The sequence below is a fragment of the Cupressus sempervirens genome, chromosome 1 (genome assembly GCF_028749045.1).
Source record: "Cupressus sempervirens isolate cs-2001-9-10 chromosome 1, ASM2874904v1, whole genome shotgun sequence".
Classification (NCBI taxonomy): Eukaryota; Viridiplantae; Streptophyta; class Pinopsida; order Cupressales; family Cupressaceae; genus Cupressus; species Cupressus sempervirens.
The window spans coordinates 218713468-218785556 of record NC_143118.1 but is presented as its reverse complement, the minus strand read 5'-3'; the positions used below and the strand labels follow the sequence as shown (position 1 = coordinate 218785556).

General features: G+C 32.8%; 1 pseudogene; it reads left to right on the top strand.

Annotated features, from left to right (window-relative positions):
• Positions 1-29058: 29058 nt before the first annotated feature.
• Positions 29059-40560, top strand: LOC149576932 (pre-mRNA-splicing factor ATP-dependent RNA helicase DEAH1-like; annotated as a pseudogene).
• The last annotated feature ends 31529 nt before the right edge of the window (positions 40561-72089 follow it).

The following is a 72089-nucleotide window of genomic DNA, read 5'->3' as shown; positions in this document are numbered from 1 at the left end:
AAACGTCCCTAAGGGTCACTAAATGCCATAGAGCTGTGATCTTTGACAGGGCATATCTTGGAGCTCATGCGAGGTATGTATGCAATTCTAGTTCCTATAGGACCATGTTGCGAAGAACTACAATAACCTCTCTCACTTTTTGGAGATCATACTCCATTTTGATTTGGTGATGCCATCTCGGGTGATGCTGAAACTTGTCATGTTGGCTAGTACAAAGTTGCCAATTGCCAAATCTCTCTCACCTTTCATCATGGGATTGAATTGTCTACTCCAATAACTCTGAGTGGATAGGTAAACCCTATCACCAACCTTGTCCCATCTCATTTAACACTTGAATGTTCTTGGGCACGCTGAACAAAAATATCCCTAAGGGTCACTCAATGCCATAGGGCAACGATCTTTGACGGGACATATCTCAAAGCACGTGTGAGGTATGGATGTGATTCTAGTTCTTATAAGACTGTGTTGTAGAGACCTATAGTAACCTCTCTCTTTTTGGAGATCTTACTTTATTTTGATTTTGCGATGCCATCTCAGGTGATGCTGAAACTTGTAGTGTTGGCCAGGACAAAGTTGCCAACTGCTAAATCTCTCTCACCTTTCCTCCTGGGATCAAACTGTCTATTCCATTAGCTCTAGGTGGCTAGGTAAACACTAGCCCCAACCTCTTCCCATCCCATTGAGCACTCAAATTTTCTTGGGCATGCCGAATTGAAACATCCCTAACAAAGATAATGACACATTAAGGGGCTTACAAGAGTTCATAAGTTTCTATTTATCTCCCCCACATTGAAAATATCATTATTAGGGTTTACAAAGGAATAATCAATGCATCACTATTTTTCATCACTATAGAGACAATGTTAATGATAATCAATGCATAAGGTAAGGGCATTACGAAGGAATGAGATCAAAGGAAAATATTCAAGGCAACAATAGTGAGTGTGATGAACAACTTTTTAAACCTTTGTAGTAGTTAGATCTTTCCTCCATTAATATTTCATTAAATCTTGAGAATCCTATTATGCACACCCTATTTTTCAAAGTGCTAGGATCAACATAAGTGTACCATTAAAAATATGTTGGAAATGATTGAAAAGATCATGAGGAAAGTTGTTGGAATGATATATGGAAATGGTAAAGAATGTTCTCAATCATTATTTTGTCATTGATATCAAACTTGCTACTTGTAGGAATGACAATTGCTTTAGTGATCCAAATACTATCAATTAATTGATTGACAAGGAGGAAGCAATCAATAAGATGTAACTAGTACACCAAGAGAAAGGTTGAAGTTATGATGTTGTAATGAAGTACAAGGATCAGCTAAGCCATTGATGAAAAAGTGTGTTGATGACATACTATAAGACACAGAGAATGGGCACACTGAAACATATCAAAGATGTAAGGTTTTTAGCTAAGACATTTGTAAAGCCTAACTAAAGTTCATTAGAGAGAGGGAGCTGAGCAAGCTAGTAGGTGCCATGCAGATTCCTAGTTGAAGTCGAGCAAGATCAATATCAAGTGTCGAGTAAACTTCAGATGCTGAGTGATATCAAGTGCCGAGTAAACTTCAGATGCCAAATGATATCAAGTACCGAGTAAACTTCAAGTGCCAAGTGATACAAGTGCCGAGTAGATATAGGTGCCGAGTAACATAGAGATGTCGAGCACTAATAAAACCAATAGTTTCAAGTAACACAGAGATGTCGAGGACCAGTAAAAACAATAATGCCGAGTTGCTGCATTATTTTGAAAATTGAAGATTCGCCAGATCTAAGCCAACAAGGTTGTTATCTAGAAGTTTGTCAATTAAATAGAAGATAAGAATGATGAGCTGGTGGCACAGAACACCATGTACAACATTTTTAAGGATACAATTGACAAATTTTCTAGATGAGAACAAGATATGAGGTAGATACATTGTATCCTACCTAATCCATTTTGAAACCCTAAAATTGGAGAAGGAGAATTGAGCGAAAAAGGTAAAATCAGATTTTGACTTAAGGAGTCATAAGTTCATGAAGAAAAGAGAGAGAGAGAGAGGCCATCAAGCATGAAAGCATAAAATGCTGAAGGAGGTGCTAAGGAGGAAAGAAAGCATAGTTACTCTGTTTCAATAAGAAGACCCCAGATATGGATGCATTGGCATGATGAGTAAGAAGAATCAAGGAGACGAAGCTTGATAAGAAGACAAGCAATCAGAACTGAAGTGATTGAATCCAAGCATAAGGATTGAACTGAAAGTGTGATTTGAAATCTGCAAAGTATGTTGTAAGTTATATTAGATCAAAAGGCCATTATCATTACTTTCTAGCAATTGTAACAGTTAGTTTAAATCCTATGGACTTAGGTTGGTTTGATAGCCATGAGATAAATCCTTTAACAAGGTGACATTCCAAGTGAATTTTCTAAAGTCCTTTAACTAGGCCCATTCCTAACAGTTTGGTGAAATCCTCTAACAAGGTCACATTTAACAGTGTGTTATAAGCCTTTAACAATGCAGGCTTTTAACAGGGTATCACTTTAGAAAAGTGAGAATCAAGTAGCATGGCACTGGTGTTTTTTCCCAAATTGGGTTTCCATGTAAATCATTGTGTCATGTGTTGATTTTGCATGTTTCATCTCTGCATGTTGATTTACTGTAACTTACTAATATGGTTGATTTAAGTTTGGATGGATGAAAAGTGTATTGATTTATTAAAACTGTAGAAAAAGTATTATTGGGGCATTTGGACCTTGAATAACTAATTCACCCCCCCTTCTCAGTTATTCTAAAGAATTATAACAATTGGTATCAGAGCTGAACTACTGAATCAGTTTAAAGGAACTATAAGCAGAAAAGATCAAAATGCCTAAGAGAGAAGTTCCCAAGCTCAACAAAGACAACTTTGTTGCATGGCAAATTTTGATGAAGCTACATCTTAGATCCATAGAAGATTATGCCCAAAATTAAATTTTCACTGAACATGTAGATCCAACTGGTACTCTTACTGCAGAAGACATGAAAAAAAAGTAGGAACACAATCAGACAATGCTGGAGATTGCCTCTGCACTCAACTATGCTGAATTTGATGATATCAAAAGATGTGACACTGCATTCAAAATGTGGAAAGCCCTATTAGACATTTATGGAGGAGATTAGAATGTATAAAGAGCAAAAAGAGAAAGTCTTAGAGGAAAGTTTGATGATATGAAAATGGAGGAAAATGAGAATGCTGCTCAGTATGGCGCAAGAATAAAAGAAGTGGTAAGTGCAATAAGATGCTTAAGTGGTCAATTGGATGAAGATACTATTAATAGTAAGTTCTTAAGAACCTTGCTCGCTATCTATGCTATTCGAGTATCAGAAATACAAGAACTAAGATGTATACCAGGAAACAATCTAAGTTTTGAAGGTATAATAGGTAGATTCACTGCATTTGAGTTATCTAATTTTAACAACTATAGACCAGAGAATTCTGAATCTACCTTTAAGGCCAAGTTATCACTAAAAGATGCTGAATAAGTGAAATCAAAGAAAGGAAGAAAAATGAAGTATGTATCTAGTGACAGTAGCACTGATGAGGAAGATGTGGAACAATTGGAAGCATTGCTTGCTAGAAGATTTCACAGAGGTAAAGGAAAATTCAAAGGTAAGATGCCTATCATTTGTTTCAATTGCAATGAAGTAGGTCATATTGTTGCCAGGTGTACACAGAAAAAGGATTACAAGGAAGGCAACAAAAAAAAATTCAGAAGAGATGATGACAAGAGAGATTAAAAAGAAAAAGGTAAGAAGTGTTATGTTGTTGAAGAAAATTCTGATGACAATGATGATGAAGTTGTTTATGTAGCCATGAAGGATCTATCTAATGAAGAAGAGCCCACAACACTGGTAACATATATGAACAAGAATGACAGGTGGATCATAGACAGTGGATGCTCACATCACATGACAGGAGACAAAAGTAAGTTTGTTAACTTTACTCAGTATGATGGAAATAGTGTTAGATTTGGTAATGATTCTCCATGTCAAATCAAAGGAAAAGGTCCCATTAAGCTCACAGAAAAAATTTCATGTGATAATGCATACTATGTTGAAGGATTAAACTACAATTTTCTGAGTGTCTCATAGTTAGGCAATATAGGATGCAAAGTAGAATTTGAAAATAAAACTGCAAAAATCTATGATACTGATGGTAAACTGATAGGAAAAAGAGATCAAAAAAGGAGTAATCTATTTTACCTTGATATGGATGATGTTTCTTGTTTTATTGCAAAATTTGATGATGAATGGTTGTGGCATAGAAGATTATGTCATGTCAACTTTGACAATCTGGTCAAGATCAGTAAAATGAAGAAAGTCAGAGGTTTACCAAAATTGAAGAAGCCTGATAATATCATGTGCAAACAATGTCAACTAGGAAAGATGATAAAGTCAAGTTTCAAAAGCAAAAACTATACATCCAAAGAAGTATTTGAACTAGTTCATACTGACTTATGTGGTCCAATGGAAGTACAAAGCTATAGAGGAGATAAATACATAATGTTGTTTGTTGATGACTATTCCAGGATGATGACTGTTATGTTCTTAAAACAAAAATTTGATGCTTTTCAAATGTTTAAGTGGTATGTGGCTAGAGTTGAAAAGGAAACAAAAAAAAGCTTGCAATGCCTAAGATCAGAATGAGGTGGTGAATTCACATCAAATGAATTCGAGATATTTTGTAATGATAAAGGAATCAAAAGACAAACGTAAGCTCCTAGAACTCCCCCATAGAATGGAATTGCTGAAATAAGAAATAGATCAGTGATTGACTGTGCCAGAACATTAATGATGGAAAAGACTATTGCTCTAAAATACTGGAGAGAAGCTGTAAGTGTAGTTGTTCATACACTAAACTGAGTACAAGTCAAGAAAGGTACAAATACAACACCTTTTGAATTATGGTATGGTCACTCACCCAATGTAAAACATTTCAAAGTATTTGGTTGCAAATGTTTTATCCATAAAGATGCTAGAAATGGAAAATTTGATGCAAAAAGCGATGAAGGCATATTCCTTGGTTATTCCACTAGAAGTAAGGCATACAAGTGTTTGAATACTAACACTAATAAAATTGTGGAAAGTGCAAATGTAAACTTTGATGAACATATAGAAGTCCAAGCTAAAGAACCAAAAAGAATGGATGAATACATAACCTTTTTGTATTCTTATGAAAGAATGAATGATGAGGATGATGTCAATCAAATTGAAACTCAACAACAAGTTTCAGTTTCAGCCGACTCACAACCAGTGAATGCCGAGCTGTATTCAGAAGCCGAGTTGCAAAATGAAAAAAATGCACAATCTGATTTTGAAGTCAGTACATATGAAAGAGATGTAGAACAACCTGAAAACTCAGTACATAGTGACCCTGAATTAGAAATATCAAACATGGAAACAAGGATAGAACCAAGATTATCCAAATATGTAAAAAGACATCACCCTACTGAACAGATAATTGGTGACAAAGATGCAAGACCAATGACAAGGAACAGACTATGACATGAATCATGTCTAATTAGCAAATCTGAACCTAAGAAAGTATATGGTGCATTACAAGATGATGACTGGTACAAAGCTATGGAAGAAGAGATTGATCAAATAAAGAAGAACAAAACCTAGAGTTTGGTTCCCATACCAGTTGACAAGAATGTGATTGGCACCAAGTGGGTATTTAGAAACAAGCTAGATGAGAATGGTGAGATTACCAAAAACAAATCTAGACTAGTATGCAAGGGTTATGCTCAAGAAGAAGGAATAGACTATGGGGAAACATTTTCCCCTGTTGCTAGAATGGAAGGAGTAAGAACTTTACTTGCATATGCTACATATAAAGATTTTAAAGTCTATCAGATGGATGTAAAATTTTCTTTTTTAAATGGCATACTAGAAGAAGAAGTCTACATTGAACAACCAGAAGGATTTGTTGATGAAAACAATAGGGATATGGTTTGTAAGCTACATAAAGCACTCTATGGTTTGAAACAAGCACCTAGAGCATGGTATGAGAGACTTCACAAGTATCTAATACAAATAGGATTTGAAAGAACTAATGATAACAGCAACATGTACATCAAAGCAGAAGAAGGTAAAGACATTATTGTATCTGAAATCTTTGTGGATGACATAGTGTTTGGTGGAAAGGAAGTGCTTTGCAAAGGCTTTGCTGACAAAATGAAACATGAATTTGAGATGTCTATGTTTGGAGAAATCAAATTCTTTGTTGGATTGAAAGTACATCAACTCAAACATGGTATATTTGTGACACAATCAAAGTACATCAAAGAAATTCTTAAAACATTTGGATTAGAGGAGTCCAAACCGGTCAGCACACCAATGGCAACAGGAAATAAGCTGTCCAAAAATGATGAATCAGCTGAAGTCAATCAAACAATGTATAGATCCATGATTGGAAAACTAAAATATGTTGTACATAGTAGACCAGACATAGCATTAGCAGTTGGAATAGTGGCTAGATTCTCTGCTAATCCTAAAGAAAATCATCTCATAGCAGTAAAAAGAATAATGAGATATCTTAAAGGAACTGATAAGTTTGGTCTATATTACAAAAAGAATGGAAAATTTGAGCTCAATGCATATACAGATGCAGATTGGGGAGGCAACATTGATGATAGAAAAAGCACAAGTGGAGGTGCATTATTTCTAGGAAAAAGGCTAGTTACCTGGACTAGCAAGAAACAAACATGCACATCTCAGTCCACTACAGAGTTATAATATGTGGTAGTAGTAGTCAATTGCACAAATATTGTGTGGCTCACACATCTATTGGAAGGAATGAAAGAGGAGGTAACAAAACTTGTGATATTGTATTGTGATAACACAAGTGCTATAAACATATCCAAAAGTCCAGTAATGCATGCAAAAACCAAGCACATCGCAATCAAGTATCATTATGTTAGAGAACTGGTAGAAGAAAAACAAGTGAAGTTGGAATACATTCACACAAAGGAACAAACTGCAGATATCTTCACCAAACCATTGCCAAAGGATGCTTATGAATATCTTAGAGGCAAGTTGGGGGTAATACCCCTAACTCAAGCAGTTTAAAGCAACAAGGAAGCTGCCTTGCATCACCAGCAATGAATCATTGAAATATTAGAAGAATGATGTAGAGGATAATAGTAGGAGCAGAAACTCCAAATCAGTCACAAGCATGGTGACAGAGGGAGAAAAAAACAAGAAGCTAAAGCTCATATTTTGCATAATAAAGATGCTACATCTTTGGCATTTATGTCAAAGAGGGAGAAATGTGAAACCTGATCAATACAAAGCAAGAGGGAAATATATATGAAAGAGGGAGATATATGAGATCAGCTAGTAAAGATGAAGCCAACAAAGAAAAGTAGCAGATAATGTATAAAATCTTGGTGGTAACTAAGTTGATCAATTGATCAGTTTGGTTTGCCATCAATGCCAAAGAGGGAGATTGTTGGAAATGATTGAAAAGATCATGAGGAAAGTTGTTGGAATGATATATGGTAATGGTAAAGAATGTTCTCAATCATTGTTTTGTCATTGATGTCAAACTTGCTACTTGTAGGAATGACAATTGCTTTACTGATCCAAATACTATCAATTAATTGATTGACAAGGAGGAAGCAATCAATAAGATGTAACTAGTACACCAAGAGAAAGGTTGAAGTTATGATGTTGTAATGAAGTACAAGGATCAGCTAAACCATTGATGAAAAAGTGTGTTGATGAAATACTATAAGACACAGAGAATGGGAACACTGAAACATATCAAAGATGTAAGGTTTTTAGCTAAGACATCTGTAAAGCCTAACTAAAGTTCATTAGAGAGAGGGGGCTGAGCAAGCTAGTAGGTGCCATGTAGATTCCTAGTTGAAGCTGAGCAAGATCAATATCAAGTGTCGAGTAAAATTCAGATGCCGAGTGATATCAAGTGCCGAGTAAACTTCAGATGCCGAGTGATATCAAGTACCGAGTAAACTTCAAGTGCTGAGTGATATAAGTGCCGAGCATATATAGGTGTCGAGTAACACAGAGATGTTGAGCACCAATAAAACCAATAGTGTCAAATAACATAAAGATGTCGAGCACCAGTAAAAACAATAATGCCGAGTTGCTGCATTATTTTGAAAATCAAAGATTCGCTAGATCTAAGCCGACAAGGTTGTTATCTAGAAGTTTGTCAATTAAATGGAAGATAAGAATGATGAGCTGGTGGCACAAAACACCATGTAAAATGTTTTTAAGGATACAACTAACAAAGTTTCTAGATGAGAACAAGATATGAGGTAGATACATTGTATCCTACCTAATCCATTTTGAAACCCTAAAATTGGAGAAGGAGAATTGAGCGAAAAAGGCAAAATCAGATTTCTACTTAAGGAGTCATAAGTTCATGAAGAATAGAGAGAGAGAGAGAGAGAGAGAGGCGGTCAAGCATGAAAGCATAAAATGTTGAAGGAGGTGCTAAGAAGGAAAGAAAGCATAGTTACTCTGTTTCAATAAGAAGACCCCAGATATGGATGCATTGGCATGATGAGTAAGAAGACTCAAGGAGACAAAGCTTGATAAGAAGACAAGCAATCAAAATTGAAGTGATTGAAGCCAAGCATAAGGATTGAACTAAAAGTGTGATCTAAAATCTGCAAAGTATGTTGTAAGTTATATCAGATCAAAAGGCCATTATCGTTACTTTCTAGCAATTGTAACAGTTAGTTTAAATCCTATGGACTTAGGTTGGTTTGATAGCCATGAGATAAATCCTTTAACATGGAACTTTCCAAGTGAATGTTGTAAAGTCCTTTAACCAGGCCCATTCCTAACAGTTTGGTGAAATCCTCTAACAAGGTCACATTTAACAGTGTGTTGTAAGCCTTTAACAGGGCATCACTTTAGAAGAGTGAGAATCAAGTAGCATGTTACTGGTGGTTTTTCTCAAATTGGGTTTGCATGTAAATCATTGTGTCATGTGTTGATTTTGCATGTTTCATCTCTGAATGTTGATTTACTGTAACTTACTAATATGGTTGATTTAAGTTTGGATGGATGAAAAGTGTATTGATTTATTAAAAGTGTAGAAAAAGTATTATTGGGGCATTTGGACCTTGAATCGCTGATTCACCCCACCCCCCGCCCCCCCCTCCTCAGTTATTCTAAAGAATTCTAACAAAATATTCATCCAATTTTGGGGTGGAAGTTGGGGAATTTTGTGGGAGCATGGTTGTCCAATTATGATAAAAAAATGTGATGTCATCTTTTCCACTCACATTAGGGCTAAAGGCGGGTTGTATTTAGCATAGGTGAAATGCCAAGATAATCTAGATTCAAAGAATTAGGAACTAGTTGCATCATAATTGTCTCAACTTGATGCCATAAAAGTATTCCTCTTCAAAGTTCTTCTCCTCCTTAATTGCAACAAGTTTGAGTCCACAAATTTCTATGGGATGGATCAGATTGTTTTTGGGATAATATTTTGATATGCCCAAACATAATGAATGAATGATAATAGCTCTTTGCATTTAGATAGAGAATTAGAAGTTAAATTTCTCTATCTTGCCTTTAAGTAGTTCAAAATTTATTTCATTTGTTTCTATTGATTTTGTAGCACATTTGAATTGTGATTAAATTTTTCAAAGGTAATTCTTACCATTTAGAAACACATATAAATACTTTACAATTCTTAAAAAAATGATGAAAAACTATTGTTGACTAGACCTACCATATAATTTTTTAATATTAGTTTGTTAACAACAAGGAATTATTTTCTTTAATGTTTCATCCTAAGAATTTGTTTTCAAAATTACATATTGTTGAATTGATTGCTTTATTATTTGTTATATTGGCAATAATGTACAAAAAGTTAGTATCAATACTAAATAGAATAAATCTAAAACAAATACTTGTGTGTAATTTTAATCATTTTATAATCATAATAAAGTTTTACTTATATATATTTAGTTAGTCAAATTCATTTGGATTGGTTAATGGATTCATGGCGAGCTTCCAATTGTTGACTGATAGCCATTAAATAAGACCAAGCTAGTTAAAATTTTGTTGGGGATACTTTTGGAGGACTTTATGCCATTATTGAAACTCCCATCCCCAACTCATAAAAAAGGAAAAGTATGGAAAAGATGACATGATCTTGGGTTGAAGTAAAATCTTAAGAAGTGATGCACTTAATGAGCCATAAGAAAGCTACGTGTACATTCCCCAACTTATAATGAATGGTTGGATATAAAGGCTCCATAAAATGGCCCAAAAATGGAAGCCAAGGATGTAACCCTGCATGTATTGGCACAGTCTCCATATGAGGATCCCAAGTATCTACTGCTGTTATTAATTTGGGTGTCACTATAGGATCCATAATGTTATGAAGTATTGAAGCATGTAGTAACTTCTCCTATGTCTCTAGAAAATGTAGCATAGGTTTAGGGTCCCTTGGCTCCCATGAATTTTTAGTAGCTATTCTCAATACTATAAGATTAACTTCAATGAAGAGTTGAGTGTAAGGAGCTGAAGAAGAAAGTTCTGCTTTTGTGTAAATGCCAAAATCATAAGGCTCGTTCCCTTGCATAAGCCTTTGCCACAATGACATTACCTCTAAACCATGCAAAGGATGTTGAAGTGGTTCCCAACCTTGAAACACACTTATAAACAATGCCAGAGCTAAACATTATGCATAATAGAGAACATCTTATCTAGTGTAGTACAAGATTGAGTAATTCTACCTATAAAATTCTATCTTCTATAAGGTACAACATTGACCAATTGTGCATATAAGGAAATATATGCATTAGAATACATGTAAGTTCCCATTACAATTGGTATTATATGATGGCAGATCTAATATATGGAATTAATGAAACCTTGAGAATCCTATTAGGCTCTAGATCATAACTAAACCTTGGAACTAATGTAATGTATTGTTTTCAGTTTTAGATTTGTTATATGTTTGTAATAATAATTTATGATAAACTTTTAGATGCATAACATAGAAGGCATGCTTTAAACATGAACAAGAAGATCATAAATCAATATGATAATGCCATAAATTGCAAATGATAAATTTTTGGCTTTAACACTGATAAAGTTTATTGCTGATCAATATTGTACCAAAAATTCAAACTGATTAGGTATTGAATTAAGCTTGATAAACAAATGAAAGAGAAGGAAAACTTTAAACATGAACAAGATCATAAATCATATGACAATGACATATTGGAAATGATAAACTTATGCTTAAACAGTGATAAAATTTATTTTTAATCAATATTCTATCAGTGTTTCGAATTGATTAGGTATTGAATTTAATGTCATACATGAACATATCTAATTTAATGTCATACACGAACACATCTAATTTAATGTCATACATGAACAAACATATAATATAAAATGATAAGCAATAATGTCATGTATATTAACAAACAAATAATATATTATGATAACCAATAATGTCGTACATGAACAAACATATCATATATTAACCAATAATGTCATGCATCAAATAAATATCATACATCAAATATAAAATGTCATATATACATCAAATGTATATCAAATATGTCCACTAACATAAAATCCAACATATATGTCCACTAATGCCTATGCATGTACATGTCTATCAACTATATCTTCTCCTTCCCACGAGGGGAAGGAAAAAAATCTCTAGAGGACTTCGATCGTCATGTGGAGGGAGATGGTGGCAATGATGGGGTCTTCCTCACATGCTTGCTTGTCCTCTTGTTGAGTCTCTTCTCTAACTCGAGCTGATACAAACAAAGTAGTTATGAATCAATAACTATTATACATTGAAATAAAATATATGTACACACAAAATTAATTATTTTCTTACAACCATCATATAGTTGCTCTACAAGTCCACCTTGAAGGCTTGTGGATGATCAGGTGTGACAAGACCCTACAACAATTGAATCAATATAATCAATTATAAATAACATTACAAATTTTGATACTAACTATTATAAACAACACCAAGAAAATTCTTTCATACCTCAGTCAATGGTTGTGAGCTAGCTATAGCTACAGTTACTCCATGATCGACGGATTGCCGGAGATGAGGAGGAGTGTTCGATGTCAAGAGTTGCATTTCATACAATACATGTTAAATGTAACATGAAACATGAAAAAAATATAATCAAATGAATTAAATTAACATGAAACAAATGTACCTCTATGAAGCTTGTGTCACGTCTAGGCTCAGAGTCTGTAGTGAATGTCGACGGTCCTTTAGAGAACTGATGCACATGCATACATTTTTTTTTCAATCCTTCATATGATTACTTAATAAATATATGCATTCATTTAAATGATTAAATTGATACATACCTCTGGACTCATCGAGGGGACAAAAAATGGGGCCAGGGGATCGCTACTAGGGCTGCCAACACTTTGACCCTAAATTTTGAACAATGTCAATGCATGCTAATTAATTAGTCATTCACTATACATATGAAATGTGATCAAATTAGTTTATTATAATTGTAATTTACCTATGTTTCAATGCCAAATGTCTCATTCAAGAACTGATCAGTCACTAGCCCATCATTCACACCATCTTTAGCATGACTGTGAAATGTGCATAAGGATTTGCATGATGTGCACATGTGATCATGATGTGCAGAAGGCTCCTCCTCAACTAATGAACTTGTGCAATGAATGAGGGTCTGCGTCAAAGCTCTAATAGTCCCTAGAGTGCTAGCCTCTACATGTTCCTTTACAACTAAAGGAATAGTCACATGCTCACCTTGTGGCTTGACCACAGGTGCCCTAACTACATTAGGGTCACGACATGCCCTCGGCCTCTCAAATGATAACCCCCCACCTCTATCCTGAGAGTATAATGTATCAAAATAATTGGGGATCTCCCCAAGGAAAAACTCACAATACAATTTCCTTAAGAAATACATGGGGACCTCATGATTATTGCAAGGAGGGGCATCAAAAACCATCCATAATCTATCCCAAAAATTATTTCTAATAGCATCATGTATGCACCAATGGATGGGGAACCGTTTAGTACCCTCTTTAATAGTATCTTGTTCACCAGGTTTTCTAAATAATGCACATATTCTACCTTTTGGTATATCTTTTTTTTTAACATCTTGATATGATAATTTATTTGCATAATATCTTTTTTGTTCTTCCCTCTTAACCTGTCAATCATCTAACTGACCACTAACAAAAGCTATGTGGGTCTTAATGGATTCGAGGTATGATGCCAATTGAGCTCTCATTGGATTGGTTTGTCCACATTATTTCAACTGACCAATGATTCCTTCTAATTCAATTTTGCCTCTTTCTATTTCATTTATTATATTTTCTTGTGTGCCAAGAGGAGGTCTTGCAATTGGTTCAGGTTGCAGAATTTTTTGTTCTTCTTGTGGAGGGTTTTGGTTTTGATCTTCTTGAAGGTTTTTGTTTTGACCTTCTTGGAGATTTTCCAGTTCATTATTGACATTTTCTGATAAGAAATTAATTGAGATCTAAATAAATAAACAAATTTAAATTTAAATTTTAAAAAAACCTACAAAACAATATAAAAAACATATCAAACAATGCAAAAAGAAAGTTAGATAACATATGACGTGCTCATGATCTTGAGCTTCGATGGCAAGGAGGCATATTGGCAAGGCAGGTGGCAGAAATTTTTTTTATTGCAATTTGTGTATGCACTATAGCAAGGTGAAGTAGCTAAAAAGAGTTAAAATGAATGGGCTGCGGTTATGTAGCCCATTTATAAAAATTAGGTTTTTTCTAAAGTGCGTACGCACTATTAAAAATTAGAAAAAATAAAAATGGTGTCACCTTTTTGGCACCACAACTTGGTGCACTTACCTAGAAAGAAGAGAAAATAAGAAGAAATCCATTAGATGATGTAAGAGTCTCTAGAGATTCCAAAAATAGAAGCTCAACCTTCTCTAGAGGTTTGTAGGAGTTGAACTGCTATCAGAGTGCATTTTCGATGCATGGAAAGCTCTAAATTTGGAACTGGTAGTTAACTGTCGGCGCACCTCTGAATTCTTCAAAAATTTTTGGTGCACCTTTGGAGAAGTGAACCTTACACACCTTGCACACCTTGGGAGAAACACACCTTGGAAGACAGGTCCAAAAAATGCAAAATTTTCCCAAGTGTCAAAACTGAAATTATAGCTTCTGGGTTTTGTTCCCCTTGATACTAGAGCTATGTCTGGATGTTTTCTCTTGAATTTCTCTATGATCTTTGTTACTTGGGTTATATTTAGAAAATCCAAAGCATCATACTTATCTGTTACTACTTTCTAATAGTTGCCCACTTCTATGTGAGTCTCCACAAAATCTCCCAATTTCACATCTAATTCTAGCAATGCCTCTTCGGTCTTAAATGCTTGTCTAATATCATCATCAATGGAAGCTTCTTGAAAATGCTTCCAAAATTGTTCAACAACTGCTTGCACAGTCATGAGTTTATCTCTTGACTCATCTTCAAAAATGTCAAGTCATGATTCACTATAATATTTCTCTGCTTCCAAAATTTGCTCTTGGGTTTGATCCTTAAGCGTGTGAATATCCACATGTAAGGTCTCCATTACTTTATTACCAGCCACAATTTTCTCTATCCAATCATCTATTTTATCTAACACATCCCCCATATACATCCATCAGCATACGATACCTCTGACCTTTTATTGATTACAATGCTCAAAGGTCATTGATCGAGGTATGTACCTTGTCCATTAATCCAAAATCCTAGTTCAAAATAGCAACTAGTTTCTCTGCTTTATTCTACATATGGTACAATAACTTAAGGTTACCTTGTATTATCTTTACACCCTTTTCCTCTAAAATTTCTTACCATAAATGAGAAGCCTTCAAAAATGGATCTGCCTATATAACTGCCTTTTCTTTATCTTTTCTCTTTAAGGCTACTTCAAGAGTGGCCTCCAGATTATCTAGGTCAATAGGACCAACCAAATCATGCAAAAATACCCTCATGATTTCATTCTACTTTCTCAACTTGGCCAATTTAGCCTCATCTTTGTCTAAGTGATTAAACACTTCTTTAATTCTTGTGGTGACCATTAATTTAGCTGTGCCCACAATTGGCTCTCTAAGAAATACTTCTTTGTTCTGATAATCATTCATGGTCAGATCTTTAGTATCTGCATGTAGAGGAGGAATAACAATGTGAGTGAACACGTCTTGATTTTGGTCATTCATAATGAAGGCAACTGTACATGCATCACCCTTAGGTAATTTAGGCTTCTTGAGAGCTTCAACTAATTCTGTTGTTCCCTCTTCCCCAGTACAATACAATTGGCTTTTATGTCTAACCATCACCTCTTTTCTCAACCACCTTGGAGTAGTTTCCATTGGAGACTTATACTTGGATGAAGAGGGGGTTTTCTCTACTAGACCCTTTCCCTTATCGTCCTTTCTTTCTGTGAAGGATTTACATTAGGCATCCCTGTATCTATTGAATCCCCATTTCTTACCTTTGTCTCTTGAGAAGTTTGCTAGGGTTCTTCATATATTTTGCCCTCCTTTGATACTTCATTAGCAAGTCTTTGTTGTGGCTCTTCTTCTTGTATTGGTTGCACCTATTCTTTGTTGACTGGAGGGAGAGGAGTGGCTAAACCTTTAGCCACTAAAGATACATCTTGAGGTAGTGATGGAGGGGCACCTAGAGGTCCTTGTCGAGAAGATGGTTATTGACTCCAATCCTCTTGTGTTGGTTGATTTTTTGGTGTATTCCTTATCTTGTCACCTACTAGTTCAGTGCCTACATGCATGAAATCAAACTCTAACATCTTAAAGACATCAACCCCTTGGTCCTCTTTCTCATCAATCCACTATTGTAACTCATCCTCCAAAGTTGTGACTTGAATAGGTTGTGTAGGAATGGATAGAAATGTTATAGTGGAACTCCTTATTCATTCTACCTTAGTAGCTCTAGCTAGATGAGTCCTTTGACTCAAGGGAAGGTTGTCCTCTTCATCTTCTTCATTCTCCTCAGCTCCTTTAGGAATAACTTTTGGGACTAACGAAAAAGGAATAAATTTTCTTATCACCTTTTGTCTTCTTATCCTTTTAATTGGATTTTTCATCTTTTTCTTCCTGGGAGCTGATGGAGAAGCTTCTTCTTCTAGAACCTATGGAGACACCTCTTATGCTTGCTCTTTAGATCCTTATACCTATTATGGTGGTGGCACTTGTGGATTATCTTGAGCTTGAGTGGGTTCTTGGGCTTGAGTCCCTTCAACCTTGGGCTCAACTTGCTGTGGAGAATCTCTTTTCCTTTTATTTTTTCCCTTTTGTGCCTTCAAATGCCCAACTTCCCTATCGTGCTGATACACTATCTCTGGCCTAATTGGAGATTGAGCTGTGCATGTTGGTACTCTAAAATTTTCTCCTCTACCTTTCATTGGCTGGGCTGTAGCTTGGAAACTACTGTTTATGGAATCAGATCTAACTTGAATGGTCTCTTAATCCATTTCTTGGTCAACTAGATGAAATGCCTTGCCCTATGATTGATATCTGCATTTTCTTTTATATCAATTTTGACATTCATGATCAGTCGATTGCATATCTTATCTCAATTATATAAAGAATCCAAAACATCTAAAGTGTCTTGCTGGACAACCTTCAATGAAACCTTTATTTTCAAGGTATTTCCTACCAAATAAAGAGTCATCCTACAATAATCCCTTGTCTAGATCTCGTAGTCATCTATTACATTCATCCAATGATCCTCTATGGTGTCTATTTGAACTATTTTCCTACCAAGTACTAAACTCTACCAATGTTGTCCAAATATGGATGAGGGGAATTATAATCCTCCAAGGGATATTGATCCCATTCTAACTCAAAAGTTGTTATATCTTGCTTCTGCTTGACACCAAATAGACCAATGGTGATGGGCCATACCCAAGTCCTCTTATGTTGCTTCCTTATTCTATCATATGTTGACAAGATTTGTCATGAAATCTCTAGCAATATGAGTCTATCACATCGATACCTAGGGAGCTTCTTAGGATTTATAGTTGTGTCCACTATCCTTAAGTAGGTGAATTTATTGAATTGGATGTAGTAGGTGCCTATTTTTGTAATTTTTGCTGCTACCTCTTCTAACATCCTTTTTGCATTGTCTCCCTTAATGAACTGGATAATTGCAAAAATGAAGGCATCATTCATTATTCTTTATTCTTTACTGTGATCCAAAAGCTTTTTCTTCACCAATTGGGGGTATATCACATAAGGCCATGCATTAGCATCTTGCAAGTTACCCCTCTTAAACAACCTTGGGTAATCTATAGTTCTTGCTGCTAACATATACACCAAATAAGATGTCATATAAAACCTTAGATCATTTTTGATAGCCATCAACTATTCATCTAAATTCTCACTAAGAATTATGGCCCAATTAATTGGCATCTTGGCTATTTTGATGGTTTCAATGAAGTGTACCATCCATATGTTTAAGTGTCCTATTGCTAGTAATCCCATGATTCTACTTAGGAGCACTATGGAATGTCCAATATCATCCTTCATGTAACCTCTTGTCATATCTACTTTTTTGGCTTTTCTTCCCAAAGGTGTTCTATCAATGAGATATGAAGATTGAATAATTTTTGTGGCTTCTTGTTCATGATCTCTATACCACCTTTCTGCTTGATGGTATGTTAGTCTTATACACCAATCTACCCTTAGAAGATGAAATAATTTCTCTATATTCTTAGGTCTTAGATTGAGATCAATCTCTCTAGTTATGATTTTGACAACACTTTCTTCTAAGACATAATTCTCAGCCAAGGCTATGATCAACTTAAAAGATTGTATCGAAACTGAGTGTGAAGCTACATTTACTAACCCTAATTTATAAGTGCAGACATCATTAGGGGCCTCTTATTTGGTTTTTTTCATAGAACCAAGAATGAATTCTAGTCAATATGACCTATCTCAGTGTCCCAAATCTCTAAATGTGCATCCTGGAAGCATGATTTAGGATGGACACCTTGAGACATGAAAACCACTAGTTTGGGAGAAAACTTTGCAGTGAGGGAGGATGAGGAGGAAGCCATTTTATCTGCACCAAAATAGGCATACATTAGTCTAGAAGGTGGAAAATGCAATCATAAAAAAACCCTAATTAAGAAAAAATCAAACCCAAAACTTGAAAACAATGTAAAACAACAAAAAAACTTATCATTTTATACTCTTTTAGACAAAACTTTGGTGCACCTTGCCCACCTTAAGGGTTCCATAGGTGCACCTTTCTCTTTTGGAAAACTTTCAAAGATTAAGAGTGTGCACATAGCATACCTTGAGGGGTGCGCTAGGTGCACACCCTTTAATGCAAAGAAGTAGGCGAAGTGTTGAAAAGGGTGCACACATAGTGCACCCTTTTTTAAATAGGAGAATGGTTGTCTTTGAAAGGTGCACATGTGCACACTTTGGATAAGTGTGCACATGTGCACCTTTCACTTAGGTGAATGTATTTTTTTCATTTTTATTAAGTTTTTGTGAAGAAAGGTGTGCACCTTGTTATTTTTAGCTTAGTATTTTGTGTGCTGTGTAGGTTTCAAAGAAAAGGCACACCTCAACAAGTGCAGAGATGTGATTTTTTGCTTGAGAAGAGGAGACAATGAATAAATGTATGGGGTATCCTGGGATTTAATAGGCCTAGGATAGAGCACACCCTTTGGGGGTTCACACTTGCACATGTGCGTAGGTGTGCACTCCAAAAGGGAAGTGTTCCACATTTGTGCGACTAGCACACTAGTGCACTTTGAAGCATGTACTATTGATCTTAGACTGGTTTTGACAAGTGAGTGTCAACACACTTAAGCTATTTACTTACTATTAGGATTAAACCATGGACAGAAATAACAATTACATGCAAATATAACCAATAACAGAAAATAATAGATCACACAGAAAAGAACACAAGACACCAATATTTAATGTGGTTCACCCAATCCCTGGACTACGTCCACCAAACAACAAGTCCATTATTATTACAATCTAGTAAATACAACCTAATTAGAATTTGTAATCCCTTATAGCTCAATACTATTGCAAGAACCAATTTCATATCACAACTATAAAACAATGCCTAACCCTAAGCTCTTTTATATAAGTATTTTTACCACTTTAGGGTTATAATTAATAATTGCATGTCAGCCCAAAATCTTGATAAAATAGGGCCCAATTTTTTTTTGGGGCGATGCCCCGAGCCCCAAAGAGCTTATGAAGTATGTACAATAATTTCTTGATTAGTCACCACAATCTAACAATCTCCCACTTGGGGACTGATCCTATAGCTATGTCGCTACTCCATGAGGCTCCCATTGGATCAAACCACCCTAGACTCTATTGTTTGTTTATTCATGTTTAGTTTAGAAGATCAACCGAAGTTGAAGAGGAGTTTAGCTTCTCCCTTGTTACTACCTTTGTCAACATATCTATTGGATTGTCATTTGTATGTATCTTCTCTAGCTTTAACTATCCATCCTCCAAAATGGATCAAATGAAATGTATCACAACTGTATGTGTTTGAACTTTGAATGCAGAGCTGAATTCTTTGCAAGATGAATGGAAATCTGACTATTTGTGAACAAATAATTATCCTTCTAAGGATGTCCCAATTCTTCCAAGAAGAACTAAAGCCATATCATCTCCTTGGTTGCCTCTGTAGTGGATAAAGCATTAACCTTTTGTAACCTAGAAACCTAGCTAACCACTGCCCCACCAATAGTAAAGATATAACCTATAGTACTCTACTTGGTATCAATATCCCCTTCCAAATCTAAATCAGCATAGCCTTGTATATTAGTAGTAGAGCCCCCAAAGTGTAAACACTTATTAGATGTTCCTCTCAAATATTTGAGAATCCATTTGAATACATTCCAATGCTTAATTCCTAGATGACTCATAAACCTACTAATGACTCCCACTGCATGTGCAATATCTGGCCTAGTACATACCATAACATACATCAAGCTTCCTATAACTGAAGCATAGGGTACCTTGGACATCTTATCCTCCTCTTCTTGTGTCTTGGGATACATCTCCTTAGTCAACTTCAAATGACTAGGTAAAGGTGTGCTAACAGCTTTAGCATTCTCCATAGAGAAACATTGCAACACCTTCTCAACATAATCAGCCTGAGATAGTGTCAATGTTCTATTCTTCCTATCTCTACAAATCTTTATACCAAGGATTTGTTAAACTATCCCAAAATCCTTCATAGCAGATGCATTTGCTAATTGGTGTTTTAGCCCCTTAATATGATCCATGTTAGACCCAGCTACAAGCATATCATCAACATATAAACATAAAATAATGTAGCTATCATCATCCAACCTCTTAAAGTAGACACAATGATTTGAATGACACCTACTGTAACCATGCTCATGCATAAAACTATCAAATTTTAGATACCATTACCGAGGTACTTGCTTTAAGCTAGATAAACTTTTCTTCAATTTGCACACTAAGTTCTCCTTACCTTTGACCGCAAATCCCTGTGGCTGAGCCATATATATCTCTTCATCCAAATCACCATGAAGGAAGGCTATTTTAACATCAAGTTGCTCTAAATTCAAATCTTCAATGGCCACAATACTTAAAATAGTATGGATAGAAGTCATCTTAACAACAAGAGAAAATATCTCATCAAAATTGATTTCTTTTTTTGTGCAAATTCTTTTACAACTAACCTGGCTTTAAATCTTTTCTTACCTCCTTCCTCTTTGTTCAACCTATAAACCTACTTATTTTGTAAAGCCTTTTTACCTACAAGCAACTTGCATAAATCCCAAGTTTTATTTTTTTAGCAAAGAGTCCATTTCATCTTTCATTGCAAACTCCCACTGAATCTTAGTATCCACCTGCACAACTTCATCATAACTTTCAGGTTCACCAACATCGGTAAGTAAAATAGAATACAAAGACGAAGAAAATCTTTTTGGAGTTCTAATTTGCCTTGTTGACTGTCTAACATTCACTGGTGTGTGTGGTATTTGTTGTTGCGGTTATTGCACATCATGAGGAATGGTGGGAGCATCAACTTTTGGAGTACCATTCAACACTACATAATCATCTTCTTTCTTCTCATGTTGTTGCAACAAATCTTTGTACAATAATTTCTCATTGAATATGACATCCTTGCTTCTTACAATTTTTTGATTTTCAAAATCCCAAAGCCTATAACCAAATTTGTTAATGCCATATCCAACAAATACACATTACTTTGACTTAGCTTCTAGCTCGGTTCTATTTTCAGAATCTATGTGAGCAAATGATTCACAACTGAAGGTCTTGAGAAAAGAATAACTCACCTTCTTACTAGTCCATGCTTCCTCTAAAATATCATAACCCAAAGGAGTAGAGGGACCTCTATTAATCAAATATATAGCAGTATTGATAGCCTCTGCCCACATGTGTAAGGGAAACCTAACATGCAACCTCATGCTCCTTGCATGTTCCATTATAGTCCTATTCATGTATTCAACCACTCCATTTTCCTATGGAGTCCTTGGAATAGTTTTTTGTCTATGAATACCATTAGTGGAGCAATAATCTTCAAATTCATGATTGCAATACTCACCACCATTATTAGATTTGAGACATTTTAATTTCTTACCAGTGTCATTTTCAATCAAGCATTTCCATTTCTTAAAAGTTTGAAATACATCAGATTTCTGTCTAAGGAAATAAACCCATACTTTTCTAGTTGCATCATCAATGAATGTAACATAATAATGAGCCACCAAGGGAAGATACTTGAGCTGGTCCCCATACATCAGTATGCATATGCTCTAATTTCTCCTTTTTTTTTTCCTTCCTAGTCTTTGCAAAGCTCACTCTCTTTTGTTTTCCATACACACAACTTTCATAGAAATCCATATTAACACATTTTAGACGTGGTTAAACTTTCTTTGAATGAAGTGCTTTCATACCTTTCTTACTCATGTGCCCAAGTCTGTTGTGCCACAACGTTGTATCAGAATTTACAGAAGCTATTTGTTCTTCCTGCTGAACTGCATCGATTATTCCTAAACATTCATTTTTCTTTGAAACAATTAAAGTAGAATGAACAATATGACCTATAAAAAAATATAAGGTGCCTACTTTCACACCTTTTGCTACTACAACTGAACCTCTTGAAACCTTCCAATTTTTATCATTAAAAGTAACTACACAACCCTCATCACCAAGTTGCCCTACTGAAATTAAATTCCTACTCAGCCTTGGAATATATCTTACCTCATGTAGTAGCCAATGATTCCCATTTTGCAACTTAATCTTAACTTTTCCCTTACCAACAATCTAATAGGTTTCATTATCCCCCAAATAAACAAGTCTAAAATCCCCTTGGACATAATCAATGAAATAACGTCTATGAGGTGTAGCATGAAATGAAGCACCAGAATCTAAAATCCATGAATCATCAACACTTTCTAAAGATAGAAGCAAAACACCCTCTTTGGATTTGTTATTTACCACATTTGCCTCCTTGTCTCCATCTAGTTTATCTCCTTCATTTTTCTTTCAATTCCAAAAATATTTCTTTTTGTGCCCTACTTTCCCACAATACTAGCAGTCATTTGGTCCCTTTGATCGAGACCTCCTTCCCTTTGAATTTCCTCTTGATTTCCCATGATTTCTAAAATTACTTCCTCTCTCAATCATTCTGCCCCTGCTCTGTGCATTCAAAGAACTTCCTGATGTAGATTCACCTGAGATTTTCCTATGAGTTTCCTCACTCAAAACAACACAAATCACATCATCATATTTTAGGGTACTAGATCTAGGAACATAATTACTCACAGCCATTACCAAGCCATTCCAACTTTTAGGCAAAGAACACAAAATCAAGAGAGCCCTAATTTCTTCATCAAAATTGACACCCACAGAAGATAACTAACTAGTAATAGTATTAAACTCATTTAAATGATTTGAAACAAATCCATCTTTTGCCATTTTCATATTAAATAAATGCTTCATGAGAAATACCTTGTTTGAAGTGGAGGGCTTTTCATATAGTTTTGCTAGGTTTTGCATTAATTCTTCTATCGTCTTCACTTTTGTAATATTAAATGCCACTGATGGTGCTAGGCATAACCAAATACTTCTGAGTACCTTTCTATCTAAAAGATCCCATTCATCATTTGACATAGATCCTTGATTCTTGGCTTTGCCTTCTAATGGCTTCTATAAATCCTTCTGATATAGATAGTCTTCCATTTGTATCTTCCATAATTGAAAGTTTTTCCCATTAAACCTATCAACCCTCAACTTACCCTCATCTACCATCGCTCCCACTCAACCATGAGACTCCCACTTAACTGTGAGACTTTTTGGCAGAGGATAATTAAAAAAAAAAACCTCGGTCTGCTACCACTTGTTAAGATTAAACCACAGATAGAGATAACAATTACATGCAAATATAACCAATAACAAAAAAAAAAAGATCACACAGAAAAGAACACAAGACACCAAGATTTAATGTGGTTCATCCAATCCTTAGGCTATGTCCACCAAACAATGAGTCCAATATTATTATGATCTAGTAAATACAACCTGATTACAATCCGTAATCACATACAACTCAATACTGTCGCAAGAACCAATTTTGCATCATAATTATAAAACAATCCCTAACCCTAAGCTCTTTTATACAAGTATTTTTATTGCTTTAGGGTTATAATTAATAATTACATGTCGGCCCAAAATCTTGATAAAATAGGGCCCAAATATTTTTTTCGGACCCTGAGCCCCAAAAAATTTATGAAGTATGTACAATACTTTCTTGATTAGTCATCACAATCTAACACCTAATTTATGCCAAACAAGTTGTGCATGTCAAGCACAACATGTATATATTAGACCATGTCAAGTCATAGTGAGTACCGAGCTACTCATGTGTCAAGCCACTCAAGTGTCAAGAAGACAATATATACTGAGTGACACAGAAGCCAAGTGAATAGTGGATGTTGAGCAATACAGGTGCTAAATCATAGTATAAAGATTAGTTTATGCTAAGCATCAAAGATTTCAAATGCTAAGTAAGACAGTTTTGACATATTTGTTTGTAAAGGCACAAATAACTATGTAAACTATTTTTGATTGAGTTAAGATTAAATTTCAATATTTTGGAGATAAGAATGAATCTCAAGCTAGATTCCCTATGCAATTACATGTAGCCAATCACAAAATGGGAAGGATTAAGTGACAAAATAGATGAATCTTAGCCATAGATTCATACCTAACCCTAAGTCACCTAATTCTTCATAAGGAGGAAAAATCCTAAACTCTTTAGTGAGTGTGTAAGGTGCAGGAGTGAAGAGAATAGTTTTCATACAAAAATAGAGCATTCATGGTGGCTTAGAAGTTATGAAGTGAAATTACATTGCAAAATCAGTTAGAGAAGAACAACAAATAGAGAAAAGGATACAAAAAAGAGACATTTGATCAAGAAGGATCAAGAAGACATTTTTTAGAGGTGATCTATTATCAAGTGATCAAGTTCTAACCATAGGATCAAAGATGAGACATTCTAATATGTGATTTTAGTCAAAATCTCTTAATAGAGTAGTCCTAACAGGCTGTATGAAATCCTTTAATAGGGTTCTTACTTAGTTGTGAGTTAAAGTCCTTTAGCAAGGCACACTTCTAAAAGGGTGTTGAAATCTTCTAACAAGGTGAGACCTAATAGTCTTTGTAAACCTTTAATAGGGCATAGCTTTCACAGGATAGATCATGTCTCATGATCAAAATATTGTAACCTTCATTGGATATACTTTATTATTGTAGTAGTGAAGATTTGTGGGTGTCATCCTCACCCCAGTTTTACCTTCTTACTTGGAGGGTTTCTAGGTAATTATATATGGTATCATATGTGTGTGATTTCTTATATGTTTTACATGATTTAGATGTATGTGCTTTACATGTTATTTTAGTTTACTCATTGAAATGTATGAGATGGATGTGTGGTGAAATTTTTATGGGTCCAAGTTTAAACTACTGATTCACCTCCCCCTAGAAGTTTACCTTTTCTATTGTAATTCCAACAATTGGTATTAGAGCCTAGTTCTCTGATAGAGAAGCTTTGTAGCTTTGAGGAAGATCTTGAAATGGAAGTCTACAAGTTTGGAAAGACTATTGAGAACCAAGAGATTGAAATACATCTCATTCTAAATCAACTAAACGAAGCAAGAGAAGAACTAAAGAAATTCTTGAAGAGAAGGAAGAAAATTGCTATTGTGGAGAATAACATACAATACAGAGAGATAGGAACTACTAAGTTATTTTCAGATGGAGAATCCAATGAATTAGATGCACCAGTTGTAGATCTAATGGAAAATAATAGAGCTCAAGCTGAGAAAATTAGAAATCTCAAGTTATAGCAAGAATCACAAGCTATACTGCTATGTGAGGTGACTGAATAGAAGAAGAAAGCTATGGACAAAAAAGCTATGATTGAAGAAGACAAAAGAGTTTTAGCCAATAGTTTGGAAAATAAATCATTAGAACTAAACAAGATTTTCAACATGCAATTAGATACTCTAAGTCAAATGATGAATGCCAACTATGAATTGAATGTCAAGGACATTGATATAACAACTTTAAAATTATGTAATGAACAATTGCAAAATGACCTAAAGAAGGAAAAGGAATTTTCTGAAAATTTCAACAAACCAAATGAAGCCATCAAATACTCTAAGCAACTATTGAGATCCCCTAGATCTAATAATGATACATCTAGACTAGGATACACAATCAATAAAGAAGGTGAGTCATCTAAAAGTGTAGAAGAAAGGAACAACAAAGCTAAGAACTCCAAACCCACTTGTCATAATTGTGGTAAGAAAGGACATACTACTAATGTATGTAGAAACAAGTCTACAAATCAAAACTTCAAGCTTAAGAACATGGTTCACTACCATAAGTGCAAAAAGCAAGGCCATCAGGCACACAAGTGTTAGAAGTATGGACATAGAGCTTTTGAGTGTAGATCCAAACCTATGTGGTCATCAAACAAGTAAACAAAGGTAAGGAACAATGGAAAATATTATAACTTGAATTATAATACAAGGTATAATTGTCATTATTGTCAAGAATATGGACATGTTTTTGAGAATTGTATTAGGACACACTTCAAAAGTAACGACCAAAGGTGGTTGAGCCAAACCACATGTTTTAGCTATTTGAAAATTGGTCACATTAGTAGGTATTGTTCAACAAGGTCAAAGACACCAAGTTGTGAATTTGATAAAGGAAAAGGCAAGGCATATGCTAAACACATTAGAGATGAAATGAGAAAGACATGGAAGAGAAAGGATGATTTTAGTACATCAAATAGAGAAGGGATTACTTCACCGAATGGGTCAGATGATCACACCTCATCAAACTAGGCAATCAAGAGGTATGTGGGACTGATACTTAAAGGTTATACCATACATTAGTTCCAAAATGACTTAGCTATGAAAAGATTACATTAACATGAATAAAGATGCAAGATTTTATTAGAAATCCAAGATAAATCTTTAAGTTTTTCATGTTGTTGCTAAGCATGAAATATTTAATATGTGTGCCAAGTGAAATGCTAGAAGATACCAAGCTAATAGTCTGGCTAGTTGATGCTGAACTCTTAGTGGCTATCAAGTGATTGAAATGTTAATGGATGCTGAGTGAGCCTAAATTGGTTGATGCCAAGCTTACAGTTGTGTAAGCACTCAACATTTATTGCAAGATTTTCAAAGTGTATTTGATTGATTTTAGCTCATTTTTCATCACTTCAAATTCGAGAAAGAGCAAGCAGAGTAGAAGGTGATCTAGAAATCCATTCAAAGTAGTTATGGAAGATTTGAGTAGCAATTTTGCACTGGTTCATCATATTTCATAAGGTATTTATCAAGAGCTAAGCTACATAGTTTAAATTTTGTAAAACCTAGTTTCACATTATGGCATCAAGTTCGAAGAATGTAGAGGGGAAGGAAGTTTTGAATGTTTAGTTAGTGAGTAATGAGGTCAAGCAACCCATTTTCAAAGCTATTCTTGAAATTTCTTAAAAGCAAGACCCTTCTAGTGCATTGTCAATGATTCCACTGAATGTTCATGGTACAAGATGTAAGAAAATGCTATAACTGTAAAATTGGTAGAATTGGTGATATGATGATTAGGGAAGCATATGGTAGACTCTATTGTAATGAAATTTTGAAAGGAGAGTTCAAAATCATTGAGAGGAAGGGATTGACACAAGCCTTAGATTTTCCAAATTTGTTTAAGATAAAATGGATTAGGATAGTGCTTAGCCGAATTCATGATGGTTCATTATGGCTGGGCAATTGACCTATCAAAATTACTAACAGAATAATTCATAGGGTTACTAGTTACCCAACCCTAGATTGGCCTAAGACACTTAGAAGTGATTCAAAGGAGGTGATTGAGAAGAACACTGGAGCTATTTGGAACAAAAGAGGCATGACAATTGATACAATTATTGATCTATTGATTGACTTTGCTATAAGGGAAATTTCACACAAGTTTTACCAATCTAGTAGATTGAATAGTGTGCCCAGTATAGCTATAGATGTAGGATACAAAATTGTCAAGAAAGATCACACATATGATCTAGCACAACTACAATTGCAACAATTGATGGAGAACCTTGGAGCAATAAAAAATACTAAGAGTGCACAATGCAAATTTAGTTCTATATTGATTTGTATATTATTTTATGTGCAAAGCACATTCCCTTCATTTGGCACTATGGGATGGAAAAACACCAGATTAGTAGTAGTACAAATTGGTGAATACAATGGATAGTTATGAGAGAATTTTGAATCCTCGATGACAAGTTAATTTGAAGACTTCAAGAAGTCAATGAAGGAAAGATTGAGAATACCAGTATCACTAGTAGAGAAACACTATGATGATGTATCTTTTCTAGTGGATGATGAATATACTTATGTACAAGCTGCCACACCAAAGGTGAGATGGTTGAACCCTTAGGTTATAAAATTAATGTGGATGAAGCCTTTGCAACCATTACTACATTACTTACAGAAGAGATAGATAAAAGTTCAAATATATTTGGAAACTATGAGATGGTAAAGTCCAAAATTTCCATGGAATTGAAGACTACCTCTGCCATGAAGAAAAAGGAGAAGATACTGAAGAAATTGAAAGCCAAATTTAGAGAGGGTGTTGAGCAGGAAGAAGAAGAAGAAGAAGAGGATGAAGAGGAAGAAGAATCTTATACACATGAACCACTAGCTTTGACAAAAGGTATGAAAGAAGATCAAGAAGAGGATGAGATTGAAGGTGCCAAGGGAGAAGAAGCTGAGGAAGCACCTACTCCGACCGAGCTAAAGAAGAGGAAAGCTAAGGTCCAATGAGTGAGGAAAGCTAAGAAGGTAGCCAAGCAAAGTCAGCCCAAGCCCATTGTACCTACTAGAAGAGCTAGTACATGTGAAACAACTCAAAAGGCCAAGGAAAAGACCAAACCAACAGAGCAAGGAGGTCAAGAGCATAAGAGACAAAGAATGAAGTATGTAGCACAAGCCAAGTTAGATGAAGAGAAAAAAAAATTAGATGACAACAACCAATTTAAGGTGGTGAGTCACAATCCTTTGTTGGATCTTGAAAATTTATGTGAAAATGTTAAGAATAGTGTAGACTTATTAGGATTTAGTCATGTTGATTTTGATAATTTGGGCAAAGTAGAGAAAAATCAAGTGAAGGAGGCCATATATGCCATGATGGAAAAATTCAAGACAACTCTACTAGAACTTGCCAACTCAATGCCTTAGAGTCTATATGATAGAGTTGAGCAAAAATGACACTATTGCCTAAACTTGGAGAGACAGATTAGAGAAACATCTCTAGCTCAAGTGATGCCTAAACTTACTAAGGCATAGATTTCTAAGGCTGTAAAGAAACATGTAGTTAGGTTTGTACCTAAATAGAGAGCCTTCATCATTTTGAAAAATAATATTGAGGATGTTGTTAAGAAGACCACTTAGATGTGGAAACTTAGTTATGGGTTAACTACAAAAAAGGAAGGTGAGGAAGAACCCATTGAGGTCAAGGATGCTGAAGAAGATGATAAGAATGAAGGTACTATTGAGGGAGGAACATAAATGATAATATATGACAAGGAAATAGCTAAGGAAGAGCATAAAGAAGAACAGAGTGTGCAAGACACACAATTGTCGAGTATCAGTCCTCAACATGTTACAAGGGAGAGTACTGAGAAAATAACTTTTAAGGATCTACTAAGAAAATAAATATTAAGTATGTTTTTGGTCTATTAGCTCAAAAAATCAATCCCCTTATAGAGGATTATTTGAAGAAGATATTAGATAAGTCTACACTATAGGCCAAACATTGTGACAATCCTATTTTGGTAAGTGTAGATGAGCTACAAAAATCAATGACTGATACTAAAAGGGAAAATGTGAATCCACAAGAACCACCTTCTATCATCCCTCAAGTCACTAATGTACAACCTTTGGTCAAGATACCAGAAGCCATATTAGACAAGGTTGATACAATCACCAAGATTGATACAGTAGAAAAGAGAATAGTGGAAGCACAAGTTGCTATTGTAGAACAACAAGAAATAGATCAGATAGACTTATCTACACCTACAATATAAGGTCAACATGTAAGTTAGGTCATTGTGGTAGAATAGGGCAAGCCTAAAGAGAGTGAGAAGATACCACAATTGAAGGAAAAAACAACTATCCAAGCCCTAGTAACCTTACCAATATTTGGCACTCCATCAAGTCATACTCCTCAGAAGCTGAGCACTGATGCTAATCCATTGTAGATCTCAGTGTTGAGCTTAAGTTCATCAAAGGCTAACAAAGTAATTCAATATGGAGATGTGAGCCTTGATTAAGAAATCATTTTTTCAAAATATGATTACGATACAATGACCATAGAATAGATGGGCATACTACAACAAGCCCTAGCAAGGAAAAAACATCGAGAAATGCTTAGAAGGGAGCACAGGAAAAAGTAGGCACTACAAGATATTAAGGACATCTTTTTAGATGCATTTAGTTTTCTAAATCCAAATGAGACCAAGCTACTAATGGAATAATTGATAGATATAGTGGAGAAGGTTAGTAATGAAGACCTAGATACTAATGCAAAATTACTTGAATGGTCAGAAAATAAATTCCAAAACAAAGTGAATGAAAAGATATTAGGTACATAGCACTAACACAAGTTGCATTAGCAACTAAGGTTGAGGATGTGAAGAAGATACTTGAGAACATATTCTCATTGTACACTAAATTGTGCAATCCATCACTCTTCACCCAAGAGATAGAAGTCACATTCTGAGTTTGGAGAGCCAAATTACTATGTCAGGTGCAAAACTACCAATGAATCCAAATTTGAGTGAGGAGAACTTTAGAACATTGCTTTAAATCCAAAGTCAATTAGCTATATTTACACTAGATGAGGCCAAAGGGCCAAAATGACTAGCATCTAGGGCACTCTCACCCCCCATATGGAAATTCTGTAGAAGGAGCTAGGCTATGTCGAAACCTTAATGAAGAAATTTTGCACTTATTTTTCTACCAAAATTTTTGACCAAAGCTATGATTTCATCTTATTTTTGGTTTTCATCCCCGTGTTGGTGGAAAATGTCCTAAGTTTTCCTAAGTTGGTTTAAATTTCAACCAACTCAGGTCATAAAAAAATAGGGTCAAAAAAACCCATTCTTCATAAATTTGGTTTCCTACCTAGGCTTTCCTCTCTTTGACATCTACATTACCAGAAGGAAGGTTCACTCAAGCTTCCCTCACTTTCTTGTTGGAAGACGAGCATGTGAGGATCCCAAGAAAACTTCATGGCCAAAAAATTGAGGAGCTCATACTATCCTATGCAGTGTTCATGGTAGGAACACCAATCTACAAATACAAATCCATCTCAGGTAGCCCATTTCAGCGAATGGAAAAAGTAAATGTTAGGATGATTCAAAATTGGAAAGTGCATGTTCCTTCAAATGCATCAACTCTTCGTGAAGTAGATGCAAAGGAGTATCTTACTCAAGGCCAATATCCTATCAGTCACTCAAAATTTCTAAGGTTGCAAACTAATTAGATTTCCCAATTCGTAGATTAAATTGTTTGAATTTTTTCTAAGAATAGTTTGGATCACATTGATAAAGAGTAAAATTTGAGTAAGAGTTCACACAATCCATAAAAAAATAGGGACAATTTAATATGAAAATAGTCATTATTATCATGCTTTCTTGGTAGATGGACTAGAGACCTAATTTTCCTATTATATGCCTCAAGTCACCAGATCTAGTCTCCTTTCAAATCAAATGATACCAGTTGGCGTGTTCAAGAATTGCTATTAGGATTTAACTATGTAGTTTTTTTAAATAAGTCAAAGTGTTCTGATATTGCTATTAAGATTTAACTATGTATTTTTTGAATTAAATTCATTGACTCATTCTTGGTGAGTAGTGATTCACACAAATCTATTTCTCATGATAATAAATGGAACACTTAAAACTCATTGGATATAGGTGGTGGTCATAGAGGTGAATCATTAGGACTCCTATAAGATCGTCCATCCCTATACTATTCCAATTGACATGCACTTATGTTTGAATATAATGTCATAATTATCAACCATTCTTTATTTTTATGTATCTAGATTGCATTATGTTTGAATTCTTCACCTCCATTTCACCTTGTTTAGCTGGACCTCATCCAATTTCACCTTGTTGAGAAATATTGATTGATTGATTATTTTTTGCTAACCGTGGGAGCGATAGCTCTAGTAACAAGCTAGGTAGACAACATAGAGAGGGTAACCTACTTCATGGATTCTCGACATGCACTTCATGCCAAGTCAAGGAGACAATAGGGGAATAAGATTCTACAACAACAAATGTTTGGCAATATACAATTCAATAAGATGCTTCAGTAGGTTATTTTTGTTTTGGTGTTCTAAGCTCAATATGCATGATGTAGGCTGAGAGTTTCTATAATGTCTTAAAAATGTGGTGGTCATGTCAGTCCAACCATGTCTGGTGTGATTTCATAGACTAATGGGGTATTCACCAATGCCTATTTGATGCTAGGGTTTCTTTAAACAACTTAAATTTAAAATGAAATTCTATGCATGTCAATCTTGGTACTAAGTGGTCATAAATAGTTTCATTAATGCACAAACTATACACACATTTCCCCCCTTGTGAAGGACAATACTCAGTTCCAGTCATTATGGACTTGTACATGGTTCTGGCATTGACATTGGAAACATGTCATTTTTCTTAATTAGAGCTTCAAAGCCTGCAATTAGGTTTTCAATATACTTTTATTGATAAAATAATTTTCAATTGGAGTTCAACGGAAGAAGAGGAAGAAGATGTCTCAAAAATCTTGAGGCATTTTGACATTAGTGACATCAAGAGAAGTATTCTTGAAGCTAGAGTTATGACCTGGGAAGAATCTAAATGATACAAGACCTATAACAGGTAACTATTTTCTAGAGTAGTGTTTCTTTACTTATTACATCTTTCTGTTGGAAGCTTCAATCGTGAAAACATTGCTTGGAAGTCCCTTGACCTCTAATCGAACCAAGACAAACATTAAGATTTATTTTAGTAGCACAAGGCTACACTTCACAATCGATGGACTTTTTAGTAGACCACACAATTTGGTTGAATGCATAAAGATGAAGGGATATGAAGAGGTGGGAAAATCCTAAAATTTAAAACAAACATAGAGTCATCTTGAATAACTTCATTTTTTGATAGTCAATACTGTAGGAAGTAGACATTATTTTTGTAATTTTTTAAAGTTTTGTGAAGAAGGAACCATTCCTTCCAATCTTAGGTCTCAAAGATTCATGCAATGATACCCAAATTGAGCTAATAGTAGAGCTTATAAATATTTTAATAGTTAAATGCAAATTAAGATATTTTACAAATAAATATAATTTAATAATTTCACTTTTGAATCTCCAAAAGTATAAATATAAAATTGGTATGAATTGTTCATTTTATGTGTAAGTAGAGTACTGCACAACTAATCTGAATCAAAATCTTGAAGATTGATGATACAACTGAAGCTTTATATGCTTTTAGTTTTATCATCTTCAATATGAAACTTGGTTAATGCATAGCATACACTTTCTTTCTTTTGAAATCATTTGAAATGAGGATTTTTTGGGCTAACACCAAAGCATGATAGTATGGTTAAATGTGTGACCAAGGTCTAACAGTATGGTTAAATTTGCATCCAAAGTGTTGGATAGAAAACACATTGATCATTTGCCTATTTTCTTGTCTATATATGGCAACTTACCATAAACATTAACTTTGAAAGAATAATATATAATCCACAGATGAATCCAGATCTCCTAGAAGTTAAGAAGATTAGCAATGCTAGACAATGATCTCCAAGGTGTTCTTTCAAATTTGTGAGGAATTTTGCTTGAAGATTTTCAAATATTGGGATTTTTGAATGCTTGAGATTGTATCTAGAGCCTAGACTTTCAAAGCCCACTAGTTTTATGAAATTCAATCGTATAGTTTTGAGTTCGATTTAATTATGGCTTGGATAAAATAGATTTTCTTTTCCATGAATGACTTATGGACATTAAAAATCTTGAGCAATTATTTAAATAGTTTAACTCCAAATCTAGGTACCAGGGAGAAGAAGCAAGAATTGAAGCTTGGGTAAATCTCCAAAGTGCTAAAGCTAAATTTGAAGGTAAAATTGTGCATTCTTTTTCCAATTCATTTATATCCCTCAAATTCTAAGCATTATATTTTCATGGTTTCCATAGTTTTAGGCATATGTGCCCACTTCCATGAAGATGACAATGGCTACACTATCACATTCCCTATAATTGAATTGAGAAATGTCTCTCATCATGTTATATAAGGACAATTGTCCAACTCTAAGTGGATTTTGCAAAAAAATGATGAATTTTCATCAAAGGTGCATAAAAGAATATATCAAACCATAATAGATTGTTGTTATAATTTAAAACTACATCAAACGAACTAAAATTTATACCTTTGACATAGTAAGAAATGCCTCTAATATCATGTGCTCCTAACCTCATCACTATGCCAATATCCAACATTGTACCACTTAATCAATTAATTTAATTGAGTATACATTTAATTATTATAAGCACATCGCAAGGAAAGACTCAGTTTTCAAAGTCAACTTTTGGAACTGTAACGGGCCTATTTGGTTGTCACTTGGTCTTCTCTAGGATATGTTGGAATTTTCTGATTTTATTTTCCTCATTGATACATGTGAGAGCTGTATACACCCTCTTCCTACCATTCCACTAGTTGCCATCTTTCAAGAGTGAGACTAGGAGTTTTGGTGGGGTCACCTTCCTTGTCAGTGACAAACTTTGTGGTTTGGTTTTAGTTGCCTTGTCTAACACCTTAGCTAGATCATGTAGTTTGGTTATCTCACATTGCCCTTGCATTTGTGAAATCTTTTTCTCTTCTTACTAGAAGGGCTACTCCTTCTATCTGACTATTTGGATTCAATGGTAGCTCTTGAATAAGATGCTTTTGTTTCACTTGAATTATGAATGCCATCTTTTAAAGATCAATTTTTGTTTGCTTCAATCTTAGATTGGTAACTTTTATTGTTGTTTAAATGTTATTTTGAATCTATTTTAGGAACCATACTTAATAGAAAAATTGGACTTTGCAGAGAGAATATTGAAAGAACTATCAACATATTCCTTGATTTAATTTTGATCACATTATTTCTGTATTAATTTTCTTAACATATCTTTCTGCTTAAAATTGGGTCAATTGGTCACACTTTTGTACATAAATAAAATATGAATGTACATAAATACTGATAAGACCTTTTCATTTTTCTATTTTCTATGGTTGACACTGAATACTTTTTGAAAATTTCAAGCTATACATCTTTCTTGGATACCAATAAGATGCTTTATTCCTAAAAAGTTTTCCTGAATTTTCTTTATTCTTCAGATTCTTTCCTTTTGAGCTAAATAACTATTTGGATCGTTGTTCTTCCCTTTCCATCAGGTATGAATTTATATTTTTCACTTGGTTTGCAATTAGGATTTCATCTCATCCTAGTTTTGCATAAAGAAATGACTGTTTGGATCTTTATTCTTCCCTTTGCATCAGATATGGATTTATATTTTTTACTTGGTTTGCGATTAGGATTTCATCTCATCCTAGTTTTGCATTAAGAAGTAACTATTTGGATCTTTTTTCTTCTCTTTTCATCATGAATGGATTTATAATTTTCACTTGGTTTGCAATTAGGATTTCATCTAGTCCTAGTTTTGCATAAAGAATTTTACCATTAATTCCTTTTTATTATCTTGCTTTTCCTTTTAATTTTTTTATTCACCTTCCCTAGAAAATCAATTAAGCTACTCATTTATTGCTTCAATGATGTTTTTTAACCAAGTAGCCATACCAAGAATGGACCTCACATTGAAGAGATTGTTTTCATTTACTTCAGCGCTTTTGTATTTATTTATAGTATTTTTTTCAAGATCCAGACCAAGAAAAATTATTGCTTAGTTTTATGATACTAAAAAAATGTGGAAAGAATTGCTTATCTCTTCAAACACTAATTATATTCTAAATGTTGAACATAAGGAACAACTAGATGATGTACTGCACTAGAGGGATGAAAAAAGAATATAAAACTTGAGGAGAGGCAATAGACCCATTTACATATGAACAAACAATCCAAGGGGGTTTGGTTTGTAGGAGTGACATTACTACAAGGTTTTCTCATCATAGCCCACCTATAGACATTGCTGATAGAAACAAGGGGAGGGCTCATTTAGTTAGTCCTAAAATATGAGGTGAAAGAAAGTTTGATGCAATCTTAAATATGATATTCAAATGCTTGCTAAGTTCAACCAAAACATGCTAGTGAGTTCAGACAATACATGGTAACATCATTCATGTTGGGGAGATTAGTTCTATGAGCTAGCAAAGTAATAATGGATGCATAGTCATGCATAGTCATAGAAGTGTCAGGTTTCATTCCTAGACCCCAATAACCTTCTTTCACTCATAGAGAAGAGGTACATGTTGTTCAAGAGGTTCAATTCCCATTGTTTGATGAGGTGAGACATGCTTATGTAAAGTATGACACTCTTATGAGATCAAAAACCTTTTATCTTTGAGTGCTTATTTGAAGTAGATAAAGAAAAGAGGTGGAAGAGTTGAGCAGAGTGCCAACAGTACAAATAGACTTTCAATAGGCCTTGGGTAAGGTTACTTTAACTTAGTTTGACATAAGTGACAAATGCACAACTAGAGCATGGTTTTAGAAGCTAGACAACTATTTGGCTCTTAGGCTTATGTTACAATATACAACAGTAAGGTTTTCGACTTTGCACTAAGATGGAATAGCACATGAGTCCTTATACCATGGTCTAGTTACCTTGGGTTATGTTTAATTGCCACATGTGATGTGTTCACCAAAAAAATCATCGAGAAGTTTGATAAAAAAGATCTCAAACTACATTTTAGAGCATTGGCATAACTTAAGCAACATGGTTCTCAAGACACATACACAACATAATTTTAGAGACTTTAGATGATGGCTCTTGGTCATAGAGAGGAGATTGATAGTTATTTTCAATGAAGAAATCATGGTTCCCATTAGGGGATGGTTTAAGGCTTTTATCTGCCATTATTACAACAAGCCTTGGTGAAAGCAAGACTGATGGAGTTGATTGCTTTGAGAAGTAAGTTCTAATCAAAACCCTTTCAAATAAAGAAGGAAATAAAATATTTTCACACGGATATAAATCAAAGTAAGAAGACATCTTCTAGATAGGATGTTGAAGCATTGAATGCATTGAGAAGGAAGAAATAGTTCTTCACTTGCAAGGAGCCTTGGGCCCTAGGACACAAATGTGCTACTAAGAGAAAGTGTAGTTTCAAATCCCTATTTTGCCCTATTTTTCTAATCTCTAGTTTGAATCATCCGAGTGTTCTTTTTTTGAGTTCTTTGGTTTGGTTTTTATGAGTTCTCAATGCAACTATGTTTTTATCATGAAATGAAGCAATTATGGGAACATTTAACATAAGAAATGACAAAAAATATATGGACTGGAATTAAAATTAGAAATCTGATATAGTTTTGTTTAGCAAGGTTTTCTTGTTGATTTCAATGTGTTTTAATATAATGACATACCTGATGTTTTCTTTCAATCTTATGATGCATAAAATACAAATCAACAAGGTATGGATGTTGGTTTCTGAATATGAATTTTAATTTCATGATAGACATGAAACATGGATGAGGCTATCCCAAATGTTTGAAATGGCTTCCTAAATCACCTTGAAAGTTTAGTGCTAGGTCTCCTAGGTTAGCACTCAAATTCTTTGTACAACTTAGCAATGAAATTCTATCAAGCCATTGCTCAAAAAAATCCAAACCCTTCTAAAGTGAGGTTTGATATAAATTTTGTCAGGTTTGAAACACAAATCCAAATGATGATAGATGCTAACAATCACATAATGATAAAGCCCTTCCAAAGCATGGCATTACCTTCCAAACTTTAGTCATCGAAGCTATCATACCCCTAAGAGAAAATTCTTGTTTAAACTTCCAATAATCTAATAATGAATCACAATGGAATTTTTTAGACAAATCGACACCAAAGATGGATTTGGGTTTATGCCTACATCACCGAGAAACTCCAAGGTTTCCCATCCTTAGATTTCTTGTAAATGTAAGCCAATATTCTAAAGCTTCTCAAGACAAATAAAAATAAGCCCAATATTTGCAAATGAGCTCCAAATAAGCCCTTTCATAATTCTCCAAGGAAGCTTCCAGAAAACCCATTTAATTCTCCCTCTCTTTAGTTTTCATATTTACTTGTGACCGTATATAATTTTTAATTAACGTTAAGTCACTTTATGAATTAATTCTTGCATTCACCTTATATGTCACTTGGATTAAAATCTATCTCCATAAAATTATGTTCGCTTATCATTGCTAAAGTAATATTTTAAATTTGTACCATACTTCCCTCAATACCATATTTGTCTTTAGAATACTAATGAAAGGAACTTTATAATCAATATGTGGAATGCCATATAATGGACATGTTAGAACATGAAATCTCTATTTATTACGTGAACCTTACTGGTTTGATTTAATCAAGGGTTATGTGAACCTTTTTAGATATGATTCTATCTTTGATTAGTGCTCCCTTTTGAATCTAACATACCAAGTATGACACTTTATTTTCAAATACTTTGGTGTGGTGCTGCTTGTAACAAGCATTGCATCTTGATGGGAAACTTTAAATCTGGGCAATCTGATGAAACATTGAAATATTTTTGAGCCTGTGGGTTGCATATAATGAAAATGACTTTCTAGATTATGGGTTGGCTTCCCTTGAGATCATCTAAAACTAACTTTGATAGAGAAAAGGGGAAGGAATACTTTGGAATGAAATGTTAAATGATTTAAAGGTCATTTATGATTGCTATTTGATGTGCCTGAGGATGATGTCTTTTAAGGTCCTTAGTAGCCTAACTGAAAGAGCATTCTATCATTTTTTGGTTTGAAATGTTTAGTGTGCATTATTTTATATGTTGGTTATGAAATTTGGTTTGGAGACCGCATATCTAAGAGAATAATTCTTAAATACATGACTGATGGGATGCTACTCTAGGAATTCTTGGGTGAACTTGATCTAGCAAGCTACAAGTTTTTTTAGAATGTGAAGGAATGCTATATTTCACATACTTTTTTCAGAAGGTCACATATTTGTTTGTCCAAATATTGTCAAAAGTAATGTCTTTTTCAACTGCATGCTATATTTTATAGTGTTATGATGGTTGACAAGGCTCATGAGAGAACTATTTTCATAGATGTATTATTTGGATTAGTCAAGGTATTGTTTTTTTGGTATGTGCAAGCCTTTATTTTGTTTTTATGTTTGTTCATGGTTAGTGTTGAACAATAGTCTTACATTCTAACACCCCTCCACTTCTTTCTCTCTACCGCCCCGCCTCTCTCTCTCTCTGTCACACACACACACACACACACACACACACACACACACACACACGCGCGCGCGCGCGCACACACACACACCAAACTAATGTGTTAGTTTCTATTATTTCCTATTATTCAACATCATAATCATTGTGAGACACATATTTGTAAATGTAAGTGAAATTGGCTATTATGTCTCGTTGTGACCATTTGTATGTTGATTATATATGAATTTTTAATTTATTGATACAAAAGATGAAATATAGAAGTACAATTTTTTTTAGAATATAATAAATGGAGGAAATTTGGACTTGTCATGTACTCAATGTAATGCTCACTGATTTGATATTCTTTCATGAACAACTGACTTGAAATAAATTTTACTCTATTTTGCAAGATATTGCTCATTTTCATCTAGATATAAAACTACTTATATCAAGTGCAACATTAGATTCTGAAAAGTTTAGTGAATACATTGATATGGCTCCAATTTTAAAAATACCAGGGAGGAGATTTCCAATTGAACTCTATTACACAAAATCATTTGAAGTAGACTATTTGGAAGTTGCTATTGTGAATGTGTTACAAATACATGTAACATAATAGTCAGGGGATGTTCTTGTATTTTTTATAGGGCAAGAAGAGATTGAAGTAGCAGAAGAAATCTTAAAACATAGGACTAGGGGTCTAGGCCAAAAAATATCTGAAATGATGATATGTCCCATATATGCTAATATCCCATTAGATATGCAAGCAAAAATATTTGAACCAATAGTAGAAGGAGCCCGCAAAGTTATACTGGCAACAAATATAGCTAAAAATTCTTTGACTATAGATGGAATAAAGTATGTTATTGATCCTAGATTTTGTAAATAGAAATCTTATAATCCCTATTTAGGAATGGAATCATTGATTGTGACTCCAATTTCAAAGGCATTTTCCTTGCAGAGATCAGGTAGAGCAGGAAGAACAAGACTAGGTAAATGCTTTCAGTTGTACACTGCTTGGCCACATCAAAATGAAATAGAGGAAAATACAATTCCAAAAATACAATAGACAAATTTATCTAATGTTGTGTTCATGCTCAAAATTTTAGGTATTCATGACCTCATTAATTTTGATTTCATGGATCCTCCTCCAATAGAAACATTAATAAGAGCACTTAAGTAGCTTTATGCTCTTGGTTCCTTGAATGACAAGGATGAGTTAACAAAATTAGGATGGTGGATGGAAAAGTTCCCCTTGGATCCTATGCTATCCAAAATTATAGTCTCATTAGATAAATATAAATGTTTAGAAGAGATCATCACAAGTGCTTCCATGCTGTAAGTGGGAAGCTCAATATTTTATCGTCCAAAGAATAAGCAAGTGCTTGCAGATAATGCTAGGATGAATTTACACACAAGAAATGTAGGATAACATATAGCATTATTAAAGGTATTTAAAGTTAGTAAATTTCTTATTCCTCACATATTTATGCATATGATATCCTAAAAAATGAGTTGAATAACTTCCTGATTGTTTGAGTTCAAATGTTGTGGGATGAAGGTTTAGAAATTTGACTGATGTTAAATGAAAAAAAACCCAATGCTGACCAGGATAGATCATAGATTCTATAGATATTTGATTAGAAAATGCTACCTTCACTTCTATGAATATCCGATTTTGTTCACTTCTATGTATTTTTTTTTTCCAATTTTGACATGATTTAGCCTTTTTAGATATGATTCTATCTTTAATTAGTGCTCCCTTTTGAATCTAACATACCAAGTATGACACTTTATTTTCAAATATTTTGGTGTGTCGCTTGTTGTAACAAGGATTGCATCTTGATGAGGAACTTTAAATCTGGGCAATTTGATGAAACATTGAAATATTTTTGAGCATGTGGGTTGCATATAATGAAAGTGACTTTCTAGATTATGGGTTGGCTCCCCTTGAGATCACCTAAAACTAACTTTGATAGAGAAAGGGGAAGGACTACTTTGGAATGAAATTTTAAATGATTTAAAGGTGATACAACAAACTACTAGATTTCAAAATCCCTAATAGCTGATTTGACTTACATTATCTTCAAATGAAGCCTTATTTGCTCACAACTCAATCATAACATTCCATGCATGCATTTTTTCAAATGAAAGTACATTTTTCAATACTTGTAATATTAATTTTACAATTTCAATTAATTGAAAACCAAGAACATAGCTTAAGATATGTATAATTGTGAAATTTCTTGCAGTGAACTAAAGCCTTGAATGAGATAAAACTATAGAGCTTGCTAGTTAGCTTACAATGTTTGCATTTAAGTGGAGCATGGGAACTATTGTTTTGAAATATATTTTCTTGTAAAATATTCTTCTCATTCAATTTTTCAAATACTTTCTTAGGGTTTGATGTTTGGATGGGTCAATTCTATGCAAGTGTGAATCTCTGCCAAAGTTTCCTATGACTTATCACTTGCTCCAAGTATGTTGCCCTATGGAAACATTGCTTGATGGTTAGAAATATCATCAATATCTGTATTGATAATTGAATACATGTTAGCATTATTTTGAAAGTTTTTTTTAAAAAATATTTTTAATCAATTAGAATTTCATCATTTTGATAGTCAGGTTTATCAAATTTCCTTGAGATACCCTCACTTTGGTATATCTAGAAGCAGTGATGTCAAGGTGCACTTTGTGAGTCACTCAGAATGAAACTGTAGAGATCCAAAACCTTGGCATGCTTTTTTAGTAGCAAAAAATGCTATTTCAAATCTACGAATGAGCTGTTTGTTTTAAGATGATTCTAGGCTCCCTTGTGGGTCAACTGGTGATTTTGTTTAGTCTCTTTAGGGTATATTTGCATAATAAGGGAACATGTATTGTCTACAATTTTATCACTGTATATGCTCTCTTTAGCCACTGCCAAATCTTAAAATATATATATTCATTACAATTTATTCACTTATAAGTTATGTCCTATCCAATTTGTTGTGGATGATTCCAATAGGATGCATTGATGATATTCTATAGAAGGAAAAATAGTTTGTTTAACAAGGAGTAGAAAAATTCAATAGACTCAATTCCTAAGCATTTTTTAGCCTTTAATTTGCATATACAATGTGCAATGAGTGTAGTGAACCATGCTTGCTAATGAAATCTTGGAGCCAGTTGAGAGATGAATAACCTACAAGAAACCACTTATAATATTGTGCACATTAAAGAGACTAAGTAGAAATTCATATAGATAATAATCACATTTAGATATCAATTTTCATTTTTCAACTAAGCCAAAATAAGCCTAGCCTATTAAAGTGATCATGGAGACACATAAAAATTTGCTAACAACATTGTCTGAGTGGATAATCTTGATCCGGTGAGACTTGAAGTTGAGCATAAATGATTTTATAAGGTGGTTCTAGAAGGAGTAATACGTTATCTATAAAATCATGACATTTTTCTATATTAGTTCTATTTGCAATTGTTTTGCAGAATGATGATTTTATTGTTTTTCCTTTGTCAGGGTTTACTATTCTCAGAGTTCTATTTTCCAATTTGTTTTGTTGTAAATATATGTTCAAGTGCATATAAATTTTACCTAATGTTCTAGGCTTAGGGTGATTTTGAGTTGTGCAGAGGAGAAAGAGAACATGCTCATCTAAAGCTAATCTTTCTAGTTCTTACTTCATTGTAGGGTGCTATGGAATATAATAAACAAGCTCTGGCTTATTTTGAAGAAAAGGGGCTGTCAGTAATCTTCCTTCTCAGATGCAACATTTTAAGAAGATACATGTCCATCCTTGCCAATTTTTTTGACAAGGAAGCAAAACTCCTTAATAGTACACACCAATCTCATGTACATTCTGAAGTTGAGGTCACTAACCGGAAAATAATTTCTTTTTAGTTATTGAACTTTAAGATGCATTTAGAGAAATGTATGGTTGGTGTTGCTTTATATTCAGGAATATGTGGATGCAATTATTGCACTATAGTGATTTATGTAATGCTTTGGTATGCAGAGTGTAGATTCATTTTTGTTAATAAAGAAGAAAAAGATCCTTTACAAACAAGACTTGTAGCCTTTTGGTCACTTCACTGGTTGTAGGTTAGATGGCGTTTTTAATATTTGATTTTTAATTAGCACACTCCTTTTACAACTTGAAATAGTGTGGACTTTTTTGAGTCAATGTTTCAGATCAAACTACATAATTCATCATCAGGATGAGGCAATATTTCAAAGTGTTTAATTAGGTTCAACAAAAACTTAGATAATGTTCTTTCCGCATTAGAGACTTCTAGGCATTAGAAATTTTCTACATATTAAACCTTCAATGTTTAGATAAATTCAACAAGGAGAAAATGCATGCATAGGAAGTCTAACAATGTTGACAAGATACAAGATACAAGCACATTAACATAGAGAAATCTGCACACTTATACTCTATCAGTTTCAGTTGGTAGTGGAAGTGGGAATACAATTGGTAGAGGAAGTAAATTTGTAATGGTATTAGAGACAACAGGTGGAGCTAAGACTATTGCCTCTTTGTGGCATACATCTCCATTATCACAATCCAATAATTAATATACATGATAAAAAAAGAGTGAGTTGAATCTTGTTGAATCAGCTAAAAACCTTTGTGCTACTCACAAATTGAGTCAAAATGGCATATCAAGAGGTCAACCACTTTTGAAAGAACCAAATACAGGAATTTTAGAAAACACATTGCCTGTGCCAGCTTTAGTTGAAAGCTAAGGTTTTATATTCTAGATGCTTTCGATTCTAAGAGAATCAAATGACATGTTATTTCAAGTCCATTAACAAGCAAGTTGTGGTCTAATTGGTCAAGTATATTGGCAGTGGCCCATTGAAATCTAAGCATATAGAGTCTTCATTCAAATATATCCCTATCCTTCATGGCTTTGACCCCAAAAAATTGGTTGCTTTGACCCCAAAAAATTTGGCTGCATTTGCATCATTCACATAATTGATGGCACCCTATGCATAAATGTCCAATTGTTCCATGCTGCATCAAGCACTTGTTTCTTACCCAAGCGATTTAATTTGCAACCTTTTAAATCTCTACAAAGATAAAGTTGGAGTAGGAGAATTTTTCTTCTGAAAGGTGTCCTCTAATTGTAAAGCATCCATTTGTTCAATAGATAATGGAATGGATGCTTTACAATCAGAGGACACCTTTGAGAAGAAAAATTCTGTTGCTCCAACTTTATCTTTGCAAAGATTTAAAAGGTTGCAAATTAAATGGCTTGGATAAGAAACAATTTCTTGATACAACATAAATTTTTTTTGACCAAACATTGGTGGAAATTTTGACCAATTCTTGATAGTTTTCTACCAAGAATTGATCAAAACTTCCACCAATTATAATTTTTTTGACCAAACATTGATTTATATTTCGACCAATTCTTGATAGTTTTCAACCAAGACTTAGTCAAAATTTCCACCAATTATAAAATAAATTTGACTAAACATTGGTGGAAATTTCAACCAATTCTTGATAGTTTTCTACCAAGAATTGGTTAAAATTTCCACCAATTCTAATTTTTTTTTTGACCAAACATTGGTGGAAATTTTGACCAACAATGACAAATTAGAGCTAGCAAAAATTAATTTTTTTTGATGAATGTATTGGTCAAAATTTTGACTAGATAGTTTACCACAAATTGTTTGGTCAAAATTTTGACTAACCTGGGTCAAAATTTTGACCAAAATTCATCAAAAATTGAGTCCAAATTTACTAGTGAAAGACCCAAATCTTTCTACCTTACATGGTCTAGTTCACCCTGCTGCCAAGCTAACAATCCAAATCAAGTCATTGAATGTAGCATGTGAGAACTGGGTGCAACTCTCAAAATGATATTGGATGTCCATAAGTCTTTTCTAGAAAAACATACAATAAGTGTATAGTCCATTTGACATAAGTGTGAAAAAGGGGGAGAATAAGATAAAGGGGGAGAAATATTTTGGGAAGAATGAGAGAATAAGGGAGACATAAGAAAGTGATAAATGGGGGAGAGAAAGAAAAGAGGGAGAAGCATCAAAATACAAGAAGTATCAAATGAAAGAGTATCAACAAAATAGAGCATGAAGTCAAAGTGTATTAGCAAAGACACATTTACTCAGTAGGAGTACAAAATTTTGGTTACATAATAGACATATGAACTCAGGGGGAGTTATCAACTTTTGAGGTATATAAGTTGTTACAAAATTCTGAAATTTTAAAGTTTTGTATATAAGCTTAGTTGAGATGTGTTATGCTCGTAACATTAAGAATGTTAATGTATACTCAAGTGTTTTTGAAACTCATGTCAAAGGAGGAGATTGTTGATCTCAGATTGGTTTTGACAAGTGAGTGTTACTTAGTTAATGCCGAACAAGTAGTACATGCTAAGCACAATATGTATATATTAGACCATGCCAAGTCATAGTAAGTGCTGAGCCACTCATGTGCCGAGTCACTCAAATGTTGAGCAGATAGTATATGCTGAGTGAAATAGGAGCTAAGTGAATAGTGGATGTTGAGCAATATAGGTGCCAAGTCACATCATAAAGATTAGTGTATGTCGAGCATCAAAGACTTCAAATGCTAAGTAAGACAGTTTTGACATATTTGTTTGTAAAGGCACAAACAACAATGTAAACCATTTTTGAGCTGACTTAAGATTGAATTTTGATATTTTGGAGATAAGGACAAATCTCAAGTTGGGTTCCCTATGCAATTACATGCAGCCAATCAAAAAATGGGAAGGATTAAGCAAAAAAATGGATGAATCTCAGCCATAGATTTATACCTAACCCTAAGTCACCTAAGTTTTCATAAGGAGGATAAACCCTAAACTCTTTAGCGAGTGTGTAAGGTGTAGAAGGAGTGAAGAGAATAGTTTGCATGCACAAATAGAGCATTCATGGTGGCTTAGAAGTTACAAAGTGAAACTACATTGTAGAATTAGTTAGAGAAGAATAGAGGATAGGGAAAAGGATATAGAAAAGAGACATCTAATCAAGAATTATCAATAAGACATTGTTTAGAGGTGATCTATTATCAAGCAATCAAGTGCTAACCATAGGATCAAAGTTGAGACATTCTAACAGGTGATCTCAGTCAAAATCTCTTAACAGAGTAGTCCTAATAGGTTGTATGAAATCATTTAATAGAGCACTTACTTTGTTGTGAGTTAAAGTCCTTTAGAAAGGAACACTTCTAATAGGGTGTTGAAATACTCTAACAAGGCAATACCTAATAGTCTTTGTAAGCCTTTAACAGGGCAGACCTTTCATAGGGTAGATCATGTCTCATGATCAAAACATTGTAACCTTCATTGGATACACTTTATTACTATAGTAGTGAAGATTTGTGGGTGTAATTCTCACCCTAGTTTTACTTTCTCACTTGGAGGGTTTTTGGTTGATCATATCTCGTGTCCTATGTGTGTGATTTCTTATATGCTTTACATGTTATTTTAGTTTACTTATTTAATGTATGAGATGGATGTGTGGTGAAAGTTTTATGGGTCCAAGTTTAAACTACTAATTCACCGCCTCTCTCCCACCCTCTCAGAAGTTTACCTTTCCTATTATAATTCCAAAATGCACTAGGTGTGCTAGCATGCCCCATTCACTAAACAAAATGACATTTCATCCAAATTCTTTAATTTCTAGCTATTGGGTTTTTTTAGACAGAGGGACAAGCCAGATTTAGACACCAGATAGAACCCTAAAAAAGAATTAGATCCTAGAATAGGGGCTTGGAAAGAAAAAAAAAAAAAAGGAACAAGCTTTATGCTTTATACTAACTTATGGATCATGAACCACAATATGTATGTTTTGCTACAGGATTTTTTGAGACCACATTGAGTTCTTCCACTTGATGAGGGTATTAGTGTACATCCTACAAGTATGTGATTTCAATTCTCAATCATTAGAAGGGACATTATTTTCTTCATGATTATTATTGATAGTTATATATTACTATTGTCATGTTCACTCCTCCTTTACTTAACCACTTGTATTCGTTCTTCGATACTTAATATAATTGTTGTATGTGGAAAACTCATATATCTTTTCTAATTATAATTGTTGAACCTTTATGATGATATAGTCTTAAATGTATATCATCTTGACTAATTACATGTCCATTAGCTTGTGATGATATTATTTTGATATCTATGTTGTACATAATAGTCGGTCTGAAGCTTTCTATTGTTGCCTCTGATATGATTCCATTGTCATTGTCATAAAATATGCCTTTGAAACTTTCTATATATGCCTCTGGTATCTATGTTGCTCCTCATTTATAATGCCCTTGATGTAATGTATCCTTTTATTAAAACATGGTTAATAGGTACAAATAACTTACAAAACCCAATTGCAAGAGACTTCTTTCCTTAAAGTCTCAAATAACACTTAAAACTGATAATGATTTATGTAAGAAAAATAGTCTACAGTACCACTTTTAAATGATTGTTCTTATGTTTTACAATATATGATATATAAGAACAATGGCACTGCTATCTCTGATACAATGATTAGGTATATGTAAGATGATTTTTGGTCTATATATTTGCACTTAGTCCAATGGAACAATGTTAAGATTATCTCTGTTGTTTCTGATATGACTGATAACAATTATGAAAGGATGATCTTTAAACTAATGAGATTGGTAGCTATCTCTGATATGATAGTGTAAGTAAGCTACAATCTATTCTTACTCTCACTATAATTACTATCATTCATAGTGATGCATTTTCTATTCTTCATTTGTTAATGAAAACTTGTAAGTATTCTCAATGATGTTATCGTTGTGTCTGATTTTGATCCTTAAACATATGCAATTATCTTTCAATTATTTCTTATTGTGAATGATGATCTACTACTCTTGATATATTTCTATAGGATTGGTTCTACTTACAGTGGTATAATGCTTACCCTCAACTTGATAATATTTATTTGGAATGACTCATGGGTGGAGAATTTCTCTTGATAGCGATGTCATTATTATTTATTATTAAATTCTATTAGAGGAAAATAGGGGACATGAAAAATACATTGTATATATATATATGATTATTTTTTAGGTGTTGATGATTTCCATACGCCTACTTCCATAAGGCCAACCAACACTTTGAGATTGTTGATTGCAGGATCGATAACAAGGAGCATGCAAACATCCACACCTACTACAACTAGAGATGGTAAATCCTTGTTTTGCTACATTTTTTTTATGTGTTAAATATGATAATATTTGTACTTTCTTTTTCATTTGAGTATATTATGACATTCATTAAATTTTTTATGTGATAGGTACACCTTGTCATGCTAACAATAGAACTGATACCAGTACTGTTGATAATTTACCAGCCTTTCCTGGAGTAGATTGTATTACTTGTATTGGATCATTAGAGATATCATTGTTGATGGTTGAGAAAGATATGATTCCCTCAAAATTTCCTAAGCTTTTAGGTACTTTATAATTGTAATTATTTAGAGTGTAATTATAGTATACTTATTTGTAACTCATTTACAACTAATGATGTGGTAATGATTTTGCAAGAAATGATCTTTTTTATGAAACTTTTTATGATTTAACACTGAAGATATTTGGGACCACATTATGTAAAAGGTATGTAGCTTGATATAATTGGTCACAAAATTTTTCCATTCACCCTTGAACTAATTTTTTTCTGTAACAATTGTGTTTTTTTTTAAAAGATGGACTGACCAAACCCTTGAATTAAAATTTTATCTCATAAAAAATATGGAGGAGTTCTTTGGTCAAAATATTTTGAACAAAGCCCAACTTCTAAAAGCTTGCAAACATTTAATGACTATGAGAGACCAGTACAAAAGGGCTCTAAAGTTGAACCCAAAGTATGAGCGTCCTCCTATGGTTCCACAACTGGAGTGGAATGAAATCATTGAAGATGCAAAAAAGAAGAGACTAAGGGATAAAGGAATTAACCCACCACCTAAAAAAAATAGATACGTGTCTCATAACCTTCAGTCACATTTTTTTCAAGAATGTTGATTTATTGTATTCTTCATATAGTGAGAATCATACAATCAATGTATTCTTCATTCTAAATTTGCATAGTATTTATTGTCTAGCAGTGAGCAGTGAGGCCTTTTTCCATTACATGTTATTTATAGGAAGGTTAATGCATTTTCCTAAAAGAAGTGCCATGGTAAACATGTGCAAATACAATGGGAGGAGGTTAGAGAAAAATTTAGTGCGATGCACTTTCTACCACAACTACAAATCATTTTGAAGGGATTGCATTCTCATGTTTTTTATTTGTCTTTTCAACATACTATTAGCTCATCCCAATGTAAAGTGATGGAAGTCATTAACATATTTGTTTCAGGAAAAAAAATAGAATTTCGTTCATCAATATTCGAGAATTAACTAAAAATATCTCTCTAATCCATATGCATCAAACTTTGCACTAACTCAGCCTGTATATATATTATCTGCATCTTGATGTTAGAATTTTTTTAGATTATATAAAATTTTAGAAATTTTTTAGATTATGAAATATGTTAGGTTAGATTAATGTGTCTTGCACCCTGTATATATATTATCTCCATCTTTCTATATGTAAAAAAAAAATATGAAAAATGCTTGCATTCAGTTAGTAATAATAGATAGAAAATTTTAATCCATGATCGATTTTCTCTGGCAACTAAATCTGATTGAGTCTTCTTAATAAAAAAAAATTCTATCATAAATATTTCAAATTTCAAGCATTCATAAGATTTGAGTAATGATTTCCTTAGACAAATTCAATGGAACAATTTTTCAAAGGAAAGAAAAACTTTGGATAATTCTTCTAGGACATGCTTTGATGAGGAAACTCTATTCACAAATATAAGAGAAAAGTAAACACATATTTCTCATTTATCTGGAAAAGACTTGTATTTTTTTTCTTGCACTTTTATATGGAATTTTTACAAGTCTGATAAAAGTATGTCACATTTAGATGATAAAATGACATGTTTATTTTAGGGTAATGCCAATGAACAACTGACATATGATATCATCATAAACAGGTAGAGTGGTAAGCATATATTGACTCTTTTTTTCACATAAACATAAAATTCAATGCTTCTAAATGGAAAGGTAAATTCAGTGGCCATTCACTTCTATAGGGGCAACTCAAAAATGTATGCTCCTATTTCCCTGGAAAACTAATGTAGTTCTACACTATAAAATAGTTTCAAGTGCCATTAATTTTAGGTAGGATATAAATATCATGCTTTAAGCAGCTTGAAAGTTGCAAGGAAGCAAGCTTGTACTCCACTAACAAAAATTTTCATTAAGGCCTCAAAATAGAAATCAATATATATTATAATGCTTGCTCTTGAGATATAATGTCTATTAAGAGAGTTGATATATTGTCATATTTATAACTCTTTTCTTTAGTATATAGAAGCTAATTCACTAAATAAAAACAAGACACCCCTTAATGAGTTAATCCTTATAAGTTATTATATCTAACACATAAATGAAATTCTATAATGTGTTGATGTTAGCAATGTGTAAGTTATACTCTAGATACAGAATGCATCTCATTAAAGAGTTTGTGCTTTTATTTCAAATGTTAACCTGTTAAAGAGTTTAATGGAGAAGATCAACCATGTTGATTGTTGATTTATATAATCTAACATATTTCTAACATTTTTCAAAGTTTACATATATAGGCTGCAGGATACATCAAAGGAAACACAAGCTAGGAAAGAGAAGGTTGGTCAACACCATCTTGGCTCTAGTGGATATATGAAAATTTACTCATGCTTTGTAAGTAGCAATAAATGAAATTTCATATCAAATTTTAATATAAAATTATATATAAACTATACATTAACTATTGATGATATTAAACAAAAAATGTAGGGCATTGAATTTAATCTAACACTCATAGAAGAGGAAAAAAAAATTGGCTTCAAGCAAGGCTATAAAGCAGTGATTGCCCACCATTGCACACATTCTAGTGGCCAAACAGGTGTAGAAGATTTTGGTGTAGTAGTTGACACACAGGTAAATGGGCCAAATTAATAATAATAGTAATTGAGAACTTCATGAAAAATAATCTATTTGATGTTATTTTGAATAATGATAACAATGTGTGCATGACATTTTACTGCAACCTACTACTCCCGACATAGATCATACTCATGGTAATGAAGACATGGATCTTACACATGACAGAGACCTCGATGTGCATCACAATGATACAGGTACATATTCAATTTCTATTGAAAATTAATCATGTAATTATTAATAAAATTTAACATCTCAAATTGCAATTGGTGTAACCTTTATGTGATATTTTTTTGAGTATGCAGAGCGTGGTGTTAGTGTTGAGCATATTGAGGATGGGGCTAAACAGATTGTGATAGTAGATGATGTGGCACTATTAGGTAAAGAGAAATCCCTGTTATGTTCTTTAGATTAATGAAATACTTATAACATAAAAAAAAGTTTAGAATTAAACCCATTTATTTCTTATTGTAGGGGTGCATCAACCTTGTCCTCAATGAAAGAAGAGGAAGCCTCATGTTGTAAGATCAAAACCACAAGAGCCACAAGATGCCAAAGATTGTCAGGATGTGCCTATTAGACTTTATCTTGAAAAAAACAAAAGAAGAAATGAATGTCAAAAACCTTGTTTGATGATGAATGTGTTGATGGATATTCATGAATGTTGCTTATGAATGGATTTTTATGAATTTTTCTTATTGATGATGAATTTTGTTGGATTTTCATGAATTATATGATGGATTTTGATGAAGAATGTTCATGAATTTTATGTCATGTTATTGAATATTGTTATGTGATTATAATGATTGACATGTTCACAAATTATTGATGAATATTGATAGGTATTAATGAATTATATGTCGTGTTAATGAATGTTATGTGAATATAATGTTTGATGTGTTCACAAATTATTGTTGAATGTTTATATGTATTATTTAATTGTATGTCATGTTAATGTATGTTATGTGATTATAATGATTCAATGATATACTTCTAAAATGAATGAATGAAATATTTACTTGGTTTTTAATGGGGAATTTAGAGTGATTATAGGGGGGAGAGGCCAAATGAGCTCCCACCTTCACATTGTTGGCCTTGTTAAGTAGAGAATATGAAAGGATTCTCGAAACCAAGTGAAGCTCAAACTAAACCAAGTGAAGCTCAAAGTAAACCCATTAAAAGAATTTTAGTTACAATTTTTTTTTTTATCATGTCATTATTGACTCTCACATTCATTATTGTCATTATTGTAGATCATGGGGATGCTCAAACTTTGAAGTCTCCATCATGGTACTAACTATTAGTGGGTAAACATAGCACCTTCTAGATGAATGCCTTAAAATGGCCTTAAAATAAGTACTATGAATTACAACATGCTTCTTTATCTATAACTTGTATGCAAAATATGATTTATTGCTGATTACCAATTGCTTCTCTGGTAGAAATGGACAACATATTGCTTTCTCTATAAGTAGTATGCAAACATGGAGCTACTCTCACACGAGATTGTCTATGACACTTGTCCACCAAGGAGGATAAAGTATTTGATTGTCAATATTAAGGTATATTAATCTTCTAAGTTTATTGGCTTTAGGTTTCTTATACTATCTTTGTTACTGTCAATATCTTATCAGACTCTGTATAAGTACGAGCTATGAATCTATACAAGTCAAATAAAGGTTAGTGAATGTAGATCATAGGATGAAAGATGACTTCAAGATTGGAGGGGTATGAGAGCATTAGGCACTACAAACCATAGAGTTTATTTAGTTGATACTAAGAGTTACTTCCAAGTTTCAATTTATTATCATCCTTATTTTTCCAAAAAAAAAAAAAAAACCCCTAGATCCATATTCTCTACAAGCTCCTTAAAGTTTGTCATAGAAAAAGTCATGTCTATATTGAGAGAAAAAGGTCAAGAATTCTACAGGTTGTGAAGACAACAACATGCCTTTGTTAGTATGCAAAAAGTGTGCATCATTACTTTATTGTAGTTATTGTTATAACCAGTGGCAATGATATATAATGATGTTTATTTTCTATTTGCCACAATGGTCATGTTGTATGTCATGAAAAAATATGATTATTTGTCATGAAATAACCCTATGAAGTAACTTTCCATTGTCATTCTAAAAAAGTGCTCTCATATTCAAAGCCCTCCTTGATATGCTTTGACATAAATGGACTTATGTTGTCATAGTTCTCTATTTCAATCTTGTAATTTATTTCTAGCATGTGCATTATTCACATATATTGATGATTGACATGCTACATTGAAAATGTGTTCAAAACTCGCCACTATTGGATGTATAAGAAATCCTAAGTAATCAATGATTCTTTGGAATGATTACCATTCTCCTTTAATAGTTCGAGATGGTGTGTGATTTTGGGTTGCAAGTCTTCTTCATGCAACCTTTTGTTTATCAATAACAACTCTTTGTAAATCAAAAAAACCAATGTGCTTAAACTAAAGATACAGGCCATGCTTAATAAATGATGTCAAAAATGTCATCTTCGACAAAAATTATTTGAATATTAATTATTTTATAGAGTTCTTCTTGCTGCTGCATTATTTTAAAAAAAAAAACCTTAACTACTGTTGTTATTTCGACGTTTATTGCTATTGACAGTATAAGCAACCCGTCAAAACATCTCTACAAGTCATCTCTACTTTGATGCATCCTGCCATTGAGAGTATGACAAACTCATTGAAACATATCTCTAGGTTGTTGATAGTTCGATGCATCTTGCCATCGATGATGTGGAATACCCGTTGAACCATCTCTCATAGTCATCGATAGTTCAATGTTCCAAACTAGTTGTTTGACGTTGCCATGGGAAAATGATGGAAATAATTTTCAATGGTTTTTGTCATCGATATATCAACACCTGTCTTGTCCGTCAAAATTTTGACTCCAGTTTAGTGATGGTATTTGTTGACATTTTTGAGTTGCAATTTTGATGGAAAAGTTTCAAAAAATAGGTCCAAATTTACTAGTGTTCCTTAGCCATTTACCTAACTTATTAATAATCCATTCATACTTGATTTGGGTTAAAGTTTGTCCCACTTTGTGAGCAGAATAATAGTCATTTTCCTTATCTCCTCACTTTGGGGGCAAGAGACATATTTCCTCTTTCTATCTATATCATAGGATCCCCTATCTCCTTATGCTCCAATTTTTTTCCCTTTTATATAATGACATATTTTCTTGCATTTAGTCACTATGATTACTTGTAGATTAACATCCCAAGTGCAGATTAATAGGGTCAATATATTTCACAAGATACTTTTGATTAGTGGATTATTTTTTGGGTACTATACCCACCAGGGTTTTCCCTTGGCTAGGGTTTCCATAGTTAACAAATAATGGTGTTATGAGTTGAATTGTATTATGGTTATGTTTACTTTTTAGTTTAATCACTTATGCATTCTTAAAGATTATAGTTGGGAAAAAGTTTTTGGAACATTGATTCACCCCCTCTTAGTATTTCCTATTTATAAATTGGTACCGGAGCACAATTAATTAGAGGAAGTCTAACAATTTGAGTAAGATCTCTATGGGTATGGATCAATTACAAAAGAACTTGGAGGAATCTCTTGAGAAACTTGATGTATTCACAAAAGAAAGTGATAATTTGAAGATCAAATTTAAAGATGCACAAGATTTCATTCAGAAATTAAAGGAGAAAATTGAATATACTAAATCCAAGAAGGAGTTAGATGATCCGATCAAAGACACTGATGTAGTTTCTAAACTGAATAAGGAGAATGCGATTCTAACGAATGAACTTGAGATCACAAATCTTAAGATGTGTTTGATGAAAGATGAGAAGAAAAGTCAATCATATTTGGGGTTTGAGAATGTAGATTTGAAATCTAAACTTACCAAAATGATATCTGAACTTGAGACTACAAAGCTACAATATACAAAACTTCAGAAGTATAGCACTATTATTAAAGGAGAGCTTACACAAACAAAGCAAATATTGAGAAATTGTAATCCAACATTAAGAAGCTTAATAAAAAAATTATGGCATAAAGACTTGGTTATGATAAGACAAGGATTGGATATTCTGAAGGAGAATTATCTAAGGGATATGAAGTTATCGAGGAACCAAATCTAGTGAACCAACAACCTGAATAGTAGCAAGATCTAAATAAGTAAGTACTTAATCAACCTAACCAACCTGAACAACCTTTATTTGGAAATGAAGAAACAATTTAATGGAAGATGTTTTTCATGCAATGAAATTGGTCATATGAAGAAAGACTGCATAGGTAAGTATTCTAAACCCTTTTTTCGTTGTTGTTATAATTTCTTTTCTTCTAAACATAAAGCTAATGAATGTAGGAAAGCTAGATATAATACTAATAACATAATGTGTCAAAGTACTAACCCTACAACTAGTAGACCTATTGGAGCAACAAATGTCATAAGAAATGGAGTTATGTGTTATAAGTGAATTTTTTTTGGATATATTGCTAGGATAAAAAATTAAAGACTAATCAATTTGGACCTAGATATGGAAACAATGTGATAACATGCCAGATTTACAACAATATAGGACACACAAGAAGATTTTGTATAGTGAACAACATGAGAACACCAAATATGAAATCACAGAACATGAATTAAATGAGGAATAAGACCAACAACATAAGAAGGAATGAAAATAGTAATGAAAGATATAAAGAAAATGTAAAGAGAAAGTAGAAAGCTTAAATGAAACATTTTTAAAAGCAAAGGCACCTACAAGTGCACAAATATGGGTTGAGAAGAAAAATGACACAACTAAAAAAATTGAAATCAGCTATAGTGGTTGATAAACCCTTATCAATTTAAGAAATCAACTCATTAGAGGAAATATGGTATAATAGATCAAAAGTATTAGACCTTGGGATGGTAACATGAAGTATTATGCACTTAGGAGGCATAACACCCCACTAGGGAACCCAAAAGAACTTAACCTATTATGTCACTAAGTTTGCTAAACATTTGAAAAAATAAATTAAAAGATTATAACAAGAAGAGATAACATAACATACAAGCAATAAATCACATACATGCATACATAAGTAATACATTAATAAGTTAAACATATCTTAAGGGTTCCATAACGTTGAATTACACACATAAGTTTTATTAAAAATTAAATATGATACATAACAAAATCCACATCTTAGGGTAACCATAAGTATAAAATCAATTGAAATAATACACAAGTACATCAGATACCACATGGTATAAGCCAACATGCATAATCATCCTCTATACAAGTCATGGGGTATGAAATGCTAAAAGAATATACATCATGATAAGGTAAACCATCCCATTGGATCTCAAATAATCAAAGTACAATATATCTGAATACTACCATAGAACATAATCACAAAATCAAAAGAATAGAATAACTATACAAGTACATCCAACTATCAGATCTCAATGGTATAAGAAACACTACTAACTAACCTTGTGGAACCTAAATGGACCACTCCCACCATGCTGAGGAGATAATCTCAAGTCCTAAATGAACAACAATCCAAAAGTCAATTAAGAATCTAGGTCAAGGAATCTTGATAGCAATCTATCTCAAAGGTACCAAGTACACAAATAACATATAATCCTAGAGCCAACAAAGACTCGTAGGAAACCTAATATGCATATGGACAAGTGTCATCACATGAGTCAACTCTACAGTTACCTTGACAGTCTCTCTGGACTCCAACCCCCTAGTGACTCTATGCGGCATCAATATCCTTTCTTATAGACAAGGAATACTAACGAGGCAAACTCGCAACTAAGCATCCTCTCTCCTCCCATCCTAGCATGTACTAGCACTTGAGGTATGGGCGAGGTAATCCACTAACTCTTGTTAATTTATTTAAAACTCATTTAATGAAATGCTATCACTTATTAATACAACTTACAATGGGTCACCCAAGCAACCTCTTTAGGGCTCTGACCTCCATTGCAAGCCACTTCCCGACATGCATAAAGATAACCTACCCTAAGCTCATAGCATAAAATCTCATAAGATCACAATAACCACATTAGTCCTATACAAGCAATTGGAAATCATAATATAACCAGTGATCCATATCTCAAAGATCAAATCATATAACCATGACATCACATACAACATCATAAAACAATAACTCCCAGGCCTCTAATAAACAATCAAAATTTGTCAACATACTAAGTCAAACCCAACTCTAGTAAAATAAACCATTAATCACATCAAGCATATAACAAGAGTAGTTTCACAGTTCATTTGGTTTGAAAACATAAAAGTTCGATTTACAAAAAGGAAACTAGTTTTTATTTTTTTAAAGTGTCACATTCGATACAGTTTTTGGGTTCACAAGTATTTCAAAATACTCAACAATCCATTAAAATTCATCTTAGTACAAAAAACCCATTTCATATAAAACAAAATAACTTTTATAACAATAATAAATTTTTTACCAAATCAATTCCACCAAATTAAAATGGCATGAAGAAATATTTTAATTTTTTAACAATAAATAATATAACAAAGTCTTTTAATTTAAATATTATAAAAAAATAATAATTATTAAACTAATAATAATAATAATAAAATTATTAATAAAATAAATACATTAACTTATTAATAATCATAATTATTAAATTAATAATAAATTAATAATTAATAATTATTATTATTAAAAATTTAAAAATTTAAAATTGAACATAACATGCAATTGACAAAATACCAAAACCCCAAAATGGGTAGTGACCGAAGCCACGTTGCCAAAGGCAGTGTATTGCTTGAGGCAGCGTACACTACCTTGGTAGTGACATACTATCTTCAGACAACTACACGTTGCCTTAGCATCGTACTTGTCCTTGGATAGTCGCTACCAATGGCAACTAAGGGTGGGGGATGGGGTCCCTGCCCCCCACACAATTTATTTACAATTTAATATTATTATATAAAAATAGTTTCGTTCCAACAAACAACCATTAATTTTTTTAAAATATTATTACCACCGTAATAATATATTAATGTGGTATTAATATATATATTTTAAATTTTATTTCAAGATAGATATGATAGGACAAAGAAATTGAAACAGTCAAGATTAATAAATTAAATCTAGTTTTTTTTTTGAAACCCTATCCCAATCTTAATTTTCTAAAACAATCCAATTTCTAATAAGAATTTCAATTGATTTCTCTCAGAGTCAATTCAATAATGAATAACAAAATTTCTCAAACAAGGGTTTCAACCAGATTTGATCTTTGAAAACAAGATCTACAATCAAACACAAAGTAGACAAAGAGGAAATTCAATGCAATTTACTATGATAATTTCAACAAAGTTCCTACCTCAATCTGATCCTAACTAGATGAATATTTAGAAGTTGCAAGAATTCCCGCCTCTCGAAGCCCTTTCTAGAAATTTGCTCCTCCAAACTCATGTGTGGAGAAATGAGTTCTAATTTCTTTATAAAGAGCTTTATCCTTTAGGGTTTCGGTTTTACAAACATGAAAAACCTTTTCTTTATTATTTTAATTTATTTTAATTTCATGTGCAAACTTTTTACGTTTTAATTAAAATAAACTTTATTTAGTTTATTCTCTCTTGCTTTTAATAAATAACAAGATGCATTTTAAAAGTATATTTATTAATTTAAGTAATAATAATATTTAGAGTTCATTATTAAAAATAAAACTCCTCAATTAATAATATTAAATTAAATAAATATAATTACACCAAAATTAGAACTTTAATGAAATATTTTAAATTTAATTCTTCTATTTTATTTAATTTCTCACTTAACTAAATATAATTAAATATTTATTTTTCTTTCTAATTTTTTTGTTAAATTAAATCATTTAATATTCTCTTTATTTGATTTAATTATAACTAAAATCACAATAGACCCCCAATTCTAAATAAGAAAGTACATTTTAAAGACAAGGTACTAAATCAAGCTCAAGGGTCAAAATCTCAAATTCATGTCACTTGACGAATTTATAAGGTAAATAACTTAGATACTTGTCCTATTTTCTAGGACAATTGGCTTAGGGTTAGGATTTGGACTTAGGAATTAACTCCCCTCTTTACCATTGAGAAACTATGATAGGGCACACTCATCCTGACAATTTAGGGGAATCAATGCCCGATACCTACAATCTGCATAAAAGATGAACATGTACATATGCATATATATCTAAGCTAAATAGACAATGGCAATGAGTGGTGCATCGTGTAGATCCTGACTAGAAGGTGACTATGACTGCCTCCCTCAACCATATTGAAAATGTTAAACATAAAATAAAATATACAAGTACACCATACACATGCAAGTATGGGGCAAGTGACTATAGAAAACTGCATATAGATCATCCATCTAACTATCATCATCGAAAGAATAATCATGAACACATGAAATAACCGAGTATCAAGTAGCTCATCAAATATATAAATTGAGTATGGAATAACATCCAAATCAAATTAGGTAACCGAGTATACATATCTAAACTAAATAGGCAATGATAGGGCTTGGTACATCATGTAGATCCCAACTAGCAGGTGACTATAATGCCCTCCCTATACATCATGTAGATCCTGACTAGTAGATGACTATAATGCCCTCCCTCAACCACATCATAGACATCAAATATAAAGTAAAATATTCATATACACCATACACATCCAAGTATGGGGTAAGTAACCATAAAACCACATATAAACGATCCATATAAATGTCATCATGAAAACAATTGAAATCCCTATATGAAGTATACAAAGCATCATCATCAAATGAATAACCATGAACACATCAAATATCTGAGTATGAAGTAGCTCATCAAATATATAATCTAAACATGTAAATAGTATCAACCAAATTAGGGAACCAAGTACCACTAAATCAAACCACACAACCATGAAAATTGGCCTAAAAGAATTTGACAATAGAACATAAAAGCAAACTAGGGGTAGGCACTACCCCTGAGGCCTTATGTTCCATCCAATCAAATCTTATATTAGAACTATGGATCTTGGACAATCAAGAGATTCCAAATAATAGACAAAAATCAGTTTTGAGATCGAGGTAGAACACAAAGGCCACAAATAATGACATAAGGCCCATGTGAAAAAAATGAATTATGTGATTGTAGAAAGGAAAGATGAGTACACTTGAAAATAAAGTCTTACCTTAGTTTTAAACAAGACCACAATGATAGAGGGCCTATATTTTAATTTAGGTGTCCATTAAGTATCATATGAAGGCCTACTATGGCAATAGACTAAGGTGGGGACTAAATAAATCTTGATATTGTACACTAATTGAGCTCTTAAAATTTAATATAGCATAATTATATACGTGGATGTGGTTTATATAAAGAGGGAATACGTTTATTAAGATATTTCTCAATTAGAGGCTTAAAGAGAAATGCCCATGCCTTCAAATTATGCTTTTATCACTCATCTACAACATACTTTATAGGAATATGGTAAGAAAGGTTTTCTAGATAAGGAGGTTATGATTATTCATGCTCATATGGCAAGATAAATTTTCTAACTCTCAATCAAGAATGATAACCTATAATAATTAGAGGAGTGCCATAGGCAAGGAATCATCAAATGTACATTTTCCTCAAATGTTTATGCACTACACTGTATTTGGTTCATTTTATATGTACTTGGACATTTGATATCTAAACTTTGTTTTTATGTTAAGATTTTGGTATTGAATATTTAATTTAACATGTAATGATATGAGTTTAGGTTATGGTTTCTATTTCTATAATATAATCCTTGCTATGTGTGAATTTTTTTATGCATGTGTATCTAAAATGTATCATGAATGATAACACATGTTTAGAAATATATTGGAATTAATGAAGCAAAAATATGGGAACCTTGAAAATATGAATCAATTAAGGCCCCAAAAATTATTTTATAGGTAAAACATGAGATGAATAAAAAATAAGCCTCATTAGGAATTAGACTAGGTTTAATTTGAGGTTCTTTCTCTTTCCACTTTTTTTTCTCAAATAGTTGTGTTATTTCTTTGGGTTGATAGACCGTACAATATTTTAGTTTCTCATGGTTCAAAAAATTATGTAAGACCTTGTAATTCTTGTCTAGAAAAGTATACTCAAGCATCATATTTTTAAGGATCTAATCTATCTACCATAGCTTGTTTGAATGGTAATTTAAGTGGAGATGATTTAGTAGATGTATTGCTCTTAAAATAAATTTCACACAAACATGTCCTCTTTACATCATTATTTCGCTACATATACATGAATCCATGTAAAGAGATGTTATATAATAATATTTGTAATCAACTCAATACTTACTAAAACCACAAGTAGAAAAATCTAATGAACCCTAATCATTGTGTTATGTAGAGTGTAATAATAATGTATTAAAGATTGAATATTTTAATATAGTTGTTGGATGTGTCCATTGATGTAGCTTCCCTTTATGCTCACTTCTATGTATTGATGTAGAGGGAAGTAATTGCCAAGAAAGAATGTTATAGATCATTTCCAGGTATTGTATCATACTAAGATGGAAGCACTTCCATGTTAATAGTGTTTAGCCTCTGGGTAAGTGGTCTGAGGCCATGTCAAGCACCTTGAAAAGGTCTTTGCATGGATCTAGTTGTTTTCCCCCTATTTTGCTTCTCTCTCTCTCTCTCTCTCTCTCTCTCTCTCTCTCTCTCTCTCTCTCTCTCTCTCTCTCTCTCTCTCTCTCTCTCTCTCTCTTTATTTCCAACCTATTTATGACAATTTTCTCTATGAAACTTAGGACTTTGACTTTCTAGGTCAAGGATGACCTCGACTTTGACCTAGGTCAAGGACGATCCTAACCCTAGGTCCAATTTTCGAGTTCCAAGAGTTTTGGGATATCGAGCTTTGAAAAATTTCATTTTCTTGCTTCCGGGTTAGTTGTTTTATGTTTCAAAATGGTAGACTCTTAAATTGCATTTAATCTAGGTCCATTTCTAGGGGTTAAGGTTAATTGGGATTTAATGCTCCCATGTTGACCTTTTCTAGAAGTTTGTGTCCTAGATCTCTACATAAGGAAGCCTTCTTATCTCATTTGATATCCATCATCATCCACTTACTATGAGCAACTACCTACTTTTTATAAGTAGATATTATATCGGACAATCCATAATCAAGCATCCATTTGAGTGGGTATTCTATCATTCAAGCATTTAAGTTTTCCATTGAAGATCAAAGATTCAAGCATTCAAGCCTTTGAAGGGATTTGGTTCAAGCATTCAAGATTCATCATTCAAACCCTAGATCTAGCATTCATGGTGGTGTGATCTTCCTTCAAGATCCTTTGTTCATCTTCTAGATCAATTCATTCTTCTCTCACGGTGGATTCCAAGCATACAATCATGGAGGTTTTGATTTACATTTGCTAATGTTATGTGCAAGCTTTCATATCAACATACTTTTTCACATTTCAAATACAATTGTATATCTATCGAATATCATAGCTTCATTGTTAGATTTATTTCTACTACTTGCTAGCATTCTCTATTTTAATTCCATTATTAAGGTCGATTCCAAACTGGGGTTTGACAAAGACAAACCCCTCATCCCAAAAATACCAATTTTCTTATAGGTATAGGTATAGGATAGTGAATTAAAGTGCAGATTTGGATACCATTTTTGCCGAACTTGTAGGATACAAAAACAAAGTTTTCATGAAAGCAGTGTAGATCAAGGTCAAATTTTTAGGGTACAATTGTGACCCTAGGGTAAGATTGTGCCCCGATATCTAAGTCAAGGTCGACCTACCCTCAGAAGGACAAAAATTTTATGGGTTTTCTTTGTCTCAATATTTCTAGTCTAGAACAGGTTGCAGAATTCCTCAAAACTATACATAGACATCAGAAATTAGCATTTTCCAAATTCATCCCACTTTCAGATTAGTATTTGTCTTTTATTTATACAAGGTTTAAAGTACTTACTTTCTATAGTAGATTGTAGGATTTCCTCCTTTCTTCATATTCTCCATCATTTGATTCATTTGTGCATTGATCAATTCTTTGTGATTGATCAATTTGGATCATTCCTTCTAAGAATTTGAGTTAAGGATAGATCCTATATTCCCCCTTCACAAACATTTCTTTCTATCATCCATATTGTTCTCTATTCATTTAGGTGAACACATTTTTACCCTATTCAGGTATCACATGGGATACTGTGTCTAACTTGAATGGTAGGAAATACATGTGGTATGAGATCAATTCTTTTGAAGTAGTTAGTTGAAATTGTGGCATTCCTTACCATTCTCAATGTATTGGGTTTCATAGTTGAGATCTTTTTTATTTATGTTTTGAATTTTTGTGGGTAGTGTTTGGTTGTGGCTTTTGTTGCTAGCATTCATCATGGGAGTGGCAAAATAGTTGATAATGAATATAAAAATATATATGAAAGTGAGTATTCCTATAGTGAAGACGAATATTAATGTATATATTAAGGAGGCAGATTGAATTATGAATTAATGGATCAATACATTAACAATCTAGTGTTCAAAAAATTGATGGTACATATATGGGAACTGGCCAAAATGCATTCATGGACATAGGTGATTCCAAGGATTATTAGAATAAATGTTATGCTACAACATCCTTATCTTGTGTGGCCATGTATTGTATTGTTGCTACTTTTCATCTTCTACATGACAATAATGTTGACACTGTTCACCAAGTGGAGGTTGAATTGATTATATCTTGAAGCATCTTTGTGTCATCAAGAAGAGGGAAGCTTACTTGCAAGTCCTATACAGGTTGTTTATAAGGAGTTGAAGGCTTTAATTCTAGTGGAAGCAACTTTGTGGTTTTTTGATTGATGTAATTTGGAGGAGTTCAAAGCTTTTGGAGATGGAAATCAAGCCCTAAGAAAAAAGAAGTATTTGAAAAATGTAGTTGCTTTTGTACTGAGGGTTATGCCTACATAATTTTTTTTAGTGCTTTAGACTACTAAGCTTTTGCCAATATTATGATAGCAAGTGAATGGGGGTAGCTAAGGTGATGATGAATGCAAATATTCAGGGCCCATTTGGTTGCACACATAGGAATGGGGAATTAGAAGAGAAAATTTGAATGGGAATGGAAATGGGGAATGAGAATAGGAAATTACAATCCAATTCCATTTATCTCTTGTTTGGTTGCACAAACTTGAATTGAAGATTGAAGGTTCGAACCCCATCAAATTTTATGAATGAAAAAGAAAAAAACATAATTAAAATTTTTGCATCAACAATGTAGATTGCCTGAAACAACATCGACCACCATTCTAAAATCAACCCCATCTAAATACATTTTTCTTGCATTGTGTAGATGGGACCCCTATTTTTTCGATCTGGTAGTTGTAGCAATCAAATATTATAGCATTTGGAGTGTTTGATTTTTGAATAGTAGAGCAAGAATGGGTGGAATACAAGCAAGATGGAGTACAATAAATTCTACCTAGAAGATACCCCTTCATCAATTAGTTTTTCTTGTAATATTTTCATTTTGGGCGTTGCACTATAGATTTGACATTTGAATCTGAGGAATATAAATATATTTTTAGTATCATCAGTTTGAAAATGGCCATGATTTTTCATTTTGGGGAGCTCCAACAGGAAGTTATAATGAAGCAGATCTGAAAACATTTTCAAATAAGAAAAATTCAAAATGGGAATGAGAATAGCAATTCCAATTACAAGTATTTTGGAGAATGGACAAATGCTCATTTTGGGGCAAAATGGGAATACGTATTCCTATTCCTGGGAATTTTGATTTGGCACACCAAACAGAGAACTAAAAATGAATTCTAATTTTCTATACCTATTCTAATTGTATTCCAGCAACCAAACGAGCCCTGAAGGTGGTAGAATCTAGCATTTTGGGTTTGATTTACATTTAATATTCATCGATCAATTTGGTTTCATGTGACTTCAACCTAGATATAGCGACATACTCCAATTTTTTAGTATATATGATGTTTGAACCATCAAATACATCAACTAAAAAAGTCAATTATAATATTACTATGTTTAATGATATCTAATAATAAACTTTTATATAAAACAATTACTCATTACATATATATACATACATACATATATATATAGTAGTCCCATTACTTATTTTGTTTACTTTATTTTATTTACTTAATATTTTTAATAAATCAATTTAATTAAAATTATATATAGAGATAAAGAATACAAATAAACATAAAATATCTTTAATTTTTTAAAAAAATACTTATAAGAAATATAATTTTAAGAATTAGTTATTTAGGATATTCCTAGCAATGATTGGAGTTTACATTTATTAAATTTTTTAATCTAAGATTAAATAAATAGACTTAAAAAGAAACAAGCGAAGGACAAAATGAAGAATGAGAAGGAAACGTTGGTAAAAAAGATTAAGAGAGAGGAAATTGAATTTTTAGGGAGAAAATCAAAGAATAGAATAAAGTATTTACTACTAATATATATATATATAATCAATGAATAGATATATGAATAAAGTTGAGAATGCAAAAATGAAGGAAGCATGATAAGTAAATCTGTATACATATCAAGATTAAGATAAAGCATTATCAATAATAGTCAAAACCTGGATAGAAAATAAGAAGATAACAAAATTAGCCAAACATCGTGAAAGTGTTCGCCTATTAAGTACATGGGGTTTCCCCACGAGAGTTTGAATCTCTCAAGTGATGCAAAAATAGTTTCAAAATATTTCATGATAGAAAGGATAACATTTTTTCAGTAGATTTTCGAATCCAAGACATGTGTGAGTGGAGTGCAAAATTCTTTCGGAAAAGTTTATAAGAATATGTTGCTATTATTCTTTAAATTACAAAAGAAATTATTTCATTATATGCTAACTATGAACAACAATTAACTTCAATTTCATCCAGTAGAATCTCGTGATTGAACAATATATGTGAACTTAAATATGATTTCCCAATTAATATGAACCACTCTTAATTTTCTAATATTTTACTTCAAACCAATAATTATTTTTATATAATGTAGATTCAAATATATATTTTTATATTATGTATTAGTTAATCTATATAAAAATATAATTAAAATTTTAAAAAACTTATTCAAATATATTTTTTATGTATAAAATAGTTTATTCAATACCATATGATTTACTTAGAAAAATGATATGAATTCAAAGCCTAATAATATCTTACATTGTTTTTAATAAATGTCTAAGAATAAAAAAATTAAAGACAAAATCTAGTGGTAACAAATGAGAGGGAATAAATGATTATGTCTTAACTTTGGTAGGCTCAATGCTAATTGGACATTGATCTTGTTAACTTTAAAGTTCAGGAACAAATTATTTTGTCACCTCCTTTAGCACCTTGAAATGTCAATTGAACATTTAGAAATGATCAATTTGAAATGAAAAACTCATTTAAGGTGTTGAAACATGAAATGGTACTCAACTATCACATTTCTAGTAACAATGTTTTCATTTTGATGATGGATAGATCATGGAGTGTGATCCAAGATGTTGATGAAAATATTACACACGATTATATCGACAAGCAATAGCCAGAAAGAAATAATTAGAAATTAATGAATTGTATAAATCTATTAGCATTGATAAATATTTTGTTGGGTTTAAGAATGTGTATGAAGAGAGTTTGTATAGAATGTCTAAGCAAGTTTGGGGAGATAGGGAAGGGGAGGAGGAGATTGGCATAGAGGAAAAAAGGAATGTAGATAATGCAAGAGTGAAGGAGAAGAAGAAGAATTTTTTGGTGGATATAAGGGGTGAGAGAAGATATGAAAGGGAAAAAAATGGAAATGTGGACATGGCTTAGATGAGTAAAAGGGAGAAGAAGGGGAAGATGAAGACGAAAGTGATGGAGAAGAAGGTGAATGACATTATCACAATGATAAATATGTTAATGTGAATTTGTTATAGTACAACACTTTGAAAGATATGAAGGCTAAGAAGAAAAGGGTGTAGGAGGGGATTTCACATATCTTTGAAAGTATACATAAATGGGTTGCACATACAGGTACATAGAGAACCCAGGTGAAGGTGGCAGGGAAGGAGGTTTCTTCTAAGGATAATGGGAGAGAAGAAAAGATATAAGGAGGCAAATAAAGGCACATGTGTTGTAATGATTAATCAATGCCATATGTTTGAATAGTTATGCAAAGAGAATATGATAACATCTAGTAGTGTAGTGCCTACCCCTAGTTTACTTTTCATGTTATATCAATTGTCGAATTCTTTTAGGCCAACTTTATGGCTATGTTTTATGATCTAGTGACCCATGCATATGTACATGTTTGAATTTTATGTAGATTGTAGGTGTCGGGCATCAACTTCCATAAATTTCCAAGATGAGCACATCCTATCTCAATATATCAATGGTAAAAGAGGGAAGATAGTTTTCAAGTCCAAATCCTAAACCTGAGCCAATTGTCCTAAAATAAAGGACAAGTATCTGATTTATTTACCTTTTTTGAATTCATAAAAGTGATGTGAATTCAAGATATCTAACCTTTGAGTTTGATTCTACTTTGTGTTTTAGTCAAGTTTTATCTTACTAAGTTTGTGAGTATGTTGTGATTTTCAAGTACAATTAAATCAATAAAAAATATTATTAAATAATTTAACTTAAAAAAATTAATAAAAAATAATAATTTTATTATATTTAATTAATTGAGAAATTAATTAAATGGAAGAAATAAATTTAAAAATTTAATTAGAAGACTAAAATTGGCAAAATTTATATTTATTTAATTTAATAATATTAATAAATTTATAATTTTCATTTAAATAATGGACTTTACATATTATTATTAGATAAATTAATAAATATATTTTCTAAAAATGTCTTTCTTATTAAAGAACAAAACAAAATGAAGTGGGTATAATTTAAATGAAATTTATTCTAATTAAAGGCAAAAAACATGCATAAGGGAATTATATATATATACATATATATGTGTATATATATATATACACATATACATATATGTATATACACACACACACACACACACACACACACACACACACACACACACACACACACACACACACACACACACACACACACACACACACACACACACACACACACACACACACACACACATATATTTTAAATAGATGCCTTTGTATGTTCAAAATCGAAAACCCTAAGTAGAGTTTAACTCTTTATTAAGAGATTCAAGCTCATTCCTACATACATAGGTTTTGGGGAGAAAAATTTGGAATTGGAACAAAACAATTGTTGAAAGTCTCGGAGGGTTTGGATTTGCATGCATTCATAGGTGGTCTTAGATTTTAGCTATTTTTTTGAGGTAGGGTTAAAAAACCCATTGTAGATTTTGATTGAAAGATCTGTCTACTTCATGTCATCTTGGGTGCTTACATAATGCTTATTAATTTATTGTATTAATTTTTGGATAAAGAATTTTGTTGTATATTTTGAAAAGGAAAACTCATTAATCAAGAAAAAGTGGTTGAGGAAAATTGTAGAGATTTTTAGAAAATTATTATGACTATATTATTTTAAAACCCTTTCTAATATAGAAAAAAATTGATTATAAAAAATTGAAAAAAACAACAAGAAGTTGAATAGATAGGGTTTGAACTTTAAATTTTTCATGTGATTATCATGAATTTTCTAAACAAAGGTAAATATTCTTCTTATATCTAAACTAATTTAATTGTAAAATTTATTGGAAAAGCAAAAGATTAATTGAGAGGAAAGCATGTTGTAGCTAGAATTATACATGCATGTGAAAACATATACACTAAATATAGAAAACTAAGCATATTACTAGAGGCTTGGGAAGTGATGGTTTTATGATGTTGCTATGTGATGTTATTTTGTCACAATTATTTCATTCCCAACCAATGTGCTATATTCATGTGTTTTTGTGATGAGATCTAGTTCTTTTTTGAAATCTCATGTATTGTGATTTTCTTGGTGTAACCTGTGAGGTTTTCAATCAATAGTCTATTGGTGCTTTCTAGTTGCTTGTATAAGACTAAGGTGAATATTGTGATTTTCTTAGTGTAACCTATGAGGTTTCGATCAATTATTTATTGGCACTTTCCATTTTCTTGTATAGGACTGGTGAATATTGTGATTTAATGAGATATATTTTTAATGAACTTAGGGTAGGTTATCTATGTGTATGTTGGGAAGTGGCTTGCAATGAAGCTTGAAGTTCTAAAGAGGTTGCCTAGGTAACTAGTTGTAAGTTGTATTAATAAGTGATAACATTTCATTAATAAAGTTAAAATGAATTAACAAGGGCCAGTGTATTACCTCACCCATGTCTCAAGTTCTAGTACAGGCTAGGATGGGAGTAGAGAGAATGTGTGGTTGCGTCCTTGCTTCATTATTATGCCTTGTCTATAAGAAAGGATATTGATGCCACATAGAGTCCCTAGGGGGTTGAAGTCCAAAGAGACTGCCATGGTAACTTTAGAGTTGACTCATGTGATGACACTTTCACACGTGCATATTAGGTTTCCTACGTGTCTTTGTTTCTTTTGGGATTAGATGCTACTTGTATACTTGGTACCTTTGAGATAGATTTTTATCACCTTGACCTAGATTCTTGTTATGAATTTTGGATTGTTATAACTTTGGGACTTGGGATTATCTCCTCAGCATGATGGGCGTGGGTCATTTAGGTTCTATAAGTTCCAGTGGTACCATTTCTTATACCATTGAGATCTAGCAACTGGATGCTGATGCTAGATGTACCTTGTGCAGTTGGTCTACTCCTCTTTTCTTGTGCTTATGTTCTATGGTCATATTATAGTATATTGTACTTTGATTATTTAAGATCCTATGGAATGTTGTATCTTATCATGATGTATATTCTTGTAGCATTTCATACCCTACGACTTGTGCAGAGGATGAGTATACATTTTGGTTATGCCATGTGGCATCTTATGTACTTGTATATTCTTTCATATGATTTTGTACCTATGGTTATTCTATGACATGGAATTTGTTTACTTATTAGACTTAATCTTAATAAAACTTATGTTTTTGATTCAACATTATGGAACCCTTGAGAGATGTAACTATTATTGTATTGCTTATGTATATATATAAGTTATTGCTTTCACTATGTTAGCTCTTGTTTGTTTTAATCTTTCAAAACAAAAATATTTAGCAAACTTAATGACATTTTATGTTGATTTCTCCTAGGTTCCTTGGTGAGGAATTTCATCAAGTATATTTCTAATAGGAACATAATGCATAGGGTGTTTTTCCTTGAGGATCAAACCCAAATTCAATTTTGGGTCCCATCTCATTGTTTTAGCAAGATATTCACATCTATAGTTGTCCTACTTGTGTTTTAACTCCCAAGATATTTTGAGAAGTATATAAGTACCCATCTCTCTTCATTTTTATATCCACAAGTAAGATAAAACATTATCAACAAGCATCGAGCAAAAGAATCCAAGTTCAAGTGATCAAGCTTAGTATCCAAGATCTAGACTTATTCTAAAGCACCCAAGGTGTTTTTCTCTATAGTTCAAGCTTATTTACCTTATTGAATCTCAATCAAAGGAGTTATATATCGATGAATGAGATACATCCACACCTATATCTTCTTTATTCTTCTTAATCAAGCATTGTAACAAACTAAAACATGCATTACATAAGGTTTTTCTTTCATGATTTCCTTTTGGTTTTTGTTCTTAGTCAAATTTATTGCATTAATATACTTGATCACATTGAAATAATATTTCTTTTATATATCAAGGAACATGTAGCACAAATGTCAAGACCTGGCCTAGAAAGTATAGTTCTACAAGGAGATCACAATTGATATAGGGTAAAAATCCTAGGAACAAAACACCCTAGGCTTTTTGTTTTTGATAAAACAACATCAAATGTTGTGTACATGTCACTACAATTTTTTAATTTTGATGTTTGGTAATAATAGTTTTTTGTCTGTTTCTACAAGTCTATATTTTCTTGAAATTGTATAGTTAATATTATTTTAATCATTTATCTTCCATCATTAGATCACTCCCCAAAATAAATTTCATTCTTAATTATAGCACAAAAGGGTCATTTATCTAACTTATCACTTAAGCCTCATTTGTGCCTATTGGGTCATCTTCCTTCCAATTGTACATTAGAAAAAGGTGGGTAAAATCCTTCCATATCTCAAGCCTACCTTTTCTAACTATACATTTTAGTGATCCCAATGTACACAATTTCCATCTTTGATTTGGTGTTAGATCTCCTTTGCATATTAAAGATAATTTGGACAAATTTCATGGACTTTTCTAAGTTATATGGATATGTGATAACTTATGATGTTACATTTATTTGTACTTCTCTTCATCAATTGAATGGAGTAAATTTAATGTTATTTTTATTCCTTCATGGTGTTATTTCATATGTTATTATGAGGATTTCAAAAATATTTCTTCCTTATAAGGCATGTTTCAATACTTTTTATCAATATCTTATGTGGTTTTCTCATTCAATTTTTAATAAATTGCATGAAATATATTGATTTACAAGGGTTATTGTTGATGAACCTAAAGAAGAACTTAATCCAATTCCTTTGATGCCTATTGATCATGGATATAGAGATCTATTTCTTGATGATCATATTCTAGTGAACCTAGATTCTCTCCTCCTCAACCCATCTTAATAGATAGTCTTAGGGATGCTAACTTATGCACCTCTTTAGATGAACTTAAATAATATTCTTTTTATCAAATCATTATTCATATTCCTTGAGAATTTTCTTTATGTTTAAATCTGCAAGAATAAAATTAAGTATATATGAAAATCTTGATAAACTTTCTTCATCTTCTCCACCTAAAGAAATGAGAATAGTGACATAAATCCTAATATTTACCTTCCTATTCATCTTTATAGCACACACTTTCATAAAGCTCAAGACGATTTCCCTTCATCCTCTAAACTAAAATATAATTTTA